At 45.2% G+C, this 72,089-nt stretch overlaps 1 protein-coding gene across 1 annotated transcript; it reads right to left on the reverse strand.

Annotated features, from left to right (window-relative positions):
• Positions 1–636: 636 nt before the first annotated feature.
• On the reverse strand, positions 637–32,978 carry naalad2 (N-acetylated alpha-linked acidic dipeptidase 2). The gene is made up of 20 exons (XM_056283478.1): positions 32,773–32,978; positions 31,650–31,761; positions 29,677–29,863; positions 26,991–27,092; positions 22,763–22,888; positions 22,034–22,114; positions 19,402–19,507; positions 18,619–18,712; positions 17,768–17,863; positions 13,458–13,543; positions 11,127–11,246; positions 10,804–10,886; positions 10,633–10,696; positions 10,395–10,462; positions 10,040–10,131; positions 9,121–9,211; positions 4,667–4,931; positions 4,367–4,448; positions 1,535–1,627; positions 637–1,201 (listed from the first exon to the last, which is right to left on the reverse strand). The coding sequence occupies exons 1-20, from the start codon at positions 32,852–32,854 to the stop codon at positions 1,012–1,014; spliced, it is 2,220 nt and encodes a 739-aa protein (XP_056139453.1). The 5' UTR covers positions 32,855–32,978; the 3' UTR covers positions 637–1,011.
• Positions 32,979–72,089: the final 39,111 nt, after the last annotated feature.

Here is a 72,089-nt window from a genome sequence, read left to right on the forward strand (position 1 = left end):
TTTGCTTGTTTTGCTGTGTTTAAATGTATCCATTTTATCTGAATAGTCTTATAAGCCCCTATTTATATCATTAAGTTTGTCTCAACACTTGTCTTCATAGTCTTAACAATGGGAACATAAGTCAAATGGGCAGATTTTGCCTGGGTAAAGAAGAAGAATTGGGGAAACAATCAATCTGAATTGTAGCTTAAAAAAAGCTTCAGTCAGGAAAAATACAGCTCATTTTTGGCCAAATGCCCCATTTTCATTGCTTTACAGTGTTGGCTTTGTATAAATGTCTTTCAAAAAAAAAAAGTACAAAAAAATCCTGTTCCATAAACAAAATAGTGTGTACCTGTGTCACAGATGTAAATTTGAATTCGACTGCATTTCACGTCAGTGGTGGTGTGCTTCTTTAACTTACATTTTTTTGTATTAATCTGGTGTGCAATAGTATTCATTCAGTGCACTTAAAGAACATTATCAGGTTATCTTTTCAAAATGTCTGCATAGAAATATTTCAACATTGTTTTTACTGTTGAACCTTTTTTTTCCTGGACATCACATGGGCAACTCAATGCAAGTGTCAAACAGACAAGATTTTGTTGTTGTTGCTTCCACCTCTCACTTGCAGGTTTTTTTTAATTTTTTGGGGGGGGGGGTCAGCTGACCATGTCCACTGTTCCACAACCTTGAGTCATGACTGTGGGAACATAATACATCCTTAGGGGGATCTTGGAGAGCCCTTTTGTTTAAACAATTTGAAATCTGAGCATAGCATTCACAGGGTTCCTCTAGATATGTGAACCATGTGTGCATGTGAATATGACTACTTTAGAAATATCTGGGACTTGCTCTGTCACAGGCTTGCATCAACTCAAATTAGACTGTCTTTGCTTTGCAGTCTGGTACATTGTATTAATATCAAGTGAATCATCAAGTCTTGGGTATTGGATGATCTGCTAAATTAAGTAAGTGTGTGTTTTTAAGCAGCTGTCAGATGCACAGTGACTCCAGTCTCAGGTTTGTGAGTCAGGCAGGTGGTGTAAGTGTCATGGCAGCGGCATGGACAGTAAATGCTGCAATGCTGATCTGACGCTTTACTTCCTCCCAGGATTTTTCAGGATCTTGTGAATTCTCAATATCAAACAGTGAATCGTAGATCCCTGGAAAGGACTCACCAGCATATTTATTGTGACTACTGGGAGCAAAGATCACATGCCTGAAAGAGAAAAACAGATGAGGGAGAGAAAAGCTGTTGGACTGTAGCAATAAATATATGTATTGTGATCTCACCCTGTCATGCTATTTAGGAGTCTGCTGTTACGGAACTATCAAATATGTGAATGCATTGTAATGGGCTTTGTAAAGATTCACAAAGAAAACTGACGAAAGTTGCAGAGATGGTTCAGAAAAGGAGACTTGTATAAATATTGACTGTGCTTCGTGTCCTAAAACTGAAAACAATTGCTCTTCAAAAATCTAGATGGCCTCTGCACCCTAAAACAAACTCAGGATGGAAGGAAACATTTTCTTGTGTGTTTGTGTGACCAACCTGTAAAAGGGTCTGTCAGGTAAACCTAAGGGGTCGATGAATGCTCTCTCTAGGTACATGAGCTGATCGTTCACCATACGCACCTGCAGAGGGCTGACATACATACACGTTAACCTATGTCAGTTGCACCCCCCCTAATCATGATTTTAAGAAATTTATATCAGGCAACCCTTGAGGTGTATCAATTTATTTTCAAGGGGTTCCTACACACCCACAAGACAAATAGAAAACAGAACGGTAAAAGATACAATGACAAAACAAACAACCAAAAGTGTAAAATTAAAGAGTTAAAATCAATCTATAAATACATAAACCAACAGTGATAGCATTACTGAAAACAGGCAATTTGTTTCAAGATGAGAAAACAAAACATTTTTAAATAAGTGAAATGATGACACAGAATGGATATTTACAGGTAACTTATTCCAATCAGAAGGAGCCAGAAGGAAATGTTTACAAACATTTCAATCTGTAAACAATGTAAAGAATCAATCTATATCTATAACTCCCACCCATGCTACAATGCAGACGCTTTTGCTCTTGCTCTCCGCTTTGCTCTTTTATTTTCCAAGTTTTCCTATGTTTTCTTACTTTTTGATACAAAACCTTTTTCGCTTTGTCATTATGGGATATTGTATGTAGATTGATGAGAAAAAAAAGGAATTTAATCCATTTTGGAATAAGGCTGTAACATAACAAAATGTGGGGAAAGTGAAGGGGTGTGAATACTTTCCGGATGCACCGTATATATATCAACACGGATACAGAGAGTGCTAATGTTAGCAGCTGATGAGTGTGAGACGCGCGAAACAGGCTTGTACAGCTATGCATTAAAATCTTTTTTCCTGTATCCGTGTTGATATTCCGCTCATTAGTTGAGCATTCAACACCATTGATGGTTTCGGAAAAAAAAAGCTATATATATATATATATAAAATCTTCCATTCTGATCTTTATCCTAAAACTAGATGTTGTTCATCTTTTTACACAAAACCTTTTAAAATATGAATTATACAGAGTTAATACAATTCAAAGTGAATTGACTTCATTCCAGGATAATGCTTAATACATAAGTGACTGTGTTTTAGTCTCTATTATGTGAGTTGTAATTGTTTTTTGAATGATGTTGGTTTGAAGTTGCAACTGTTAAGGCCTAATCAATTTAATCGTATCTTTACACATTTTTCTTTCGGTAGAAGTCAGTCATCTCTTAGAGTGCAGGCAGGGTGGAGAAGAGTGTCAGGAGTGATTTGCGATGGAAGGGTACTAGCAAGAGTTAAAGGGAAGGGTTCCAAGATGGTTATGAGTCCAGCTATGTTATATGGTTTGGAGACAGTGGCACTGATGAAAAGACCGGAGGCGGAGTTGAAGATGCTAAGATTTTCACTGGGAGTGATGAAGAAGGACAGGATTAGGAATGATTATATTAGAGGGACTGCTCAAATTGGACAGTTTGGAGACGAAGCAAGAGAGGCAAGACTGAGATGGCTTGGACATGTGTGGAGGATATATGCTGGGTATATTGGGAGAAGGATGCTGAATATGGAGCTGCCAGGGAAGAGGAAAAGAGGAAGGCCAAAGAGGAGGTTTATGGATGTGGTGAGGGAAGACATGCAGGTGGCTGGTGTGACAGAAGATGATGCAGAAGACAGGAAGAAATGGAAACATATGATCCGCTGTGGCGACCCCTAACGGGAGCAGCCAAAAGTAGTGGTAGTAGTAATTATGCAGATGACACACACATTACATAACCATATCACCGGGGGACTATAATCACATACAAGTGCTGAGTAAGAGCATTGAACAGCGATTGGATGTCTCAGAATGTTCTTCAATTAAAGATAAAACTGAAGTAATTGTCTCTGGAGCCAAGGAAGAATGATTAAAAGTCAGCGCTCAGTTACAATCGGTAATGTTAAAAACCACAAACTAAGCCAAAAATCTTGTAGTCATGGACTCAGACCTGAATTTCAGTAGCCACATTAAGGTAATTACAAAGTCAGCCTACTATCACCTGAAGAATATATCAAGGATTAATGTCTCAGCAGGATTTAGAAAAACTTGTCCTAGCATTTATTTTCAGTCAACTCGACTACTGTAACGGCATCTTTACAGGTCTCTCTAAAAAACAGCTGCAGCCGATTCAGAATGCTGCTGCTTGAGTCCTTACCAAGAACAAAAAAGTAGATCACATCACTCCAGTTCTGAGGTTTTTACACTGGCTTCTTGTCCATCAAAGAATTGATTTTAAAACACTGCTCTTTGTTTAAAAAGCACTGAATTGTTTAGAACCAAAATAAATTTCTGTTCTTCTGCTATGCTATGAACCATCCAGCTAAATGACTGTAATGTAATGTAATCCAGGCCTCTCAGTTCAGACAGGACTGCTTTCTGTCCCCAAAGTCAAAAATAAATGTGGAGAGGAAGCGTTCACTTTTTATACACCACATATCTGGAACAAACTCCCAGAAAACTGAAGGTGTACTACAACTCTGTTATTTTAAAACAAGGCTGTTTCCTGTTTGCTGCTGCCTTTTATTAAATCAAATTTGAAGCTTTTGATTATCATTTTACACTGTACCTTTTACTCTTTTTTTTTATTTGAAATATCTTATTATTGTTGCTTTTACATTTTGTTTTAATACCATTTATATTTTATTTGAAGCACTTTGAATTGCATTGTTTCTGAAATGTGCTATACAAATAAAAACCCCTTGCCTTGGCTATAGACATTAGAAAACCACCAGCACAGGAAGATGGCACATTTTAATGGAAACACCCGTATGAACACTTGAAATGTGCACAATTTGAAATGCACACACAAAAACTTACTCTTCTCTGTTGAGGATGTGGAGTCGTTCATGGAAACCTTTGGCTGCAACGGTGAAGTTATTTACCGCAGAAAATAGCGAACCTGTACAAAAGTGAGAAAATTGCCCCATGTGGCATGTAGTCAGTCATACAGTACTTAATATTAAGCAATGGGGCAGACCTGTTCCCACAGCTAATTATTTAGATATCTTGTTTTTTTAATTCTCTGGATATATAATGTAAAATATGTATCAGATAAAATGAAATCCTCCCAAACAAATACCATGTGGAAATACTTTGTGTTGTGTTTGTATGACATACCAAATGTCACTCCATACATCTTCATTTCCTCTGGGTGTATCCCTGCCATTTCTGCAATGCTGTGAGCGTACTTCTTCAGGGAGAGTGCGTATTGGTTGGCATCCAGGGGGAGGAGCTGGGAATCAGCCAATGAAAAGATGAGCCCACCCCTCACCTGTGCCACCGCTTGAAGCCTCCGGAAAGAGGGGTCATAAAACTTCTCCACAAGCTCATACGTCTCGTACACACTGTGGTAGACAGGGTAACTGCTGTATCGTTCTTTTTTCTAGAAATGTGGAAACACACAAAAAGAGAACTGGAAGAGTGCATTCAGTAGAGTGCAGATCTCCACCAGGCATAACACCCTTTCTCCAGTGCTTGGACTTGGGTGAAAAACCAGCCGAGCAGTTAGATTTTGAATCACCGCAACCACGAGTGGTCCTTGATCATAGTCACAACTGTGCACAAAAAAATGTTAGGTTGATTAGTAGTATGTACTAATTGACATATGCAGGGTGTGAAATACAAGGGGTCTCAGAACCTGAGACCTTGATTGACACCTGAGACCCCCTGAAAGCCTCACAACAGCAAAAAACGAAAAAATCTATCACTTGCAATTGTCACTAAAATGTCTATGGCTTACTATGTCCAGTATCCACTATTCACATTGCAAAATTATTTATTCACAAATATGAATCCAGAAAAATATTGTTACCGTGTCCAACTCCGGAAAAGTAAAGAGTCCAGCACCTCTCCAGGAATTTGGTACCAGAGCCCATGCTATGTGTGGAGGTGAGCCTGACTATATCTGTTTGGTACCGCTCCTTCCCTGCCAGAGAAGTGACATTCAATGTCCCGAGGACCAGTCAGTGATGCCGGAAGTCGGCATGCCCCAGTCCCCGCATTCTCGGCACAAAGTCAAACACGTTTTAGGTGGATTTCGGACTCCCGACAAGGTTGTCCCTTGTCTTTTCTGTTTGTGATATTCATGGACAGGATCTCAAGCTGCAACCAAGGTGAGGAGTGTGTCCGTTTTGGGAACCTCAGAATTGAATCTCTGCTCTTCGCAGATGATGTGGTTTTGCTGGCTTCGCACACACACACACACACACACACACACACACACACACCTAGGGACAATTTAGTACAGCTAATTCACCTGACCTACATGTCTTTGGACCTTGGGAGTAAACCAGTAAAACATGCAAACGCCACACACAGGATGAACCTTGAACACCACTAACAACTACTTTATGATTTTTATGGCTTTTTCTTTGGCTCCTCCAATCTAACTGTCTGGCTCTGTGAAAGAAATGGGGGCTGTTTTCCAGCTATCAGAGACCTGGTATTCAGAGTCAATTGATACTTGTTTCTTTGCATCTTCTAACCTAACTAAGCGGTTCTTCGAAAAGTACAGGGGGGCTGGAAACCCAAACATTATCAGAGACCTGGAATTCGTTTTCTCTAGCGGCCGGGGGCTTGGGCATGTTCGGGGAGAGGGGGTCAGTGGAGGGGGCACAAGGTCAAAGCCATAAATCAGTCTTTGACATACATATGCTGGACGATATAGAAAATATTATCATGATAATAAAATGTTTTACATGATATTGATATACACCCATCAGCCAAAACATTAAAACCACCGGCCTAATATTGTACAGGTCCCCTTTGTGCTGCCAAACAGCTCTGACCCATCGAGGCATGGACTCTACAACACCTCTGAAGGTGTCCTTTGATATCTGGCACCAAGACGTTAGCAGCATTTCCTTTAAGTCCTGTAAGTTGGGGCCCTCCATGGATCGGGCTTGTATTTCCAGCACATACCCAATCGGATTGAGATCTGGGGAATTTGGAGGGCTTAGACTCTTTGTCATGTTCCTCAAACCATTCCTGAACAATTTTTGCAGTGTAAGCAGGGCGCATTATCCTGTTGAAAGAGGCCTAGGCTATCAGAGAATACCGTTGCCATGAAGGGGAGTACTTGGTGTGCAACAATGTTTTAAGTAGGTGGCACATGTCAACATAACATTCACATGAATTCCAGGACCTGAGGTTTCCCACCAGATCATTGCCCAGAGCATCACACTGCCTCCACCGGCTTGCCTTCTCCCCATAGTGCATCCTGGTGGTGTTATTATGAATCCCACGGCACTTCTAGGCAAGACACGCCCCCACGTATCATTCAAGTGCTAGGATTGGCCAAATTGGCCAGACTTGTTGCCGCCATTGGTTGGGTTGGTTAAGGTTAGGGTTAAGGTTAGCTAATCAGAGGCAGAGTATGGGCGGGTCTTCCTAGAATCCTAGCGCCTGGATGCTACGCGGGGCGTGACTTGCCTAGAAGTGCCATGGGATTCATAATAGCGCATCCTGGTGCCATCTCTTCCCCAGGTAAATGAGGCACACACACCTGGCTGTTCACATGATCGAAAATAAAAGGTGATTTATAAGACCAGGCCACCTTCTTCTATTGTTCCATGGTCCAGTTCTGATGCACACGTGCCCATTGGAGGTGCTTTTAGTGGTGGACAGGGGTCATTGTGGGCACTCTGACCGGTCTGTGGCTATGCAGCCCCATACGTAGCAAGCTGCAATGCAATGTGATCTGACACCTATCTATCATAGCCAGCACTGTTGCCTTGCTTGGTTTTAACTTTTTAGCTTTAATCTTTTCACTTTTATTACTAACAACTTACCAACCCCTTGGTGGATTTTATTCAATCCGATTCTGTAGTGCTGGGGCTGTGTGTGGCTTGTTTATAGCTTGTGGCTAAGCTAACCAAACAGTTATACCAACTTTGCCCTGTGAGAACTGTGTGCTACTAAAGAACGCAAATAGCTAGATCGCGAACCTTGAAGAGGATGTTTTACGGCTTTCCGATGAACTTCGTAAGGACTCCCACGTGACCAGCTTCATGACCGTGGCTTCTGGCCAGTCCAAATGGATTGCCTCTTAGTGTAACCATCCAGGACACAGTTCTCCGGGACCCCTCCACTTGTCCACGGCTTTGCTCCTGCTTGACACCTAATCACCAGTCGTCCTGGGCCGAAGTTGTGGTCCGCAATCGCAAGAGAGGCTCGGACAGGGCTGCCACAGGCCTCTCCAACTGCTATGTGACCCCGTCTAACGACACTCCAGTTCACCCAGCTGATGTTCCTGCAGCTCAGATGCATCTTGATGGGAGCCCTTCTGAGAAAGTGCCGCCTGCTGACACTACAGCTGCGCCGCTGGTGGCTAGCAGTGTTCAGGTGGCTTGCCATCCTACTGTGAAGCCAAAACAACAGTCCTCATCCCGGATAACGACCTCCTCTTGCCGTCATAAGATCCTGAAAGAGGCGGTTTCCCCGAGACATGGCCACATCACTCCCATTCTTGCAATGTTTCATTGGCTACTTGTTAGGTATATAGATTGATTTTATACTTTTACAGCCCTTATTATTAAAGCTTTGTTCAAACCCAGCCTGCCCTTGCTGTCTGCATTTGGATCCTGTCCTGCTCCCACCATGACATTGACACAAATAGGGGGAACTGGGGGGAATAGCGTGATCCTCCCATGCGCTACGTCTCCCTGGGGGAACTCCTGACTGTCAGGTGAAAAGAAGCAGCTGGTGACTCCACATGTATCGGAGGAGGCATGTGGTAGTCTGCAACCCTCCCCGGATCGGCAGAGTGGGTGGAGCAATGACCGGGACAGCTCGGAAGAGTGGGGTAATTAGCCAAGTACAATGGGGGGGGGAAACCCCCCCCCCAAAAAAAACAACTATACAGACGCAAATACACACACATGCACACATGTTTTGTCCTCTCTCCGCTGGCTGCCTATACAGGCGAGAGATGATTTTAAAAATGCTTCCTCTTAACGGACAAGGCATTGAATGGAACGGCATCGTTTTACCCTCTCTGACCACATCATACTGTACACACGGGCGTACACCCTTCGCTCAGAGGATGCTGTCCATCGGATCCACTTGGGAGTGAAGCATTCCTCCACCACGCACCCTACCTCTCTGAAATGTACCTCCTGCACCCATCAGGGGTGGAAATTCAATCCATAACTTCAAATCATAGCTAAAATACATAAGTCTATTCTCACTCTCCTATCGCTTACCATGACTAACCCCACTCGACAGTCCGGCAACAATTCTGCAGATATCTTTATTATCACAGTCACGGTCCTTGTTGTTTTTGTTAATGTTGCTTCATTATTGTTGTTTTCGGTTTATACTAGAGCTGTTTCTGATGTGTGTATTCTCAAGCGAGCGTTTCTTGCCTTTGCTCTTTCAGTGCAGAGCATGTTGAGACAGCCCCGTGAGTGAAATGCACTTTAAATAAACTCGCCATGCGAAGACAAACAGTATGCAGGCCAGGGTTTTATCATCTGAAAGCTCAACTGAGGTGATTCACAGAGAACATCAACACTCCACCGCGTGAGATGTTGGTGTAGTTTGATCCTCCCTTGTCAAAGCAGCTCCCCCACCTTGTTCTTGGTGTATCTGGCCCTGCCGGCAGCGATGCCCAGCCGGATGAAAAAGGCTTCAAAGTCGCTGCCTGAGCCCAGCTTGCTGATCCTGCAGCACAGCACGGAGGTGAGGGAGGTATAGACAGACAGACAGACAGGCAGGCAGACACAGGCAGGCAGACAGACAGACACACACAGGCAGACAGACAGACACACACACACACAGGCAGGCAGGCAGAAAGACACACACACACAGACAGACAGACAGACAGACACACACACACACACAGGCAGGCAGACAGACACAGGTAGACAGGCAGAAAGAAAGGTAGATAGATGGAAGTAATTTATTGATCCTAAATTAGGAAATTCTTGTGTTACAGCAGCAGGTTATCCAGGCATTTCGCGGGAACAGTTAATATTCATATCAACACTAGAAGAAACAAATATATAAAATAGCTCAATGCAGCATAAGAAAAAAAAAACGTAGCATACTCCACCAGTATATTAAAATATAGCTATAGAAAATCTATACAACACCCAATATAAAGGATATACTTGGATACACTATAAATATAATAAGATATGAAATATAAATATAGGATAACATGCCGTATACATTAAGACAAGGGTGCCAAGTAGTTAAAGTTTGGAAAAGGCAGTGACGTAGAGGAGGAGTATAAAGATGTGCGACTTCACCACAAGCAAAGTTACCAGAGGAGCACCACAGACGGGGGTTGGGTTGAGACAGAATTTTTAAGTTCAATTTACACAATTTCTCTAGCAGATGGCATTAATGCTCTGAACGCTGGTTCTCTATTCCAATTCTGCTGCTTCATGCTTTTTCATGGGAAAGACTAGACCCGACACTGGTCTCACAAAATCCAGTTTTCAGTTTTACTTTCAAAAGACATTTGATACTGTTTTGGGGACTTACTTTGGAGCGTCACGGTCATCCGTCCAGTTGTCTCTTTTATGCCAGCTCTCATACAAGGAAACTCCCTCGTCTCCGTCTTCAGGACTAGCTATCTGCACGGAGAAGTAGGGGAACAAGAGAGAGAGAGAGAGAAGGAAGACAAAAATGAGGCGACATAAGAGATTAGGGGGGAGAAAAAAGAAAGATTTTGGAGATGGAGACGGGGAGAGAGAAACGGAAAAAGAGGTAAAGAGATGAGAGTAAACGATGCGTCACAAACTGGGTGTGTGAAATAGGCTTATTTTGCCATTCTGAAGTCAGTCTACGAGGATGCTGTGTGTGTGGTGGGTCAGTCTGTGTTTGTACGTGCAATCACCTGTTTTGTGAGGCTGTAAACCAGGGTGTGAAGAGATGGAGTGCAGTCCACTCTTAACGTGTACATGCCTGAAATTCCCAAACACACACGCATGCACACATGCATGCACGTTCAGAGTCAGTCAGTTATCACGGTAATTCGTTTGGGCGAACACAAATGGAGTTGCGTATGCAGACAAACACAAACTCGGTCTTTTTCTCCGCTCCCCCCCGACTTCTGCTCGCACACATACACTCACCCTCTATGGCAGAGTCTGCGTTGATGTAGGCAACGGCTCTCTCCTGCAGCAATTTAGCATTGTCCTGTAGAGGGCGCAATGAGCTTCAGCTTCAGTTTGTGTGTGTGTGTGTGTGCGCACGTGCACATTAGGGTGCGAGTGTGCTGGTATTCCTGTGCGTCGGTGTGCTACCTCTGCCCATTCTGTTGATCCAAGCAGCCCAAATTCCTCTGCATCCCAGCTGGCAAATACTATGGTTCTCCTGGGTCTCCAGCCTACCCAACCACCACCCATGCATCACCCCCCCCCCACACACACACACATGCAAACACACAAATAAACAAACAAGCACACATGCTGAGGTTAATATTTGCTTGTTTTTCTATAATCAGACTGCAGATCAGTCCTGCAACCACAGTTCAGAGTGTCTTTGCTTCCGGACATGCACACAAACGCTTACTCATTTACTCAGGGCCTCCTAACTAATGCCCCCACCCCACACCCCACACACCTACCCTTGCTGAGCAGCCTTCCAGCACTCCGGACTGTTTCATGGACTACAGCAGCGCCAGACATCGGGTCAATGCCTCCGAACACCCAGGCGTCCCGGTGCCCTCCCAAAATCACAAACCTGTCTGGAAATAAGCCAAACCACACCAGGACCCAGGAAGCACAGTCAGGATTGTTTTGTTCGAACGAGGGACGATGTTAGAGACAGAGAGAATGTGACTTTGGGCCATTGTTTTTCTTTTCTGTATTTGAGACGCTTGCGGCATCTGTTGCCAGGCTGATGCCGTCTCCACCTGTTAAACCATGACAGGAAAACGGAGAAAAACCTGCAGTCGCGTGACTTCACTAGTTCCTGCATGGTCTCTGATGCTTGCAAGTTAGAGCCATGTGCATGAATGGTTTTTTTTTTCTTTCCCTTTCTTAAACAATCAGTGAAGGTGTCCAGGTAGCATAGCAGTCTATTCCGTTGCCTACCAACACGGGGATCGCTGGTTCGAATCCCCATGTTACCTCCGGCTTGGTCGGGCATCCCTACAGACACAACTGGCCGTGTCTGGAGGTGGGAATGTGTCCTGGTCGCTGCACTAGCGCCTCCTCTGGTTGGTCGGGGCGCCTGTTCAGGGCGAGGGGGACTGGGGGAAAATAGCGCGATCCTCCCACGTGAAACTCCTCACTATCAGGTGATAGAAGCGGCTGGTGACTCCACATGTATCAGAGGAGGCATGTGGTAGTCTGCAGCCCTCCCCGGATCGGCAGAGGGGGTGGAGCAGCCACCGGGAAGGCTTGGAAGAGTGGGGTAATCAGCCGGATACAATTGGGGAGAAAAGGGGGGGGCAGTTTGGGCACTGGGGAAACTTGTATATACATACACACGTGCTTTAGACGGCTGAAGAACATTAATCTAAACATTTTCTCTGGATTCAAAACCGGATTCTGTCTGTTCCCTTCAGACTTTTCCAGTGAATTGCAGACCCTGATTTAAGGAACAACTGTGGCTTTTTCCCCCCTCAAGCTGAGAAAACAGCAGAAGAAGGAATGTGTTTTCTCAAGCCTTAATAGTATCTGGCAGCTTTCAGTATGCTGCATGAAAAAGCTCCCACAAGGTGTTGAAGGCACAGAAGAGATGCTGAATTACTAACACGTTGCCACGGTATTCTCCGAAAGCCGACAGCTCAAGAACGATCAAAAGGTCTTTTTAGATTTGTTACTACCAGCAAACATAACGAGGAGAGTAGCAATAATATCATTAGCATTCACATCATGTTTCCATCCATCCATTATCCAAACCGCTTATCCTGCTCTCAGGGTCGCGGGGATGCTGGAGCCTATCCCAGCAGTCATGGGAGCAGGCCGCCAGGCCATCACAGAGCCCCCCCCCCCCCCACACACACACACACACACACACACCTTGGGACAATTTAGTATGGCCTGTTTACCTGACCTACATGTCTTTGGACTGTTGGAGGAAACAAGAGCACCCAGAGGAAACCCACGCAGACACGGGGAAAACATGCAAACTCCACACAGAGGACACCCAAGGTTGGACTGCCCCGGGGCTTGAACCCAGGACCTTCTTGCTGTGAGGCAACCGCACTAACCACTGTGCCACCATGCCACCACATCAAGGTTACTATTATGAAATATAATTTGACAAGTGTTTGAAATTAGTATTAGCACGGTGGTGCAGTGGTTAGCGCGGTCGCCTCACAGGAAGAAGGTCCTGGGTTCGAGCCCCGGGGTAGTCCAACCTTGGGGTCGGCCCGGGTCGTCCTCTGTGTGGAGTTTGCACGTTCTCCCCGTGCCTGCGTGGGTTTCCTCCGGGGGCTCCGGTTTCCTCCCACAGTCCAAAGACATGTAGGTCAGGTGAATCGGCCATACTAAAATGTCCCTAGGTATGAGTGTGTGTGTGTGTGTGTGTGTGTGTGTGTGTGTGTGTGTGTGTGTGTTGGCCTTGTGATGGTCTGGCAGCCTGTCCAGGGTGTCTCCCCACCTGCCACCCAATGACTGCTGGGATAGGCTCCAGCATCCCCGCGACCCTGAGAGCAGGATAAGCGGTTTGGATAATGCATGGATGGATGGTATTAGCATATGCTGAAATGTTGATGCATGTTAGAATGTAGGCAGTATAAATCCTACAAAGCAACATGATAAATACTTAGTAGTAAATGTTGGGGTGACTTAAAGGAAATTTCTGTGACAGTGCTTTCAGAAATGCCCGGTTATTTAGCATCCTCTAACTCAAGAAACTGCAGATGTGCAGAATAAAGGATTAGAGTTTTGTTTTGTTGTTTTTCACCCATGGTGACTGAATAAGGGTCGTGATCGGGGCATGGTACCTGGCTCCTCAGCTCCTCTGATCCTACCAATGACATTGTAGATCCTGGTCACCTGGTTGTGTGTGTGGATGTTCATGCGCACCTTCCTGGATTTTATGAACAGAAGAAAGACAGATAAAGGAGAGCTGGGTAATCAATCGCAGGGAGAAGCCACAGGGGAACAATGGATGAGAAGGTCTGCATAGCTGTGGTGGTTGCAAAAGGAGGTTCACACTGGGTGCAGTGTCCTAAATCATGACCGGGGTGGAGATAAACCTCAGGCCCTGCAGATTATTAACTTTAGTCCTTATTACACCCCGCGAGCACAAAAACATCTCCTGGATCGTCGGGGAAGCAGGCAGGATGAGCAGAGGACAGACAGGACGACACGGCGAGGAGGGCGGGACAGACAGAGGAGGGGCTGACGGACATGCAAGACAAACAAAAGCACGCCGGGACTGTTCAATGCAAGTGCAACGTATAAACGAGAGTCATCAAACAGTCAAGAAGGAGGACAGCGTGACCAAGGTCCACGTCCCGCTTTGGTTTGCGGTTTGTTATTCTGCAAACCGCAGGCCACTAGGTATTGTTTCAGTGGCACAAAAGGATCGCCTCATCCTTTCTAAAGCTTGACTGCTCACTGCATACTCATGTTGTGCTTGGCTTGCGTGTGTGTGCGCACGCCCACGTGCACAAAAGATGCACAAGGGACACCATTATGCCTCTATGGCTACTTGCCAGAGAGTCATTAAAGCTGAACAGAAGGAGAGGACAAATGGGAGAGAGAGAGAGAGAGACAGACAGACAGACAGACAGAGGTATGCGTGTGTGCGTGGAGCCTATTCTCACTCCCAACTCGTCGCATATGGACGCTTGTTGAGGACGACCTCTTCGTCACTGTTCAACACTCTAGGTACCCCTTTAACGTCAACTTTCAACGTGGAGAGACTGAGATCACTCATAGGCACACAAAAAACAACCCTAACACTAACCGTACCACTAACCCCAACACTAACCCTAACCGTACCACTAACACTAACCGTACCACTAACCTTAACACTAACACTAACCGCACCACTAACCCCAACTCTAACTGTACCACTAACCCTAACCAGTGATGTGCAGTCAGGGTGGGCAGAAAAAAAAAATCATGTTACCAAAAATATTTATTTTTTATTCATTTATTTTTTTAACTTTAATTTTTTTAAGCTTGTTGTAAAAAAGAATAAAAAAAAAATCATGTAAAACTTGTTTTATCAATAAAAGGTATGCGCTATTCAGGATGGCTTGCTCCCAAAGCTAGCATTTGTGAATGCAGGCTGCTGAGGCGGAGTCTGCTTGTGCCTCTCTCTGGCGTGTGGAATGAGAGCGAACGGTTTGGGAGTTTTGCGCATGCGTAGTCTGTTCTTACAGTGTCTTCCAGTATCAATGATGAGGCACGTCGCTAACCTGCCTCGCGTTTTGTGAACGGATGTATTTTGGCTCCCTCCCACCCTCTGACTTGCCGTCTTCTGCCTACCCGGCCATGGACCTCACTGCACGTTACTGACCCCAACACTAACCCCAACCTCATTACATCAAAATGAGTTATATCACACAAAAATCAGTGTATTTAGAGAACAAAAAAAAAAAAAATCCTCCCTGGTGCCAGCACGTAATTTTAACACAACACATTACGTGCCACAACCACATAACGCGAGTGTTAAGAGGTTGTGGTCATTTCAGGTATTCCTGTGAGATCATGTTGATGAATGCACACAGATAAAAGATAGATTTAGACTCTGTACTTCTATAATAACAAAACCAGTTGAGATAATCTCGACTGTTTTTTGCATTGAACAGTGATGAAGAGGTCATCCTCAACAAGCGTCCATATGTGACGAGTTGGGTGAGAATGTGTGTGTGAGAGAGAGTGAAGAGGATTTATAGGTTCCATTTAATGTATTGTATGATACATAAGTTCTCATCTTGCTGTCCTTTCTTTTTCTCTCCATACACACCTACATACACACATACAGACAGACATACACACACACACACACACACACAGGTACACAAGTTCCTGGCACCAGTCTGTATCACTTTCACATGCACATGCATACACATGATCTAAAGTCCACGGGACCCTTGAAATGTTCCAGATGTGTGTACTTACACTGGGGTCTTAAATCCTGGGATATCTTCTTCTAGTGACACTCACATGCACTAAATCTGCACTCCAGTACACAATGAGTTGGACCCTTGGAATGTTGTAGATGTTTGGACACTACTTAAACCCTGTTCAGACAGAGCATGGTTGAATCTGTGCTCAGAAACACCTTCCAGCTGGTACCAGTTTAGTTTGTACAATGTTCCGTAAATACTTTGATGAGAAGAGTTAGATTGTGTTTTGCCGTTTCCTTTAACCACACACTGCTCTGAAAAGAGGCTTTGAATCCTCCACGAGAGAGACGTGTGTGTGTGTGAGAGAGAGAGAGAGAGAGAGAGAGAGAGAGAGAGTGTGGTGTGTGTGTGTGAGAGAGAGAGAGAGAGAGAGGTGTGTGTGTGTGTGTGAGAGAGAGAGAGAGAGAGAGGTGTGTGTGTGTGTGAGAGAGAGAGAGAGAGAGAGAGAGAGAGAGAGAGTGTGGTGTGTGTGTGTGAGAGAGAGGTGTGCATGTGTGTGGGTGTGTGTGAGAGAGCGAGGTGTGCGTGTGAGAGAGCAAGGTGTGCGTGTGAGAGAGCGAGGTGTGTGTGTGTGAGAGAGGAGTGTGTGTGTCTGAGCGAGAGAGGTGTGCGTGTGAGAGAGCGAGGTGTGTGTGTGTGAGAGAGGAGTGTGTGTGTCTGAGCGAGAGAGGTGTGCGTGTGTGAGAGCGAGGTGTGCGTATGAGAGCGAGAGGTTTGCATGTGTGAGAGAGGAGTGTGTGTGTCTGAGCGAGAGAGGTGTGCGTGTGTGAGAGCGAGGTGTGCGTATGTGAGAGAGCGAGAGGTGTGCATGTGTGTGGGTGTGAGAGAGCGAGGTGTGCGTGTGAGAGAGAGGAGTGCGTGTCTGTGCGAGAGAGATGTGTGTGGGTGTGTGTGAGAGAGCGAGGTGTGCGTGTGAGAGAGAGGAGTGCGTGTCTGTGCGAGAGAGATGTGTGTGGGTGTGTGTGAGAGAGCGAGGTGTGCGTGTGTGAGAGAGCGAGGTGTGCGTGTGTGAGAGAGAGGAGTGTGTGTGTCTGCGCGAGAGAGGTGTGCTTGTGTGAGAGCAAGAGGTGTGTCAGAGAGCGAGGTGTGCGTGTGTGACAGGAGAGAGAGAGGTGTGCGTGTGCGTGAGAGCGAGAGGTGTGCATGTGTGTGTCTGAGCGAGAGAGGTGTGCGTGTGTGATAGAGAAGAGAGAGAGGTGTGTGCGTGAGAGCGCGGTGTGTGTGTGTGTGACAGGAGAGAGAGGCGTGCGTGTGTGAGAGGGAGGTGCGTGTGTGATAGAGAAGAGAGAGAGGTGTGCGTGTGCGTGAGAGCGAGAGGTGTGCATGTGTGTGTCTGAGCGAGAGAGGTGTGCGTGTGTGATAGAGGAGAGAGAGAGGTGTGTGCGTGAGAGCGCGGTGTGTGTGTGTGTGACAGGAGAGAGAGGCGTGCGTGTGTGAGAGGGAGGTGCGTGTGTGATAGAGAGAGAGAGGGAGAGGTGTGTGTAGGTGTGTGTGTGTGTGTGATAAAGAGGGAGAGAGGTGTGTGAGAGGTTGTGCACGTAGGTGTGTGTGTGAGAGAGAGAGGAGTGCGTGTGAGAGATGGAGAGAGGTGTGTATTAGAGAGAGGGGTGTGTATTAGAGAGAGGGGTGTGTATTAGAGAGAGGGGTGTGTATTAGAGAGAGGGGTGTGTATTAGAGAGAGGGGTGTGTATTAGAGAGAGGGGTGTGCGTGTGAGGTACGTGTGCGTGTGTGTGTGTGTGAGAGAGGTGTGTGTGTGTGTGTGTGTGAGGGAGGTACGTGTGTGTGTGTATGTGTGAGAGAGCGAGATGTGTGTGTGTGATAGAGAGAGAGAGAGAGAGAGAGAGAGAGAGAGAGAGAGAGAGAGAGAGAGAGAGAGAGAGAGAGATGGTTTTAGAGGTTGGGTGCAAACAAGTGACAGCTTGAAATGCATTGGTTGTTTTGTTGTCCGCAGACTAAAATATTGCATATACAGCAATAAAATGGTCAAGGAACGCCGGGGGACCAGAGGTAAGGGAGGGAGGGACATGGGCTTGGACAGACAAAAGAAAGAAAGAGTGCAACAGGGAGAACTCATGTGGCGACGCAGGACAAAGCCCACTCTCATGTGCTGAAGTGGAAATGTGATCGCTCGAGTCGGTGAATGAGAAAACTGTGCAAGAGCTCTTACTGAGTCTCGAAACCGTCTGTGAACCCTGGCCCAATCCTGTACGAGACATTCAGGTTCCCTTTCCAGGTGTTGGGGGGAATTTGGCCCCCCATGTTCCTGTTGGATAAATAAAAACATAATAATTAATGTACTCTCATCAGCTACTTTAACTGATGCTTGAGACTCCGTTATTACAAAAGTTGTTCGCCCCCAATAATACACCCGGGCTGAGGTAATATTACAGTAGTCTTTTTGTTGTTGTTGGATTTATCACCCCCCCCCCCCCCATTGTACTTGGCCAATTACCCCACTCTTCCGAACCGTCCCGGTCGCTTCCCCACCCCCTCTGCCAATCCAGGGAGGGCTGCAGACTACCACTTGCCTCCTCTGATACATGTGGAGTCACCAGCCGCTGCTTTTCACCAGACAGTGAGGAGTTTCACCAGGGGGACGTAGCACGTGGGAGAATCACGCTACCCCCCCCCCCCCCCAGTTCCCCTTTCCCCCCCGAACAGGTACCCCGACCAACCAGAGGAGGCGCTAGCGCAGCGACTGGGATACATAACCACAACCGGCTTCCCACCCGCAGACACGGCCAATTGTGTCTGTAGGGATGCCTGACCAAGCTGGAGGTAACACGGGGATTCGAACCGATGATCCCCGTGTTGGTAGGCTACAGAATAGACCTCTACGCTACCCGGACGCCCCTTGTGACCCAGGGTTTAAGGGGGGGGGGGGGAATCATTGCGTGATTTCGTTGAGTGTTCACAAATGGAATGTATATTGTCACTGCTCTTTGATGACGTCACAAAACTGAAAAGTAAATAAAACTACTGTAAGAAAGATGAAGTAGAATAAAATTGTGCTTGTACTTCAGCAGGTGTAATGCATCATGGTAGCCGATGGGATGCACTGGAATCTTTGGAAGGCCCACCCCATCTTCTATGGCATGTCGGTAGGTGTACTCTGGGGCAGTGAGAACCATATCACACACACACACACACACACACACAGAAAAACACATACACAAGTTCTTTCAAACATACACATGCATGAAAAGCACATGTAAACATTGCACAACCTCTGTATCATGTAAACAAACTCACATATGCACTGTCTTTCTTTCTTCAGTTCTTTCCTTCAGATGCATATATATATATATATATACACATACATATACATACACACACACACACATACATACACACACACACACACACACACGCACACACACACTGTAGCGAATTCAGGCAGGGGGGCAGCCCAGGAACCGCTGCAGCCGGGACGCGAACTTGGGTCTCCCGCACCACGGGCGACTACGTTAACCAGACTAAAGGGTCCGACCCCGTTAGTCAAGGGCTAGCGAGTCTATTCAGCCGTGGTCGTCACACTACCCCGCTACTTCGGGAAGCGAGTCCCCGCGCTTCAGCAGACCAGCTGCCTCACGCCTCTGGGCGCACGCGCTTCCAGTGGTCTCACGGTCTCACCACCCCACTTTGTAGCGAATTCAGGGGGGCAGCCGGGAACCACCACAGCCGGGAAGCGAACCTGGATCTCCTGCACCACAGGCGACTACGTTAATCAGTCGACTAAACAGTCCGACCCGTTAGCCAAGGGCTAGCGAGTCATTCATCCGTGGTCGTTACAATACATACCTTTGGCAGGGTAACCTGGTGTGAGAGGGTCTCCGGCACCATTCAGGTTGAGAACGTTTCCTCTCTGAGCTCCTCCCCCCGGCAGATTCCAACCTTCAGGGTAGGGCTGCACACACACACACACACACACACACACACACATATATATATATATATATATATATATATATATATATACACACATACATACATACACAAGCCTACATGAAATCATTCTAATCCATTATCCAAGCCCCAGATCCTGCTCTCTAGGTTATGGGGATGCTGGAGTCTATCCCAGCAGTCATTGCGGGGCGACAACCTGGACAGGCCGCCAGACCATCACAGGGCCGACACACACTGGAATTATGTTTATTATGAAAGTACCGCAGACACTACTCGTTGTAATAAGACGGTAGAGATAACATGCAGTAAGCAACCTGTATTGCCTGAAAGGATCTATCCGATTTGTGGTGATCAGGCCTATAGGTGTTCCCTCGTATGGTATATATGCAGCTCAGGAAGAGATCAAGTCACTCTCTGCTGTGTTAGAACGTCACATGAACATCTCTACAGCTGTCGTCACGGCCACGGCGAGACGCTCAGGTGATGTTGGACGCGTAGCAACTGGAAATAGGATGGCGTTGGATCACGTCAACCTCACAGCGTGGTGTATGTAAGGCGATCTCCACTGAATGCTGTGCATATATTACTAGTAACAATGCTGAAATATCAGAATTGAACCATGATACTGAACAAGGGATGAAGAGATTTGCCATTATATTGATATATCCGCTTTTTGAAAATGTGCAGTCAATACTCTGCTGACTTCCAGTTACAAAGTGAAGATCATGATCACATATTCTGGTCAGAACAGCTGTGCTCCACATATATGAAAGTATTTGTTTTTGTTATCTAATGAGAGGGTTAGTGGATTAATCCCCCTTGCAACTTTTTGTTGATTTGTATGAAATAACTGGCTCCTTTCTGCTGTGATAATGTGCATTTCTGACATTTTAAATCCAAAACATGACTCACTTGATGGCGATGTGCACAGGTGAGGACATTACGGTGATTTGAGAGCTCAGCTCAAATAAGTCAAGAAGTCTTGCTGGTAGTACTTTGTGACCACTACGGCTAATTAAGCCTCTGGCCAAGTTTTGTAACTTACAATCTAAAGACATGTTTTTTCTAATTTACACTACTATGAAATAGCACTCAAATACTGATGGAACTGCAGGAGAATCATTTAAGAATTTAATTTAAAGAATGAAATTTAAAGAAATGTAAAATGCTTTAAATTGAATTAAGTTTAAAATTAAATTTAAAAAAATAACATTTTAATTTAAAGAAAATTATATTTAAAGACATTTCTTTAAATTTGTTAAGGAACTGTGGTCACTTGACATCTGTGGTGGATTTTATTATCCTTTAAATGGGCTCTTGCCCCAGCAACCTCTGGGAGGAATAAGCATTGGACAAATATTGGAGCAAACAGAGAATCTTTAATGCATCTGCAGATGGAGAGACATAAGAGACATTAGTCTGTCAGGATATGCTCTAACTTGAGCTGGAGGTAGTGTTTTTTTTATAGAGCAGTCCGTCGCGTCATACCCTATGTTCCTTTCATTAACCAAGGTGTTATCTTACAAAGGAATGCAGGAAAACATCTACGTTATGTCCTGTGTCCGGTGTGTGTCTGTGGGTCCGTTGCACCTGTCTTTGCTGCACCGGGCAGTTCCTGGGATGTGGCAACAGGGAGGCAAGCATGATAACAGTTGGTATGTGGCCCCATCGGAGGCAAGCATGATAACAGTTGGTATGTGGCCCCATCGGAGGCAAGCATGATAACAGTTGATATGTGTGTCTGCAGTGAGTGAGAAGTTTCATACACACAGAGAAGTGGAAAACTACAGAGTACATACGGAGTGCATTTTCTACTCCACACATCCCATTAAGCATTTGGTAACCAATATTATTTGGTTAGACTTGGGGTAATCTATTTACATATGTGGTGATATGGGTGTATTCCTTAACTATTTTTTTTTACCATTCTATTTTTTTCTGCATAATCTGTAATGTCATTTTATAATATTGTCTATTTGTCTTGAGTATACAAGTTGCGTTTTTCTAATTGGCTAGGTGGCCAGGCTATATGTTTTTTTGTTTCCCATGTTGGACAGTTTAGAGACAAGATTGGGATGGACTGGACATGTGTGGAGGATAGATGCTGGGTATATTGGGAGAAGGATGCTGAATATGTAGCTGCCAGGGGAGAGGAAAAGAGGAAGGCCAAAGAGGAGGTTTATGGGTGTGGTGAGGGAGGACATGCAGGTGGCTGGTGTGACCGAGGACGATGCAGAGGACAGCAAGAGATGGAAACGCATGATCCACTGTGGTGACCCTTAACGGGAGCAGCCGAAAGTAGTAGTAGTACTACTATGTTGAATTTTGGTTGCTTTTTTCTCTATTTAAATATAATCATTGATTTCATTTATGTATGTACAATATTTTGATTGTAAAATGTCAATAAAACAAGTTGTGAAAAACAAACAAGAATATCATTTAAAGTGGAATGCCTTTCCGATCCATTCACTTTTCATGCGGGAACATTAGTTCAGATTCAGATGCCACGACACACACCACCGTGTACCTTCACATCGGGAGCACAGTAGTCTGCTGGGTCTGAATACATGATGATTCCCGTGGCTCCTGCTAATACGGCATTCTTCACCTGAAAGGGCCCAAAACAAACATTAAGAAACTGAGTGAATAGTAAGAGAAATACTAAAAATTGAAATTACTGCATTAATTAATTAATTTAGAAATGGAGTACATGCAACATTCTTACATTAGAGAAGAGAGTGAAAGAAAGAGACAGGGAAGAGATGAAGGACTGGCATGTTTTTGATGGACCATTATTGTTAGTCTTAAATTGTTGTTGTTAAGAGTAATGTGAACAGTGCTCTGAATTTTATCCCAATTTGATAAATTATCAGAGAAATTGATAAAATTCTATGTTGCCATTACGTGATGTCTAGAGGACTGCTCACATCTCATGTTACCTTCTTGTTTTGGGATTAGTGAGCCAAACAAATCTGACATAATCTTGAGAAAGTTAAATCCAAACTGAACCCAAGTTTGCATTGTCACATAGCTTTTACAGCCAAAACCCAGTTAAATTGAACCTATTCTGCAGACAAAAAAAGTTAAATAAAAAGGACTAAAAATGCATGTCACTGCTTCTGTGGTTCACGCTTACTCTTTGTATTTGCTCACGTGCTAGGGTATTTCTCAGAGTAAAAGCTGAAAAAAAGCATGGTTCAGCTGGGTTTAGACATACAATCAAACCTGTAAGCAGTATCAGCACAGAGTTTCTTACTTTGTTTCCTCTGAAGATCCTTCCGTATCTTACAATGACTATTTTCCCAGTCACGTTAACACCCATCTGCCTCTCCAATTGGAAAAAATCTTCAGTTCGCCCATAGTTCACATACACCAAATCCCCCTTGAAAAGAAGGAAGTGAGAGTCATGGAGTTGGGGACATATTCGTAGATAGAGTATGTTTTATTTGCTTGTGTGTGTGTGTTGGGGGGGGGGGGTCAGTGAGGCTGGGTAGCATGTTGTTCTTGATTGCCAGTCCAACACCACGCTGATGTTGTCTGCCAAGGGGTAGCCTCTTCAGAAAAAGGTATACCCTCCTCCTTCCTCTCTCAGGGAGCCTTCACCCAGGAGCCTGGTTTCTCTGAGAGCAGTGGTGTACACGCTGTAGCGTCTCAGTTCCTTGGCACTCAACGCGATCCTTCGATGTGGTCTGTCGGCATCATTATCAAGGAGAGTCCTAACATTCCATGTTGCCAATCTGAATGGGATCATTTTCTTGTTTTTGTTTTAATCACAGGATGGAATCCCCGGTGTGGTAACCCACCCAGGAGGTTGGTTGAGTGGACAATTTGTAGGCCACACTTTCTAGGCCCCTCCCCAATTGGGGTGAGCAGTGTGGTCCCTAAATAGGGCTGCTCAGTCACACGGGGATCTGCCGAAAATAGCTGCCACTCAATCCCAGCTGCTAACGACCATATACCCCGTGCCGCTAATGTGCAGGGCTCTGACTAGGAGCTCCAAGGCCAGTTCTACCCTGCTCCCATCACCAAATACCCCAGCGCCACCAGACTTCAACCGGATATTGTACACCGTGGTAAGAGGTGGAGACCTACGCAAAGAGGATTTTAGAGTGCCACAGGGGGTGCACAGTCCTCAGTAGCACGGTCTTTGCCATGACAGGTTGGTCCTGGTGGCAAGGGCTTATACTCAGGATGACCAGTCACCCATCATGACTGCAGGAGGCTGCCAGAAACTCCAGACTGTTGAAGAACTGCCTAATGTGTGCTACCAAACACGTTGCTTTTCTCTCAGAGTGTGCCCCTCTAACCTTTGTCTCAGTAGACTTCCCACAAGGCTGTGGAGCAGTGTTTGGCCATAAGCAGCCTCTGGGGACCACTGCAGCTCCAAGATTCCCTACCAAGTTTGCCTGAGGCCGCAAGGTGCCCAGTTACCATGTGTGGCCACGAAGAGCCCTGGCAGTGGTTTTGGTGAAGGAGAGGCTATGTACTGGTGAGGGAGGGCTTATCCACTGGGCTGCTTCCTTGTTCACCACAAGGGCTAGCCAGTGGCAGCAAGCTTTAAGCGAGAGGTTAGAAAAGCAGGTGGTAAGCAAGCACGCATATTTCCTCTTATTACTGCACTACACACATCACATCACCCTGTGTGAAACACAAAAGACACACAAATGGTATATGGAGTAAAGTACTGGGTAGGCGTGGGATTGGTCAGGTTAATGTAAATGGTCTGAGGCTGATAACACTCTGATCAGAGCATGACCTCACCATTACGAACACACTGTTTCAGCAGAAGGCCAAATACAAAAAACATCCCGCATGCACCCACGATCTAAACACTGGCACCTGATTGATTATATCATAACAAGACGTACTGACATGAGTGATGTCTTGCTGACCCAGGCCATGAGAGGTGCAGAATGCTGGATGGATCATCACCTGATCATGACCAAGCTCCACATCAAAGTATGGGCCCCCACAGCGTCTCAAGAAATCAAAAAAAGAAAAGCAACTGAACTGTGCTAAATTGAAATCAGCCCCAGCACGGAATGAGTTCTGCTGCTCTGTGGGTACGACGGCACTAGAGTTTGAGGCCATTCTGAGTTCTGACAATTCCATGGATCAGAAATGGACCTCTCTAATCTCATTGCTACATCAAGCTGCAATCGACTCTATAGGCTACAGAGCCAGAAAACATCACATACTGGTTCGACGAGAACTCTGACACCATCACATCCCTGCTAGAAACCATGTGTAGGGCATACAGGGCTACTCTCATCTGCCCTGCATCCGTCATCTTTTGGCAGCAGTGGCAAACAGCACGTAAGGAGGTACAAACAACACTGAGCACTCTGCAAAATATATGGTGGATGAAAAAGCTCACAAGATTTAATCATATGATGACAGAAATGATATGCACAACTTCTACAATTCTATAAAGACTATATATGGCCCGAGTAACTGTTCTATCACACCCTTAAAGTCAGCTGACGGACTGACCAGCCTGAAATACCAAAAGCGGATCCTGGCAAGGTGGGCTGAACATTTTGAAGCCCTACTTAACCGGCACTCACCAACTGACCAATCCATCCTGTAGGAGCTGCCAATTCGTCCACCCATCCCAGACCACTCACCAACTTTTCAAGAATTACTTGCAGCCATCAACTCCCTCAAGAAAAATAAGTCCCCTGGTAGTGATCATATCTCAGCAGAACTAAAACAAGGAGGATACTTGTGCACCAAATTGATCTATCAGTACATCCTGCAGGCCTGGGACCAGGAGAGTGTCCCTCAACAATGGAAAGATGCTAATACTGTCACCATGTTTAAAAAAAGGGGTGACGAGTCCATCAACGGCAACAGTCATGGCATATCCCTACTAGCTGTTGCAGGCAAGGTTCTAGCAAAGGTCATGCTATGCAGGATGGTGATGCACTTGACAGATCATCTGCTGCCAGAGTCACAGTCTGGTTTCAGGGAGAACAGGAGTACTGTGGATATGACTTTCACAGTAAGACAGCAACAAGAAAAGTGCCACAAACAACATCAGGACCTTTTCATCACTTTTGTCGACCTCTCCAAAGCTTTTGACACCGTGAATCGAGAGCTACTTTGGAAAATCCTGAGAAACTTTGGCTGTCCAAGCAAATTTGTGAACATTATATCACAGTTCCATGATGGAATGGCGTGGGTGGCCATAGGAGGACAGGAATTGGCACCCTTTAATGTATGCACTGGCATGAGCTAGGGGTATGTGCTGGCACCGGTACTCTTCAACATTTACCTCCTATGTGTCACAAAACTTTTTCATAAAGATCTGGAAGACAGTAGTGGGATCACAATAGACTTTAGGCTAGATGGCAACCTCTTCAACATCCGAAGGTTGCGGGCAACCACCAAGTTGTCTGCAGTGCAGGTCCTTGAGCTGCAGTATGCTGATAACTGAACTCTTGTAGCTCACGCACCAGAAGACCTGCAAACCATCCTTGCCGCAGATGTGAATGCCTACAGCAGGCTGGGTCTATCAGTCAACACCATCAAGACTGAGGTGTTATGCTAATGGAGGTCCAGCCCCCCATCCACTATGCCCGTCTTCACTATTGAACACCAACTACTTTCAGTTGCTCCATCTTTCAAATACTTGGGCAGCATCCTTTCTGAGGGCTGCAACATGGATCATGAAACTCATAACAGAATCAAACAAGCCTCTGTAGCCTTCGGCAAACTCCGACGTAAGGTCTTCAAAAACAAACACCTCCACCTGCACACCAAAATTGCCGTTTACAAAGCCGTCTGCGTCACAACTCTTCTATACAGCTGTGAAGCTTGGGTCACATACAGCTGCCACCTAAGGTTGCTGGAGCGGTTCCACATGAGGTGTCTGCAGCGAATCACGTGGATCATGTGGCGTGACCGTGTTCCTCATGCTGAGATTCTTGCTAAGACAAACTGCAAGAGCATAGAAGCCATGGTCACTGAACACCAACTGCGCGGCCTTGGGCATATCATCAGGATGCGCCAAGAACGCCTGCCACGTCAAGTCCTGTATGGACAGCTTCATCTGGGCCGCTGGTGGTCAGGAGAAGCGATACAAAGACCAGCTAAAAACATCGCCGAAGAAGTGATATATTGACCCCTTGAGATTGGAGCAAGCTGCCATCAACCGTTGCAAGATCACAGAAGAATAGAACAGATGGAAATGGAGAGCAATGTAAAAATCTCAACAGAAAAGACTAAGGAGACCCACAACCATGCCTGCCCCCACTAACTCAAACTTCATATGCCCAAAGTGCAATAAAACTCGTGGATCAAGAATTGGACTCTACAGGCGTCAAAGAACACACCGTTAACGAGGAGCGATGTCATCACTGGACTCGATGGACTACCAGCAAGTGCCCCGCGCGTGCGCGTGCAGAAACAGTACATGTGTATAGTATGCATTTAAGTGCATGTGTGTATGTATATGTGTGTCTGTGTGTGAATGTGTTTACCTCAGGTTGTCCCTTTGCAGAGAAGGCACTGTATGGAGGTACAATGTTGGAAACATTTTCATAACCCTCAGGAACTGGTTCAGCCAGGGAAGTGTTAAAAATCTGTGATAAAGAGACGAGATAAAGTGAGATGTGATTAGGTCTGTTGCTTGGCAACAATAGAATCGTTCCGTGAGATAAATGAATTTAATAATTCAAAAATCTCAACGGTCGTTAAAATTCTGGATTATTGCTAACTGCATTTAGGAATCGTTAGATGTGGTGCATGGCAAAATACACTGAGAAGCCAAAACATTATGACCACCTGCCTAATACGCTGTTGGTCCTTCATGTGCCGCCAAAACAGCGCGGACCCGCCGAGGCATGGACTCTACAAGATCCCTGAAGGTGTCCTGTGGTATCCGGCACCAAAACCTTAGCAGCAGGATCCTTCAAGTCCTGAAAGTTCCGAGGTGGAGTCGCTGTGGATCAGACTTGTTGGTCCAGTACATCGCACAGATGCTGAATCAGGTTGAGATCTGGAGAATTTGGAGGCCAGGGCAACACCTTGAACACTTCATCATGTTCCTCAAACCATTCCCAAACAATGCGTGTAGTATGGCAATGCACATTATCCTGCTGAAAGCGGCCACTGCCATCAGAGAATACCATTGCCAAGAAAAGGTGCACCTGGTCTGCAACGATATTTAGGTAGGTGGCACATGTCAAAATGATATCCGCATGAATGACCAGACTCAGGGTTTCCCAGCACAACGTCGCCCAGAGCATCACACTCCCTGCACCGGCTTGTCGTCTTCCCACAGTGCATCCTGGTGCCATCACTTCCCCACTTAAGCAGCACACACATACACGGCTATCCACGTGATTTCCAAGAAAATGAAACTCATCAGACCAGACCACTTCCGTCCACTGCTTCAAATTCCAGTTCTGACGCTCATGTGCCCATTGTAAGCACTTTCCACGGTGGACAGGGTCAGTCAGCATGGGCACGCTGACCGGTCTGCGGCTATGTTACGCAGTAAGGTGTGATGCACTGTGTGTTGTGATAGATTCCTCCCGTCACCATCATTAAAATGTTCTGTGACTTGTGCCATAGTAGACCTTCTGTTGGTTCGGACCAGACGGGATAGCCGTCGTTGCTCTCGCGCATTGCCAGTTGGTGGTTTGCTCCTCCTCAGACCACAGTCGGTAGGTACTCACCGCTGCTGACCGGGAGCACCCCACGAGCCTTGCTGTTTGGAAGATGCTCTAACCCCGTCGTCTGGCCATAACCATTTGGCTCTTGTCAAAGTCGCACAGGTCTTCACTCCTGCCCGTTTCTTCTGTATTCAACATGTTGACTACGACAACGGATTGTTCATTTACCATCTAATCTACCCAGACCTTGACTTATGCCCTTTTTTGGAGATGATTAACATTATTCGGTTCACCTGTGAGTGGTCAAACCATTGTAGCCAGGTGGTAAATTCCGTGTACCCTGTGTAAATATGTTCAGTATACAAAAGAGAATACATTTTATTTTGGTTTAACTATGTACAAGGGAAGAGGTATTTACAGTTATTGTTATGTTAAAATATAATTCATATGTACAAACCATTTTAAAAAGTAAGATTCTACCTGAGGGAACAACAAAGATCATAAAAAGGGTTAACTCTTAGCTGTTACGATCTGGTGCCACTAGAGGGCGAGATTGGCGAATTTCTTCTTCTTGTGCTCAGAGGATTCTAGTCCTTTTTTCCGGTTGAGTAAACTGAGAGATGCAGGCGAAATGCATTCTGAGTCCATCTAATGAAATCCATGGGTGCAAATAGCGCGATGAATGTGGTGGGATGTACAGACTGTTTGAGGAAGTCCAAACGTGATGAGCAAGATATTAGGATTTTTGAACAAAGCCAGAAACTCAACTTGTAGGTCCCTGTGAAGGGAAGTGGAATTGATAAGCCCACTGCCGTACTTTGATTTGTTTTTGAGGGTTTTGGTTTTGTTTTGTTAAAGGCGGAACTTAATTACTTAATTCAATTTAGAGTGATAACACAAAAAATAGAGAACCCCAAAAGTAGTGATTGTGTCCTGTGTGATACCGATTTCCACGGGTTAAACCATGTTTAAAGTTTGTGTACAACAGCTACGTCACTTCCAGTGTGCTAAGTAGGTTGATAGCAAAACCATTCTGCAACCATTTCAATACAGTAAAACCTTGGACGGGATATATTCTGAAAACTGACTGTATTGTCATTTAAATAATTTAGCAAGTGTTTGTGGTCGTAAATTGAGCAGAATATCAGCATCTTAAGGAGTATAGGTGCCGTTTAAAGACTTTAACAGATAGCTGCAAACAGTAATAACAGTACTGCACCCTAAGAGTCCTGAACTAAGAGCAGAGCTTTTAGCCAAGTGGACATAAGATAGAAATCCAGACAGAAGCGAGTATGTTTGGTTGTGCTAGCTAGTATTCATAATGTGTTGTTGTGTGAATCCATTCAGTATTTTTCTTTTCTTTTTGTTTTCGAGGGTGTATGTATGTATGTATATATGTATGTATGTATGTGTGCGTTCGTGTGTCTTATTTGATATTTTGTTTTTGGTCAATTTGTGCCTTTTAACTAGTGGGTGTGTGTATGATTTTTCCTATGAGCTCATTTTGCAGACATTTGTTCGTTGTAGGGTGGGTACCTTGTCCACAAACCTCATTGCCTAGTTGATCTACTATGGAAATGTAGTTGGGTTGTGATTTGTTGGGGTAAGACAACAGGACATCATAGGGCACCATCTCCACCGAGTCCAGTCCAAACCTCAGCCACTCCTCTTTGATCTGCTCAGCATATATCAGGTTCTGTTCTGTACCAGCAAGGTGAGGAAGTCGGGTGAATTTTCTGTTGAGAGAACATCAACAATGAGTAATTAAAAATAATGAAAAAGAAAGAAAGAACAAATAAAAATAAATGCACTGTGCGGTTGTGTTCGGTGTTTTTGTTTTGTCATGTTTTTGAGCGTGTATGTATATATGTAACGGAAACAGAAACTTCCCGTTTCCGTTACATACGGAAACGTTACGTATGTAACGGAAACGTAAACAAACATAAATGGAAGCTTTCTGCTTCCGGTGTGGGAAGATGGCGGCGCAAATTCACGTTTGCAGCCGCCTCGCCCAGTCCATGCAGTGTCTTTGTCCACGTCTGCGTTTACGTTTTGTCTTCGTTTGATGGCTGGGAGAGCTGGCGCTGGATCGGTTGGGAGGGCTTGGTCTGCTACATGTTGTGGGCCCAGGGACCACGGCCCCTGCCTGGAGCTGTGACCGAGGAGGTAACACCGAGGGCGGTCTGACAGGACGCGGAAGCGGGCAGGCTAAGCTAACTACTAGCCCATGTAGCCCTGCAGTTCCGATAACACCGAGGGCGGTCTGGCGGCGGGCTTGCCTCGTGTTGACTGTGTTTGGTTTTTTTTGGTGTCGTCGTGTGGAGTGGGGGGGGGCGGTGTCGAGGGTGTCTGGCTGGGAGAGCTGGCGTTGGATCGGCTGGGGGAGCCTGGTCTGCTGCATCCGGTGGGCCCAGGGACCACGGCCCCTGCCTGGAGCTGTGCCCGAGGAGGAAGCACCGGGGGCGGTCTGACATGACGCAGAAGTGGGGCAGGCTAAGCTAACTGCTAACCCATGCAGACCGGCAGTTCCGATAGTCATCCTGGCTGGCGTTCGTTCCCTTGGACAGTGATGATTTTTTGTTATTATTATTTTTAGTTTGGATCTATGTGTTAGTCAGTATATGTGTGTTCTTGAAGTTCTTGTAGCTTTTGGATATGTGTTTTTGTCTTGGTGTTGCCCTGCTGTGGGCTGGGGGAAACGACATTTTGTTTCATTTCATGTACAAAAGTACATGCAATGAAATTACAAAGTGTTCCTGATGTGCAGTGGCATGTATGTATGTATGTATGTATGTATGTATGTATGTATGTATGTATGTATGTATGTATGTATGTATGTATATATGTATGTATGTATATGTGTGTTTGTGTGTGTTCCTCGGTTCCACCCATCGCAGTTGCTAAATTCTTTTGACGTTTGTATGCTGTTAGCGAAACCTCGTGGCGACTGAGTTTGGTTAAGCAAAATATGTTTGCACAGACAACCAAGAAACTGCTGGTTTCAGGTGCAAGTGCCCACCAAGCTGTTCTCTGGAGTTCTGAACCACATGACCTGGTGTCATGTAGCCCATCAAGAAATCACAGACGAAAAACATCTGCACAGTATACAAAGAAAATATGGATTCACCTGGAATTGATACGTCTAAGCAGAAAGTTAGTGGTCAGTTTTTACGTAGTTGCTCTTCCATCTCTACCGTCAAGTTACTTATCCCTCAAAAATGGATGCCAACACCTCATACAACCTGCAACAGCTGCATAGATGGAACTCACAGCATTTCAATCACATTTTAAGACAGTTAATTTCACAGCTACCAAAGTAGTTTCTATTGTACATAATCAAAATTAGACTTGGGTCTTCCGCAATAGAGAATCAACACAAACAAATATGGGGAGAATAACACAGACAACACCACGCTCTTGTACGTGGTCGAGGACAGAGATAGGAATTGGTTATGATCACAGATGGTGGAGGAGTTGTTGTAATGGAGACAGGCGGCCCGGTGTCACAGCAGCGATCTATACCTGAGATGCTCTCTGATCTTGTCTGGGTTCATCTCGCCGAGGAACTCTTTCAGGTAACGGCTGGAGGCCCCGTCCGTTTGAACGCGTGAATGCGTAGGCTTCGCAAACCAGCCTACAGAAAACCATAATGCCCAGTGATGATTTTAATAACATGATCTGTCACCACCATATGTCATTAGGAGGCCTTGAAAATAGCCCTTTGTCGGGAACACATTGATACAAGGTAAACACAGCAGCTGAGAAAAGACAAGACTCCAATTTACAACGACACAGACTTTCATAAAAACTGCATCCCTGCTCCTTTCTGCTTGACAGGATCGCATGTTAGAGCGCAGAAAACATTTACATATGATTCTGTATTCACTGCGTTGTCTTCCTGTGCCACTCTCCCTGAGAGTGTTCACACTAAAGACCAACAAAGACAAGAATGTGACGATTCTCCTCGAACTCTCGCCTGCAGAACACAGACTCGCACCTAGGCTACAGTTAGAAGGGAGATGGGATTAATGACATCATGTGTGACTTACTGGGAGCATACAGATGAGACATCTGCCAAACTAGTGACATACCACATCTTACCCCCCCACCCACACACGCACGCACAGACGCGTGCACGTGCATACAGAGCAGTTAAATCCACGTGCAAACAATACACGAGAAACACAAAAGGAAAGAGGAAGGAAACCCTGGGTAAGAGGATGACAAAAGGACAAATTAATTTGGGTGAAGGCCACAAGGTTTTGGATTGCAAAATTATCCACAACAAATGTTTCGTCTCTTCTAACGCCCTGATGTCAGCTAGCTCCAGAGACAACGGACCACCCCATCTCGGCAATTTTGGCATTTGAATGAAAAGCAATTTCAAGCATGTAAAAAAACGGTGGTGTCAATAAAACAGAGACCATATAGTGTGACGAGGTTCGTTCTTATGAAAGCAATTGCTGAAAATTAAACTTCATTGTTTTTCCTGTGTGCTGTGTGTTGTCAGCTCAACATTTCAGAACCCTGTGAGAAACTTTCCTTTTAAGACAGTAGGTGTGATTGGTGGAGAGCCCCGAAGTGGTCAACAGAAATCCCCAGCTACACAACTCAAGTTTAAAAAGTGACATTAACCGTGGCTTACCAATGATGAAACCCGCCAGGAAAAAGGCGGTTATAACCGCAATCCATCCGACCCACCGAATTAACCTGCTCTCTTTTCGCATTTTGAGGCAGTCGCGGAGGCTCTGCAGGGACCGCGGAGGCTCTGCAGGGACCACAGAGCAGCACGACTGACGCTGCAGTTCTCACTCACAGAGAGGAATTTGATTTAGCAGCGGGGGTAGAGAGACCGTGGCAGACCGGGGGGGAGAGAGAGAGAGAGAGAGAGAGAGAGAGAGAGAGAGAGAGAGAGAGAGAGAGAGAGAGAGAGAGAGAGACGGAGAGAGGTAGGAGGGGTTGGGCAAAGTCAGTGTTTGGCAAGAGAAAAACAGTGAAGAGGTGTGTGTGTGTGGGGGGGGGGATCCGTGTATCATTCGTCCATTTCATGTCCGATTTAGAATCCGGTTATTTCGTTGTTCGTTTACAAATTCAAACTCCAAAAACCATGAATGGGCTGTTTTTCGTTGTTTTGATTTTGTTCTGAAGTTAATAAGACATGAGAATATGGGATATTTGTTGTCTTCAGTTTCATCATTTAACATTTCCGATTTGTTATGTGAGCAGGAAGTTACTGACTCTTTTTTCCTCGCACCCCTGCACAGAGACGTGAGGAGCTGCCCCAAGCCATTCCACTCTGTCTGGCAGCTACTGAGCTCGGCTGAGTTATAAACTGGAGTGAATCCAAAGGAGCTGAATCAAGAGCAACTGGACTTGGTATATATCCGTGAAGACGTTTCGCCTCTCATCCGAGAGGCTTCCTCAGTTCGTGCCTTTCTGACTAGACCAAGCTAGTCTGACTGGCTGCTGATGAGACTCAGATATTTATCCTCTGTCAGAGCTGTAGATGTCCATGGCTCTTTGTGTCCCGATGTTTACCAATGCCCGTCGTTATCGGAGCTATTGATATGCGATAACGACGGGCGCGGCCAAACATCGGCCAAACATCGGCACACAAAAGAGCCATGGACATCCATAGCTCTGATAACGACTCCAAAGAGGATAAATATCTGAGTAAGATAAATAATGGTAATATGACGCTGGTGAAGCAAAGTAAACTTTGTTTTAGTAGTGTTCATACACCTAAGTTACATGTATTTGTTTGTATGTGGCAGGTGAAAACTGACTGAATATGGCCACTGGTGAACAAGCAAGTTTTTGGTCCGCGACTGCTTATTCGTCAGGTAAGCCTGCTTATTTCGCAGCTGTCCCCCATATTTGAGGGAGCATTCCACTATCTGCCACCTGTGGGCGCTCTCTATAGCAGTACAGCTCTCACTCTGGTTATACAAGGACCGGGTGGAATAAACGATTTTATTAAATATTTAATTTAAATGTTAAATCAGCTATTCTAAATAAATATATAACAACCTGCTAAACATATAACTTATATCTAAATCAGTGATAATATTTAAATATTTAGTTAAGTAAATATTTTCTAAACCATTATATATTTAAATGAAATGCCATTTCTGTATTTAAGACACAAATATTTAACACTGTATTAAATATTCATATTATATCCTAAATCGAAGGTTGAGAAATAAATGTATACCTTAAATGTTAAATGTTGGACTTTACACTTGACAGGATATATTAAATCTGAGCGTTATATGCTAATTAACCCGGCCCATCACTGACTCATTGGGTCAACTAGGCCCTCTGAAAGTGCCTTCAGAAGTGCCTGAGAGAAATGCTAGTTTCGTAGTGTTGGCAGCGGTGACAGTGTCTTACAACTTGTGTGCTTGCTATAGTTGAATAACAACCAATTACAGCAAAAATACAGATACAACTACATAACGTTAGGAAACTTAACCTAACATTATCCCATCTTACATCAGCGAAAACATTTAACCTCACCGTAACCTTACGGTACAGTGGTACTTTACTAGCTAGATTAGCTAGCTAGCTAGCTAACTAATTATTTGAACATAGCTGGGGCAGTGCTTTATGGACACAGTTTATAGTGTTGCTGCGAATAAGTCATGGTTAGCTGCCTCGTTGAACCGTAAGAAGACATCTTGTTATATAATCATAGCACTGTGTATATATAGCTATCCAAGCAGTAGTCTACAGACAAGGGTAGCATGGATTGGTGACAGCAGGGAAAGTTTAAAGTACACAAACAGATGAGTGCTGAAAGAGAAACAAGTTGCTTGCAAACCCATAATAGGAGCAAAGCTGCTGTCAGCTAGATACATTCTGGCAGTTGCTGATATATATATATATATATATATATATATATATATATATATATATATATATATATATATATATATATGATCGCTGATGCGATCGCTCACCAGCCACCACTGATGGACAGTAATTTGAATCCTCAGACTAATTATGATTTCACAGCAGTGAAGTGTGCTCACAACCACAGTACCAAAAACCAAACCAAACCACAATTTGTTTTCTTTAGCACAACGGGCCAGATGCACCATCTGTGACCAAACAAGAAACCGAAGATCTTCTTTCCTTAGGAATAACTAAAGCTGGGGTTGCCTCTTAGTTGGGGATCTCAAGGCCCACACTTTATAAACTAATGGTGAAGTATCGGTTACCTGTTTAAAAATATTCTACTTTATCAGATGAGCAACTTGATGGAACTATATCTGAGATAAAAGCAAACCATCCAAATGTTATGGAGGTCATGTTAAATGGCCACTCGCATTCTAGGGGCATTGTGGGCCAGAGACATAGACTTAGAAAGGCTACGAGGAGGGTGGATGCATATCGTGTTGAACAGCAAAGCAGGACCACAATCCGACTGTACAATGTGCCTTGTCCTAATTTTATCTGGCACCTTGATGGGAATCATAAATTGTGCAGGTGGGAGCTAATCATATATGGAGCCATCGATGGATTTAGCAGGAGGTTGATGTATCTAAAGTGCTCAGACAACCAGTGTGTTGACACTGTGAGAGAACAAAATCTGCTGGCAGTTAATGATTTTGGGAGTCCACTTCATGTCCGCACTGATCGTGGAGGTGAAAACGCTGGAGTGTGGGAGGACATGGAGCAAAAAAGAGGACACTCTTTGGTCCTGATAGGAAGTTCGGTCCATAATCAGCGTATTGAAAGATTCAATTGAGACTTGAATCGTAACTGCAGCATGATTTACGCTTCCATATTTTAGGGCTTTGAAGCTGCACAGTTATTAGACCCCAGTAACACAACAGACATATTTTGCCTGCACTACATCTACTTTCCAAGAATAAACCAAACTCTCCAGGAATTTAAGGCTGCACACAGCCACCATGCCATTTCTACAGATAGTCCATGGGCCAGAGCCCAAAATTTCCTATTTCGGTACACTCAAGGTGGCAAAACTTACTTATAATTTTTGAAAGGATCCATGTCTGTAGATGATATTTTGGTATGATAACCATTCCTGAGTGGCAGCTGTATCACAGTTATCAGCTCATGAAGTTAACCACCCCCTAATGTAAATTGCATTTTAGACGCTGGTGCATATCCTGGTTTAGCCTCATGGTCAGGACATTTTTCAATGTTCTATAATATTGTCTTTGGTATCATTTTAAAGGGGACCTTCTTAGCTTTCATTCAAGCCCTGTTGTGGATATTTCTCACAAATATAGAGGTCACTTGAGCTCTTCAACCCGTCAATAGCACACATCTTTCTGCAATGTTCGCCTAAACTATATACTTTCTTTTAGCCCTGTGGCATCTAGGAATATCAGGGACACAAAACACAAAAACTGGAATACTCACAGGACTGTAAAGATTCAGGAAATGTATAATATACCCATACTATTTCATTGTGTGAGGTGATTGTGAACCTTAAATTAGAAGGGCATTATTACTAAGAAACTAACTAGACCAAAGCCAGTTAGTCCATGGGTCAGACCAGATATCGATATCACCCAAGGTGACACAACTTCACTGGTGCCATTTTATTTGGTACACTAACAGAAGTAAAATAATACATGATAACCTTTCCAAATGAGCAGCTATTTCATTTTTCTTTCAGGAAACCTGTTTCTGTGCCTCTCACGATTGTGTATTTGCCCAGATTTTTACAAATATAGCATTTCAACACCCCTGGTACTGATTAGCCTAGCTTAAACTCTGGGACAGTTCTTAGTTGGCCAACAACCAAGGATAACCAGTACTGTGTACTTCCATTCATTGTGCTAAGCTAGGCTAACGTGCAGCCAGATAGCTTTCTACTAAACACATATAGAGGAAACCGGTATCTATCTTCTTGTCTCACTCTGGAGAAGATTGTAAGCTAATTTCCCATAATGTTAGCATGTTCTTTTAATGTATATGTTAATATGATTAGTTAAAGTGGCTACGAGGAACTTTCATCTTGTGTTGATTTTAGCGGCCTCATGTGGACAAAATACAGCTGTTGCATAGCAACTAGGTAATGTATCTATTTGTGGCTATGTAAGATAAATAATGGTAATATGACGCTGGTGAAGCAAAGTAAACTTTGTTTTAGTAGTGTTCATACACCTAAGTTACATGTATTTGTTTGTATGTGGCAGGTGAAAACTGACTGAATATGGCCACTGGTGAACAAGCAAGTTTTTACCCAATACCAAAGCGCCCACGGGTGGAGTGCATTATCCACTGTTCTGATGATACAGATAAGCTGGTTTCACTTTAAAGTGTCGACTCATGGAGAACTCTGCTCAGGGCAGCTCAGATACGAAATCCTGCACAAGTTTTGAAACTGGCAAAAGACATTCCTGAGGGACAGATTCCAGCAATCTACTACCACAGAAAGTGTCGCAGTATCTTCACTATGAAGCAAATTCTTGATGGCCTCCTTGCAAAAGAAAAGAAAAGTTGTGTCTCTGCTGAAGAGAAACAATCTAAGAGAGTAGCTCGACATGCTCCAAGTACATCTAGGACTTATGATGCAGAGTGCATATTTTGTCAGAAAAACAGCAAATATTCCAAGAGACAGAATACGAGAGAAGTACTGGTGCAGTGTTGAGAACTGCGAGCTGATGCAAAGATCAGGAGTGCAGCCACAAAGAAAAGGGACAGCAGAATCCTTGCCATTGTGAGTAGAGACCTTGTAGCAGCTGAAGGGCACTACCACAGGTCATGCTATAGACTTTACACCAAAGAAGAGGTTTCCAAAGGAGAGGTTGCCAGCAATGAAGATGATGATGCTGCAGCCCAGTATGAAGCTGCTGTGAATAAGGCATACAATGAGCTGTTCCTCTTCATCAGGATGGAGCTTTTTGGCAATCCTCAAGTGATGACAATAACTGATCTCTCTTCTAGACTGGTAGCTTCAATGAACTCCCAAGGCATTGCCCAAGTCAAGGAATCAACCAAGAAGCACATAAGGCAAAACCTGGAGAGTGAGTTTGCTGGAGCCTTGCAGATATTCCCTGATGAGAAAGGAAAATTCCTCCTCTATCCCGATAACTTGTCCATGAGGGAACTTGCCAAAGAAAATCAGTCTCTCAAAAGGGAGCTGCAGACCCTGAAAAGTGTCAGTGCACAAGATGTTATAGCCAAAGCAGCCATCAAATTGAGAGCAGACATTAAAAGTCAAGATGTTCCTCAAACCTGCCGCCTGAAGTCAACCCAGAAGCAGAATGTCCTACCATTCCAGAGTCGCTCATTATCTTCCTGTACTCTCTACTCACAGGCTCAAATGATCCTGATCATGCATCCCAGAGAGTGCAGTGCCTTCTGCAGTCATTTGGCCATGACATAGTATATGCAGTGACATGTGGAAATACCAAGCCTTCCAAGCACATTGTTCTGCCATTCAGTGTCAAATCGTTGACAGGAAATGTAGAGTTGATAAACATCCTCAACCGACTTGGTCACAGTGTGTCCTATTCACAGATGGAAGAGATCAACACTGCCCTGTGTCTCCAGAAACTCTCATCATCAGGGAGTGGCATTGCCCTTCCAGCTAACATCCATCCTGGCATATTCACAACTTTAGCCTGGGACAATATCGACCGTCTTGAAGAAACTGTCAGTGGTGAGGGAACATCTCACAGAGTCAATGGGATTGCTGTGCAAGCAAAGCCAGTCAACCCACTTCCTGTCCAACCCATGCCCACTGTTCCCAAAACAAAGAAGAGAAGCATTGATGGACCCCCACCAATGTTACCAACTTACAATGCTGGACAACGGGTAGGGCCACCACAAAGAAAAAAGTCAGATGCCGATACTGCAGCCAATACTAAGCTTGCCAGAGAGAAAAACCTTCTTTGGGTCCTAGCACGCATGTCACAACAAGAAGAACAGTCAGTCAGCAGCTGGACAGGCTTCAACATCCTGACTCGAGGAGAGATGACGGCCATCCCCGACAATATAGGCTATCTGCCTACCATCAATGCTCCAGCGACACAAATGTCTACTGTCAACGAGGTGCTTAACCAGTCACTGAGCATCATGCAGTGCTTAGGCCTGAGGAAGATTGTCTGTGTCTTTGACCAAGCCCTGTATGCGAAGGCTGTCGAGATCACATGGAAACACCATGACAAGTTCCATGATATCATCGTTAGGCTTGGGGTATTCCACACCATCTGCACACTGCTGGCAATAATAGGAAAGCGTTTCCAAGATGCTGGACTCAAAGACCTCTGCATTGAGTCTGGCATGATTGCAGAAGGCTCAATTGCTGGTGTTATGGATGGCCGCAAGTACAACAGGGCAGTGCGACTACACAAGCTCCCGTATGAGGCTCTCATGCGACTGACCTTGAATGGTTTCCTGTCCTGGTTGGAAGAAACTCACAGGAATGACATGGTTCACCTGAATGAGACACTGAAGACCATTGACAGCCTTGGGAAAGAAGTCTCACAACATGCTTTGAAGGAGGTCCTCGAGAACAGCTCTTGTACACGCATCATGGATCTATTTGAAGTCTACCGTGAGTTCCTTAGAGGTGGAAACAGCAGCCTCTCGAACTTCTGGATGTCCTATTTGGACATGGTTGAAATCTTGTTGGGGCTCATCCGAGCATCCAGAGAGGGAGACTGGATGCTACACTTGGCTAGCATTCGAGCAATGATCCCATGGTGCTTTGCTTATGACAGGATGAATTATGCACGCTACCTCCCCTACTACTACGCCCAGATGTCTGAGCTGCCCATCACACACCCAGATGTGTACACAGAATTCATGGAAGGAGGCTTCTCAGTCCAACTGGGCTCCACCAATCCCTTTGGCCGAATCCCTGTTGACCAAGCTATAGAAGAAACGGTGAACAAAGACACCCAAACAGCTGGAGGGACAAAGGGATTCAGCTTGAAGCCAGGAGCTGTGACCAAATATTATCTCACAGCTGAGTATAGAAGCATGTACCTCAGACAGCTGAGAGACCTGACAGGTCAAGGCAGGTGCAAATGGTCTCATCCAGATCTACAGAGTCCAAGGATCAAGAGAGATGAAGCAGATGTCCAGTCTCTCATGGACCTTATGGAGAATAACTGGCTCAATCCTATGTCCCCTGATGAGATTGATTTGGTTAGCCTCTCCACTGGCAACATGGCTCCACCTGATGTGACCATAGATCTCTTGAGAGCTCTTGAGAAAGGAGAAGAGGCCTACCAAGCATTCCAGCAAACAAGGTTAGATGCAGACCCACCACCTGTGAAATTCCACGACAAGATGACCAAGCAAAGTCTGAAAACATTCTCCAATGTCAGCACAAAACAAGCTCATGGAAAGAAAGCACAAGATGTGGTTCTGAAGGCAGATAGAAACCTTTTCAGTCACATGATCCTGGTGGCTGAAAGCAGGAAGGTGAATCTGAAGGATGTCCTTGCCTACCCATTGGGCCCACTACCATGGGCACTGGCAAATGCTCATGGGTCCTTACGAAAAACAAACAAGGCTGCACTTGCCAGAGAGCTTGAAAAGAATGTATCTCCTGCAGAAGACATCCCAATCCCATCTACTTCCATCATTGATGGGATGAGCCTGGTCCAAAAAATGAATGGCAACAACAAAACCTTTGCACAGGTGGCAGAGTCAGCCTTGACCCAGGTCCTCCATGAGGGAGCACAGAGTGGGAGGATTGATGTTGTTTTTGATGTCTATCACCAGACTTCGATCAAAGATGCTGAACGACTGAACCGGGGTGGAGACATCACTCTCCAGTACAAGAATCTTGCAGGGGGACACCACGTCCAGCAGTGGAGAAAATTTCTGTGCAGTTCCTCCAACAAGACCAGTCTCATCAAGTTTCTGGTGGAAGAGTGGAAACTCCCACGATACAGAGCTATGCTGCATGGCAAGGTGTTGTACATGACCTGTGAGGAAACCTGCTACAAGTTGACAGAAGATGGGTGTGAGGAAGCAGCAGAACTGCACTCCACACATGAAGAAGCTGACACCCGTCTGCTCCTGCATGCATTGCATGCAGCAAATGCGGGCTCAAAGTCAGTTATCATCACAGCTGAGGACACTGATGTCATGGTCCTTTGTCTTGGCTTCCAGAAGGACATCACCTGTCCCATCTACCAGAAGTGTGGGACTCAGAACCACACACGGTTTGTCGACATCACCAAACTGGCAAGTTCACTTGGAGACAGCATCTGTGACAGCCTAATCGGCTTACATGCCTTCACAGGCTGCGACACTGTCAGTGCATTCGCTGGTCGAGGGAAGCTGAATGCCCTGAAGATAGTGAGAAAGCACACTTCCTGCCAAGATACTTTTAGTCAACTGGGACAGACATGGAATGTGAGTGATGAGCTGTTCCAGAAAATTGAGCAGTTCACCTGTCGGATGTATGTTGCTAATAGCAGCACTGCTGAGGTGAACAAACTGCGTTACCAGCTCTTCTGCACCAAAAGGGGAGAGGTTGAGTCCAGCCAGCTGCCACCATGTAGAGACTGTCTCTTTATGCATGTTCAACGAGCAAACTATCAGGCAGCAATATGGAAGTGCTGTCTGCAGGCTAACCCTGTGGTGCCAAGCCCTACTGAGTATGGATGGACAGACGATGAAGGCAAGCTGGCCATTTACTGGATGCGCTCCCCACCTGCACCAGATGTGGTCTTGGAAATGCTAACATGCAAGTGTGTGCATTCATGCAAATTCCAAGCTGCATGTGCCTGTCAAATGGACTTCCATGCACAGACATGTGCAGGTTACAGACCTGCAGTAACCAAAAACAGCAGGATGGTCCAGAACTGGACTTTGAACTTGGGGAGTCAGATGATGAGAGAAACGAGCAGTTTGATGAATGACAGTGTGATGATTCTGATGGTATTACTGTGGTAGTAGTCTATTGATGCACAGGATGTTGATTCTGGACTTGGTTACCCAGAGCTGGATAACAATAATGTAACCATATTCACATATACCCATTACCCTACCCATTACCATTACATATACCCACTAATGATATGGTAAGTTTTGCCACCTTGAGTGTACCGAAATATCATCTGGCCCATGGACTAAGAGGGAAACGCCAATCCTCTCCACCTCTATGAAGAGCAAAGACATCTGCTGCACATTCAGGACCCACATGCTGAGGCAGAAGGTAACTCATCCTTGGGGAGATTCATTTTGTCCATGAACTTTCGGGATATGGAAGAGCTCTCTCGCACAACCAGTCCCTTTACAGATGATTACGAACATGGGAAGCGGCTTTTCCAGAGGGTTCAAGAATTTATTTTTAACAAGTTAATAGCCTTATCCCAGAGCAATGTGTAGTGCCATGAACCTGCTTTGGTCTTGATAGGAAAATCACAAATCACCTAACATTTAAGAAGGCCAAACATTAATTTCAATTCCTTAAAATTTCACGCTATTTGTTATGATTGTTATGGCATAATCATAACGTCTTTTGTAATTTTTCATTGCATACTTTTCGTCCCCAAAATAATACATTTGTATTGTCCTCCCACGTTAGCAAATGTTCTGTTGTAAATTGCATAAAGACTCAGATACACAGCATATTGACAAACTATAAATAACCAGGGATGGAAAAAGAGGCGTAGTGAAATATTGTATACTGTAAAGTTGCAGCCAGTGTGTTACATCAGTGGTACTGTAGTAAAATAATATCTTTGTGGTGTGTAATAACCACTTGTGTTCATGGTTGTTTTATTTCCTAATGGCAAGTCTGAAGTTTTTATGACTATTTTTGTCTACTACTTTGGTGGTTGGCCTCTATTAATAATAATTATGAAAAGCCCTAACAACAACAATAGGTGCTTTGCTTTTGGGGTGGTCCTGAAAAGGCTTGCCCCATACCGCTTTCCCAGAGTCATCAAAACACAAATGATGGCAAATGTTCCTGCTAGACTCTTGTTACACTTCCTTCATTACCCTTGGGAGATGGGGTGCAGGCTAGGGGACGCTCGCACTGGTAGATGAGAACCAGGAACTGAGGCTGAGGCAGTTAGGGGTCGAGGTAGAAAGTCCGGAATGGGATCCAAGGTGGCAGAGTAGTGAAGAGTCCCAGACCGGACAGTACTGCAAGGGAAACAGAGAACTGGGGGGAAACAGGCAACAAAAACTGGATGCTGAATAGAAAAACTTGTAACTAAACTGGCTTGAAGCACAGCAACACTGACAGGTAGCAGAGTGTGCAGTCTGGCAGGAAGGGAAGTGGCAAGGCTGAGTATATACACAGAGGTGTTGATTATGGAATTGATTACATCTGGTGGGGCTCTGCTCTGACTGTCTCCACTCACACAATCACATACATACACAATCACATACACAGACATAAGGAGAGAGAGGGGGAGAGCCACTCGGGGAGGGGCAACAGCTTAGGGAGACACTGCAAAAAAAGACATCGTGAGGAGAAGCAGCAGGAAGAGACACTTACTCCTACGCCAGAATGTATGAGAGTTCAACCTTGTGTCCAGATGAACTGATTCAACTTTCTGGGAATTTCAGTGTTCAGCCTAAGCCCCCTAATCTCCTGCTGTAGTCATCAAGAGTCATTTCCCAACTTCACACTTAGGAGCCTATCGCCTATTTCAATATTGTTGTTTACTGGGTATAGTTTTTGTTGGGTGTACAATTGGATTTTATACACGTGTGTGTGTGTGTGTACGCACACGTACATAAGGCTAATTTGTGTTTTAAATCACCTTCCACGTGTTGTATTTGTCATGTGAAGGTAAAATAACAGGCCCATTGTCCAATAATACAAACGTTTTATTGGGAAGCTGACATGACTGAGTGTGTTTCTGACAAGACTTTGTGTGTGTGTGTGTGTGTGTGTGTGTGTGTGTGTGTGTGTATGTGTGTGTGTGTGTGTGTCTGCACCTGGGTTCACCTGTTCTGTAGCCCCATGCAACAGCTTGATTTTTTTTAACTTATTTTAAGAAAATAACAAAAAAACGTGGCAAAAATATAAGTTTGTTATTTACTATTTTGTAATATAAGTTTTTGTCAGGTAACGGGAGCAGCAGAAAGTAGTAGTAGTAGACGAACAGTCTTTTTTTTTCTTTTATCATGTTGTAACATTAGAAGACAGAGGGAATCCTCTCTAGAAGCTTTATTTAGAGTTGAATGCCACTGAAATGCACCGAGAACCACAGAATATAATTAAAAAAGAATCTGTCTTGTTTTGGAATTCACTTTAAGTTTAACTTGAGATAGCACACTTTTAGTTCAACTAACTTTGACCTCGAATTTAGCTAGTGACAGGATGTAGCAAGATGGAGAACGTTTGTCATTATAATTGGAAGAATATAATCAATGTGAATATTCTACCAAAATGTTTATGTCGTTTCCAACTCATTACCCTAGCCCCGCCAGCTACCCCCCCCCAAAAAAAAAACAAACAAAAGAAAAACTAGACAGCTTCTTAAAAATTTCATTTGAAATACAGGACGCCCACACACAGATGCTCACTATTACACTTACCGTATGACAGGGGAGGGCTGCAGATACCAGATTTAAAATGGTATTAGTGGGCAGCTCAGACAAGAACAGCAATGTTTTGGTTTTCTAAAGAATCTGCTTTGCTCTGGCTACAAATTGTACTACTCCCCTCAAAGGGTTTTAACCCTACATAGTTTTTGTACTCTGCTCCTTGTAAGAAATTAGGGAAAACCCAACTAATCCATTTGTGAAGAACACTGTTGTTGATGTCTATCATGAACTACAGAAATATTTGGGAGATTTGCTGATTTTTCACCTATTTGAGGAGAACAAGTTCAAGTTCAAGTACTTTATTTGTCACATGCACAGAAATACGAAGTAAAACATGCAGTGAAATGAAGGGTACTCCGTCTGTCATTATGTGAAAAAGGACATAGGCCTAGATAAAAGACAAAAGATCAGTGCATTCTTAAGTAAAATAAACAGTAAATAATAATAATTAAAAAAAAACCTTGCTGTCTCAAGTATGTGAAAGGTCGTATATGTTGAGAGTTCTTATGGCCTGTGGATAGAAACTTCTCTTTAGTCTCTCTGTTTTGGCCCTAAGACTACAACGGCGTCTACCAGACCCCAGTAGCCTGAACAGTTCATTGTTAGGGTGAGAAGTGTCGCTCATGATCCTCTTGGCTCTCGTTCTCACCCTTCTGGTGTAAGTGTCCTGCAGGATGGGGAGGGATGTTCTGGTGGTGCGTTCTCTGCAGGTCAACTCGGTCACGGGCAGAACAGTTTCCATACCAGTCGGTGATGCAACCTGTTAGGACGCTCCCCGCAGCCGAGGAATAGAATGTCTCCAGGATGGAGGGTGAGACCTTGAATTTCCTCAGCCTTCGGAGAAAGTAGAGCCTCTGTCTGGACTTCTTTAGAGTGTGCCGAGTGTGAAGAGTCCAGGTGAGGTCCTCAGCAATGTGTATGCCCAGGTATTTAAAGCTGGAGACCCTCTCCACAGGTTCCCCATTGATCTTTAGTGGGTTGTATCCTTTCCCCTGCTGTCTCCTGAAGTCCACCACCATTTCTTTGGCCTTGCTGACGTTCAGGGTCAGGTTGTTGGACTGGCACCACTGTGCCTGGTCATCTACTTGGTTCAGATAGGCCTGTTCATTGTTGTTGGAAATCAGGCCTATTACCACTGTGTCGTCAGCAAATTTGATGATGGAGGTGGAACTGTCCGTGGCTTTGCAGTCATATGTGTAGATGTTGTACAGCAGAGGGCTCAGCACACAACCCTGAGGAGCACCTGTGTTGAGGACCAATGTTCCGGAGGTTAGGCTGCCCACCCTAACCACCTGGGGCCAGTAAGTGAGAAAGTTGTACACCCAATTGCACAACGGGGTGTTGATTCCTAGCGACCTCATCTTCGTGACCAGATTGAGGGGTACTATAGTATTAAACGCTGAACTGTAGTTAATGAACAGCATACGTACGTAGTTCCCTCTCTCCTCATCCAGGTGGGTTAAGGTGGTGCGCAAGAGGTTGAAGATGGCATCGTCTCTGCACCTGTTGTTTTTATGGGCAAACTGGAGGGGGTTGAATGAGCCGGGCAGGGATGAGCAGATGAAATCTTTCACCAACCTCTCAAAGCACTTCATCATTTTTAGCCGCAGTACAACAATGTTGTACTGCGGCTAAAAATGACATGGGCTCTGAAATATGTCAAGTCAAGTAAATTTTATTTGTATGGTCCAATATCACAAATTAGAAATTTACCTCAGTGGACTTTACAACAATACAACATCCTGTCCTTAAACCCTCACATTGGATAAGGAATAACTCCCAAAAAAAAACTTTAACAGGGAGAAAAAATTGGAAGAAATCTCAGGGTGAGCAACAGAGGAGGAATCTCTCTCCCAAGACAGATAGATGTGCAATGGATGTTGTGTGTAAATGATAATTTACATAATACAACATTGAAAGAGGATAACATAATTGTAATGGAATTATAAGATACATGAAGAATATGATGAGGAGGATGCCAAACAGTGTCCAGATGCCACCAGAACAGCCTTGGACCTGAGCCACACGACCACCATCACCATGTAGACCTGAGAGGAGGACAGACTACACATGCACACAGAGGAGACTCACATCACACCATTCACATACACAGGAGAAGAGACAAGAAAATGCATTAGTCGCACATCACAGTGAGAGAAGGAAACAATATTGAAACGAGATAACAAAATTATATGGATTATAAGATATATAAAAAATGTGACGAGGGGGATGCCAAGCAGTGTCCAGGTGGTGACCACCATCACCATGGAGACCTGGGAGGAGGACAGTCTACATGTACACATGGGAGAGACTCGCATCACACCATTCACAAACACAGACGAGAAAGGAGAAGATATCATTCAGAGAGAGAAAAAAGATAAGTTAGAGAAGAGAAGTTTGCAATAGTCAATAATCTATATGCTATAATCTCGTCAGCAGAACAGTGCTTATTAAATTCATTGTGACAGAAACCGACACGTCATGCAGTAACAGGTCATGAAGTGCTCAATTTAAAGGCAACTACTTGAAGGTTAAGGTAAAAAGATGTGTTTTCAGTCTGGATTTAAACGACTCAACAGACTCTGAATGTCTGATGGCTGCCGGCAGGTTATTCCACAAGAACTGGGCCCGATAGGAAAAGTTCCTACCACCAGCTGCCTTCTTTTTAACTTTGGGTGCACACAGGAGCCCTGTATTTTGAGAGCAAAGAGCTTGAGATAGAATGTACGGTTTAAGGAGATCAGACCGGTAAGATGGGGCAAGCCCCTTTAGGATTTTATAAGTCAACAGAAGCACCTTAAAGTCTGATCTAACATGGATAGGAAGCCAATGAAAGGAGGCAAGAATTGGTGTATCATTTTCAAATTTTCTATTTTTAGTTAGGATTCTAGCTGCAGCATTTTTAACCATCTGAATACTTTTAATACTAGCATGTGGCAGACCTGAGAACAGAACAATATGGTGATCAAGTCCGGATGAAACAAATGCATGTATTAGTCTCTGCATCAACCATGGACAGGAAAGACCACATTTTAGATACGTTAAGTAAATCAGAAAAGGCAAGTCTTGGTGATATCTGTAATGTGCTTATCAAAGGAAAGGCTGGGATCAAATGTAACACAACGGTTTTTGGCTGTCACATTTTGTGAAATCACAGGGTTTTCGACTGTTATTGTTACTTGATCAAGTTGGTGTCTGTGTCTCAGTGTTATCCAAATTTAAATGCAGGAAATTTAGTGACATCCACTTTTTCACAGCAGCCAAGCAGACCTCTAAATTAGTCATTCGAGTACAATCATCAGCCCTTATAGGCACATAGAGCTGAGTATCATCCATATAGCAACGGAAATTGATTCCATGACTGCGTATAATTTGGCCAAGAGGTGAAATATAAGAGAAAAGAACCGAGCCCTGATGTATGCCATATTTAATGCCAGAGAATTTCGATGCAATATTATTGTAGCAGACAAACTGTGATCTTCCAGATAAGTAGGACTTAAGCCAGAGAGAGCTTAGCCAGATACACAAAATTTACAATTAATTCTGTCAAATAGTACAGTTATCAATGGTGTCAAAGGCTGCATTGAGGTCCAGTAGTAGGACAACAGAGCTGTGGTGTAGGCAGAAATCACAGTGTGAGTGGGCACAAGGAAAATCAGGTGGGCCTAGCCCGTCCCAGACCGATCATACTTAATAGGTTCTGAAACGAATATGTTAACCAAAATATGCAATTGCAACTATACTTGCCTGAGTGCAACGCAGTTTCATCATACAAGGCTTATAAATCATCAGAGGCACCAAGATGAAAATTAACAGCATATAATATCATAGCCTTGCATGGCGGCCACACACACACACACACACACACACACACACACACACACACACACACACACACACACACACACACACACACACACACTCACCTGACAGATACAACAGCATCATTAATCACTATCTATGGATATTGGTACACCAGCACCAACATGCTCAGTAACATTAAAAATGACAGTTGAACATAGCCTAGCACAGAGGTCACATAACCCCCCCCCCCACACACACACACACAAAGTATTGTCCGACACACACTCAGTCATGTCAGCTTCCCAATAAAAGTTTTGTATTATTTGGCAATGGGCTTGTTATTTTGCCAGCACATGACAAATACAAAATATGGAAGGTGATTGAAAACACAAATTAGCCTTATGTGCACACGCACGCACGCACGCACGCACGCACGCACGCACGCACGCACGCACGCACGCACACACACACGCACACACGCGCACACACACACGCGCACACACACACACACACACACACACACACACACACACACACACACACACACACACACACACACACACACACACACACACACAAGCCAATGCATTCTTGGTGTCGGTTCCAAGCCTGGGCAAGTGGGGAGGGTTGTGTTAGGAAAGGCATCTGGCGTGAAACCTTGGCCAAATCAAATTTGTGGATCGTAAATAAGATTTCCACACCGGATCAGTTGAGGCCCGGGTTACCAAGAACTGCCACCAGTACTGCTGGCCAGCAGGGTGCTGGTGGAAACTATGCTACTGTTGGGCGAAGGAGAAGGAGAGGGGGAAGGCATGTCCAGAGGCAGCGAGAGAGGAGGCAGGGTAGGATTGCGGAGGTGAGAGTCTTAACTTTGAATCTTGGCACTATGAATGGTAAAGGGAGAAAGCTGGCTGATATGATGGAGAGAAGGAAGGTAGATAAACTGTGTGTGCAAAAGACCAGGTGGAAGGGGAGTAAAGCCTATTGGAGGTGGGTTCAAACTCTTCGACCATGGTACGGATAGGAGGAGGAATGTGGTAATGGGTAATTCTGGAGGAATAGTATGTCAAGAGTGTGTTGGAGGTGAATAGTGTCAGACAGAGTGATGAGCATAACCCCACCTCAGCCCGCCCAGCTCACACCCCCACCTCAGCCCAAGCCTCACTCTCACGCCAATCTACCACCACTGCCCAAACCATACTTCCATCCCCAGCCAAATCCACAGAACCAACCCACAACTCCACACAATCCCCATTTGACAGCACCGAACAAACTTTCCAACCACGGCAAAGAAGAAATACCCCATTGACTAGAGCGTATCTTTGCCCCTTAAAATGCTGCTTGTCATTTGACTGTCGGGTTTACACCATCATGGATGACCAATGGACACTGCTGGATTTAAACCGTGTATTCCTCCAACGTGGAGACTCTAAGCACACAAAGGTGACTGTTATCAATATCCGAAGTGAAGAATCATTCTATTGGTGTGCTACAAACAAGACCGTGACTCAAGTGTCTAGAACCAAGGATTTTACTAATCAAGTGTGTACTGATGTTCCAGATTGGCCAGCTGATACAGAATTCGATTGTGATTCATTTAAGACTCTAGATGAAACAACAGCTCAAGTTGATTTGCATCCGGCCAGCTCGAAGTTTTGCAGCTGAAATGAATTATGAAAAATGCTGCATTTGTCAGCAGGTACCACACGGTACGATAACACCTACTTTCTACCCCTTGCCGCTCACGCTAGCTGAATGGAAACAGTACAATTGGCAGAATATCAATGCTCACGTTGTTAGCATCCACATGTTCATTTCCACAAACACATCCACGTTTTGTCAATTCCATTTTGGAATGGACCGTCTAGGATCCGATTATACCGGCCTGGACAAGACCATTTTGGGAAAGTTCACACAAGAATTTAATGACAACCACAGGCCAGGTTCTTTTAACACTGTTAAATCGTACAAAGTAACACACTTCTCTCAGCTACAAGGATCACAAACAGTGCATAACATCCAAGCTGTATGTAGCGCTATCTATCCCTTTTAACTGTCAAGGACAACGCTCCTGAGTTCTCTATACAACTCGGTATCCAATAAACTATTGAAGTATGCTAACTTCGCTTCTTATGTGTTTGAAGTATGCTCTAAAGGCTCTAAATGTCTTACAGTGTCATCTGGTAACTCCAACTAAAAAGGTTGACTACCCCTTTAAGGCGCTTAAATATGGCATATGACCCCTTTAAGGCAATCTAACATGGTCTAGACACCTCAATGTGTCACCGAGTAACTTATATTAAAACGGTGGACTAGCCCTTTAAGGTTCTAAAATATGGTGTATTAGCCCTTTAAGGTTATATACTATGGTCTACACATCTCTGAGTGTCACTAGGTTACTTCCAGTAAAAAGGTGGACTAGCCCTTTAAGGTTGTCTCAACATGTCACTTACCATAGCCTAGATACTACAGGAATAAACACACATGAATAATCCACACTCACACGGGTACATAGAATTATATATACAAATGTATTATGAGTAATAATTATTAGAATGAATTAAAGTAATAAGCCTCAATGGCTAACAAGCATCTGCATTCATATACACACAAATTAATCAGACCAACACATTAGCATACAGCTCAACAACCCTATAACTAAGCCGGCAATAAAAATAAAAGAAAGTCAACCCCCAGTTGCAGGCCTGTTTCTTCATCGGGTACGTTGGGACCGTAAACAGCCCTCTTCGCTCCCCTTGGGAGCCCGCACATCCAGCTTGTACTCACAAAGAATGAATGCTCCTCTTCGTCTCACGCTTCCCGCCGCAGTGCAGCAGCGAACGTCAGGCCAGCAGCCATCCTAGCTAACTGGCTAGTTAGCCGTTAGCACCATCTCACGGTCGAACCGTGCGCTCGCCTCGGCAGCACAACACGGCAACAGACGACTCCTTCTGCGTTCCTCGAAGGTCGCATGAATACACCACTACACTGTAACTGATAACGTTACTTCGCTAAACTAGAAGACGGCCCGACTCACTGTGGGGCAAGCCCCTTACCGCATCCAGTCCATTCGCGCGTCTTGCTGTGCTAGCAACGAACCCCGACTGGCTAGCTCGCTCCGTAACGTCGCTGGGTCCACATATGGGACTGACGAGTAGTCAGTTTGTCTCCCCAGTCCACACAAACAGTTCCCGGGATGGGTCTCGGTCAGACACCCGCACACATCACTGTTCACTAAACTTCAATTACATTTCTCTCACCGCAAAATAGCATATAACAACTCGACATCAAACTGCTCCGTTTTGCTCACACAAGGGACGAGTGACCTCCCTTTCTTTCCCAGTTCAGTCTGCTCGCGCTGACGTTCCCCGCTGCCCTCTCAACCAATCACATTCAAGGTAAGTTATTCTCTCCACAGCCAACCAATCACAACAATGGTAAGTTTTCAACAATAAAAGTAAATGCATTTCACATTGGTAAACAACTGTTTTGCAGAACAATATCAACAATATAATATATTCATATTCAAAAGGTTAACAAAATAACAAACATAGGCCAAACTCTTATCTAATAGTGCAATATAATATATCTAAGGCCTATAATTTAACCACAGGGTTACATGTATTCACTCAGACTCATCAGGACAATTTACAAGACTCTTGGTTGATATGTTCCACGATTTCCACAACGGTATCCTGGAGAAATTCCTTTGTTTTTTCAGGAGTAAAATGCCAAATTGTAGATTGCCTCCTGAAATCGCAGCAACAGGTGCATGATCAGTACACCATGAGAACCAGAGCTTTGGACAATCAAAAGTTCAGAATTATCCCTTTGCTGAACGTAACCTATTGTCTGAACATAGTCCCAGTAAATGCATCTTCTGCCGTCCTAGAGTTGGGAAAGAGCTCCTGCTCAGGACCCATCTACGACTTTAGATACTCAGGTAAACAGATTCGATTACCAGAAAGAGTTTTCCTGATCTGTGGTGAATATGCATTTACTAAATTACCGGCTCAAAGTAAAGGACGTTGCTATCTGGCGCACATGATACCACTTCTCAGGAAAGTCTCTAACGGTGAAATGCAACATCTCCATAACAGTTTGAATTCCAGGTTTCGTAGAGCCCTCACCGGGTTTCAATCAGTATTAGGTGTTCTGTTCCCAAGCTACGGAGTGCTTAATACTCAACTTGAAGTCACAGCCTTATCAAAAGTCCTGGAAGCACACATGAACGCCTCAGACGCGATGGCCTCAGCTTTACTTAAGGAGATGAATGAAATCAAAACTGTTGTCCTGCAGAACAGGTATGCTCTAGACATAATTCTTGCGAGCCAGGGCGGAACCTGTTCTGTCATCGGCCAGGAGTGTTGTAGTTACATAAGCAATGCAAATGATACTGTGGCTGCTTTTCATCACACTAACAAACAGGGAATTGAACTCTTGAAGACAAACTGGAGCTGGAATGCATTAGGTTTTATTGACAATGTTTTCTCAGGGTCAGGAAATTTTACACAAACTATGACTGTTTTTCTAGTGGTTTTGATTATGCTACTCATCCTCATTTGCATCTTTGTGAAGTGCATCACAAAATATGTCAATGATGTTACTGACATTCCTGTCACAGCCCTGATAGTACAGACTACAGCTGATCTGAACCATTCGGTCACTAATCTAAACGAAATTTGCCACATCGTTGATGATGAATTACCATATTTTGAATATTGATGTTTTTTTCTCCCAATGAGTTTTTTTTTCTGCTGCTCTATGATTGAAAAGGGTTTTCCTTAAAGAAAAAGGTTTTCCCCAAAAGTGATTAAATTGATTGAGTATTCATCCATTAGCTAAGAAATCATATGATCTTTTACCTGACTCGAGCCAAAATGGGGTCAGGGTGCAGTGAAACAAGTGAGATGCCAGATTTTTGGTAAGAAAATTACGGCTTTAGTTTTTTTTCAACTCCAACTAGTGGAGAACAAAGGTATAGCATTTGGTTCACTGCTTGTTAGGGTTTTGATGGTACGCTGTCTGGCTAAAGCACCAGAAGCTGACTCTAATGCTATTCTTATTTTAATGACATGATTATTTTTACAAAGTTAATTTGGGACTTTCAGAAATGTTATTATGTTTGATGTTTTAATCTTCAAGCCAGGGTGAGAGGGTTTTAAACTAGCCGATCGAAGGTTTCAGATTGCTGCGACATTGAGAGGAAAGTAGGCCATGCGATTTTACTAAAAATATAATGTAAACATTCTTGTTACAGCTCGCCCACCCTGCGCCGTGGCCCGCCCACCCCACGCCGGCAGCCAATCAGCTCGTCAGGGCCGGGTTTAGCCATCAGGGCTGGGCTTAAATTTGGTGGCCTCCCACGTGCCCGTTGTCAGTTCGTGTTGTAACCTCCCCGCAGTAGCGACTACTCTTCCCTCACGGTCCTTTTCTCTCCGAACTCACCCCAGCCCTTGGTTCATGATTTTCCCTTGCAAAGTTTCCCCGTGGAAGTATCCTGCCGTGTTCCCGTTTTGATAACCCGCGAGTTTTTTCCCCTTGGACTTTCCGGTTTTCCTTGTCGCTCATTGCCTTCCTATGTTTGACTATTTGTACACGTAAGGAATAAAGTACGCCAGTTTTCGGCTAACCCCATCTCTGTCTGGTGTCGTGTGCTTGGGGTCTTCCACAAACCCTAACAGTACGAACTGACCATGACGACTCAAGCCGACACAGAGAGCGTACCGGCCAGCTCGCTTCGAGCGGTTCTCATCGGACAGATCCAACTGACTAACTCCCACACCCAGCAGCTAGAGGCGGCCTCCGCCGCGGTGAGAGATCTTCAGACTCGGGTCCCGCCTCTCCAGGCCTGTGTGGGTAACCTAACGAGCCAACAGGCGGCGTTGGCGAGCCAACAAGCAGAGATCCTGCGGCAGTTGCAAACCATCACGGCGGCTCTCACCATCCAGCCGCCGGGCCAGCCTGCCCCTGGAGTCGTGGGTAACCTGCCCCCTGGGCCCACTGCCCCGGTTAACCCTGTGGGGCTCAACCCAGTTCCTCGGGAGCCCTGCCTCTCCAGCCCACGACTGTTTGATGGCGACTTTGAGACCTGTGCCACGTTCATCATGCAGTGTGAGCTGGTCTTCCTGTACCAACCCAGCATGTTCACGTCTGATGCTGCCCGGGTCGCTTACGTGACCAACCTGCTCACAGGCCGAGCAGCTCAGTGGGCCACTGCTTCCTGGTCCATGAAGGCCAGTTTCTGCCTCACCTACGAGGACTTTGAGGCGAAACTACGGAAGGTTTTCCACCATCCAGTCGGTGGCCAGGACCCTGGTGCTCGGCTGAGCAGTATCCTGCAGGGCAGTGGCAGTGTCACAGACTACTCGGTGGAGTTCAGGCTGGCTGCAGCTGAGAGCGGCTGGAACGACCGGTCACTTCGGGTCACCTTCCGGAGAGGTCTCAGCGAGGCTGTGAAGGACCAGCTAGCCACCTGGGAGGAGCCCACCTGCCTCGAGGACCTGATCAAGCTCGCCATCCGCATTGACGGACGCCTCCGGGAGAGGAGGCGTGAGTGAGCCCTGCGTGGATCCCCGTCCATTCCCCAGTCGTCCAGTACTCCTAACAGGATCCCTACTCCTGCTCGCCCCACTTTCCCTGTGGCCGTTTCTCCCCCCGCGCCCCAGACCACGACGGGGGAGGAACCTATACAGCTGGGGCGCACGCGCCTTAGTCCGGCCGAACGGGAGGCCCGGTTCAAGGCAGGTCAATGCCTCTACTGTGGCCAGAAGGGACATCTGATCAGCAGCTGCCCCACTCGGCCAAAAGACTAGGCTCACTGGGGCCCCGGGAGATCCTAGTGAGCCGACTTTCCTGTTCCCGCCGTCCTGCCCCACAGAACCATCTAGTTAGCGTTACCCTGGCCTGGGCTGACCAGCGGCTCACGGTGGGTGCACTCCTCGACTCGGGGGCTGATGAGTGTTTCCTGGACTCAGAGTTTGCTGCCCAGGCCAACATCCCGCTAGAGACGCTGGAGAAGCCAATGGAGGCCTTCGCACTGGACGAGCGCTGCCTGGCCAGCGTCACCCAACGCACCCACCCTGTCTCTCTCATCATAGCAGGTAACCATGTAGAGAGACTTTGGTTCTACATCATCCAGTCCCCGTTAGTCCCTGTGATCGCCCCTGGTTCATGCAGCATGAGCCACACATCACCTGGGCCTCCAGTACCATCATGGAGTGGAGCTCCTCCTGTCATGCCCAATGTCTCCAGGCTGCTCCCGCCCCATCCCCCCGACATGCCCCTAGTACCCCGCCTCCCGACCTCTCCTCTGTTCCCCCTAAGTACCATGAGTTAGGTGAGGTTTTCAGCAAGACCCGGGCCCAATCTCTTCCTCCTCATCGGCCTTATGACTGTGCTATCGACCTCCACTCTGGGGCACCCCTTCCCAGCAGTCGTTTGTACAGTCTGACCATCCCCGAGAAAGCTGCGATGGACGAGTAAATCTCCGAGTCCTTGGCAACGGGGCTCATTTGGCCCTCGTCCTCCCAGGTGGCAGCTGGATTCTTTTTCGTGAAGAAGAAGGACGGGGGCCTCCGATCCTGCATTGACTATCGCCAACTCAATGAGATAACCGTCAAAAACAAGTACCCCCTTCCTCTCATGAGTTTCACCCTTGAGCCCCTCACCCAGGCTGCAGTCTTCACTAAGCTGGACCTCCGGTGTGCCTATCATCTGGTCCGGATCCGGAAGGGGGACGAGTGGAAGACAGCCTTTAAGACGCCCCGGGGTCATTATGAGTACCTGGTCATGCCGTTCGGCCTCACCAATGCCCCGGCGGTATTCCAGGCTCTCATGAATGACGTTCTCCGCGACATGCTCGACGAGTTTGTGGTGGTCTACCTCAATGACATCCTCATCTTCCCCAGGACCCTCGAGGAACATGTCCAGCATGTCCGCCGGGTACTCGAACGTCTCCTCCGGAACCGGCTCTTAGTCATGGCAGAGAAGTGCCGGTTCCATTCCCCTTCTGTTGACTACCTGGGCTTCGTCGTTGAGAGGGGACAGACCCGGGCCGACCCCCGCAAGACCGAGGCTGTGGTGGACTGGCCCGATCCCACATCACGGAAGGAATTACAAAGCTTCCTCGGGTTTGCGAACTTCTATCGGAGGTTCATCCGGAACTACAGCTGCGTGGCAGAACCTCTCACCAGGCTGACCTCCCCCTCCCAGCCGTTCATCTGGTCCCCGGCTGCCCGCTCTGCATTCCAGTCCCTCAAGGAGAGGTTCACCAGCGTCCCGGTCCTGCTCCACCCCGACCCCAAGAGGCAGTTCATCTTAGAGGTGGACGCTTCGGACACCGGGTTGGGGGCTGTCCTCTCCCAGCGGTCAGCGTCTGACCAGAAGGTCCACCCATGCGCCTTCTTCTCTCGCCGGTTCCTCCCCGCTGAGGAGAACTACCATGTCGGGAACCGGGAGCTGCTGGCAGTGGTGGCTGCTCTGGAGGAGCGGCGCCATTGGCTGGAGGGGGCGGAACAGCCGTTCACCATCTGGACGGATCATAAGAACTTGACGTTCATCCAGGCAACCAAGCGCCTCAATGGTCGGCAGGCACGGTGGGCCAGCTTCCTCAGTCGGTGTGACTTCACGCTGACTTATCACCCGCAACACGAAGGCAGACTCCATGTTCCGACAACACCCGAGGAGGGAGCCAGCTACAGAGGAGCCGACTCCCATCCTTCCTGAGGCCAGGGTGGTTGGCGTGGTTACCTGGGGCATCGAGACCGTGGTCAGGCAGGCGTTGCGCTCCCATCCCGCCCCGAGCCATGTCCCTCCACGCCGCCTATTTGTCCCGGACACAGTTCGGCCCCGGGTTCTCCAGTGGGGCCATGCCAGTCAGTTTGCTTGCCACCCGGGTGTCCACCGCACCTTCACCATTCTGGCTCGGCGTTTCTGGTGGCCCACCATGAGGAACGACGTCAGGGACTTCGTAAGGGCCTGCTCCGTCTGTGCTCGCAGCAAGGCCTCTCACCAGGCACCCGCAGGTCTACTGCAGCCTCTCCCAACTCCAAGCCGGCCCTGGTCCCATGTGGCGTTGGATTTTGTCTCCGGACTGCCTCCCTCCCAGGGTAACACTGTGATCCTGACAGTGGTGGACCGCTTCAGTAAGGGAGTGCACCTGGTGGCCCTCCTCAGACTCCCATCGGCTTCTGAGACGGCGGACCTCCTGACGAGCCACGTGTTCCATCTCTACGGCCTTCCCCTGGACGTCGTCTCGGACCGAGGGCCCCAGTTCGTCTCCCAGGTATGGCGGGCCTTTTGTAAGGGGTTGGGTGCCTCTGTTAGTCTCTCCTCTGGCTATCACCGACAGACTAACGGACAGACAGAGAGGATGAACCAGAGCGTGGAGTCTGCCCTCCGGTGCGTGGCCGCCAAGAAGCCCAGCTCCTGGAGCCGGTTCCTCCCCTGGGTCGAGTATGCCATCAACTCCCTGGTCAGCTCTGCCACCGGCCTCTCACCTTTTGAGGTGTCCCTGGGCTACCAGCCGCCTCTCTTTGCTGCGCAGGAGTTGGAAGTGGCGGTTCCCTCCGTGCAGGCCCATCTGAACCGGTGTCGTCGCGTCTGGGAGGTGAACAGAGCTGCTCTGCTCCGGGCAGCTGAGCGCCCCAGTCGGGGAGCCAACCAACGCCGGTCCCCAGCGCCTACGTACCAACCAGGCCAAAGGGTGTGGCTGTCCTCGAAGGATCGCCCACTTCAGTCCACCGCGAAGAAGCTGAACCCCCGGTTTGTCAGGCCCTTTGAGATCAGGAAGGTTCTCAGCCCCGCGGCGGTGAGTCTGAAGCTTCCGGCTTCCTTGAAGACCCATCCCGTGTTTCATGTGTCTCGGTTTAAGCCTGTCTCCCACAGTCCTCTGATGCCTCCGGCCCCGGCTCTGCCTCCCCCTGAGATCGTGGATGGGCACCCCCAGTGGAAGGTCCGCCGGCTGCTGGACGTCCGGCGCCAAGGACGGGGGTTCCAGTATTTGGTGGACTGGGAGGGCTACGGTCCGGAGGAACGTAGCTGGGTCTCCCGCCAGCTCATCCTGGACCCTGGGCTACTCACTGAGTTCCATCATTCCCATCCCGACAAGCCGGGCAAGTCGCCTGGTGGCTCCCGTGGAGGGGGGGGGTTCTGTTACGGCTCGCCCACCCCGCGCCGTGGCCCGCCCACCCCACGCCGGCAGCCAATCAGCTCGTCAGGGCCGGGCTTAGCCATCAGGGCTGGGCTTAAGTTTGGTGGCCTCCCACGCGCCCGTTGTCAGTTCGTGTTGTAACCTCCCCGCAGTAGCAGCTACTCTTCCCTCACAGTCCTTTTCTCTCCGAACTCACCCCAGGCCTTGGTTCATGTTTTTCCCTTGCAAAGTTTCCCCGTGGAAGTATCCTGCCGTGTTCCCGTTTGGATTACCCGCGAGTTTTTTCCCCTTGGACTTTCCGTTTTTCCTTGTCGCTCATTGCCTTCCTATGTTTGACTATTTGTACGCGTAAGGAATAAAGTATGCCAGTTTTCGGCTAACCCCATCTCTGTCTGGTGTCGTGTGCTTGGGGTCTTCCAGAAACCCTAACAATTCTCTGCTAAATACATATGATTCAATGGTTGTTTGGTTTGTTTTTTCCTCACTGACAAAGTTTTTGTTCTACTCTTAAACCTTCTTAATCTGTTGATTTTTTTATTACTGTTTGATTGAAACATGTTCCGATATGTTCAAGGTAAAAAAAAATTTTACATGTTATTATTACTCAAGTGTTCTTATATTGATAAAAGGGAGGACTGTGATGGAAAAATTTAGTTATCAATATACTCCACTTGAACAGAGCAAAGGCCTTTGTCTTAACATAACCCCCTTCGAACACAACAAAGTCTTTTGTCTTATCTATCCCTGGCCAGATGGCGCCGGGAAGATCCGGAGGTTACACCTATAGCCATTCAGATTCAGATTGCGCTGAACCCCCAGACCATTTGCCCAGGGACTCACATCCTCACACCTATGCCCTTTGTTGAATAGATCCTTTGATCTAAGCCTATAAAAATACTTAGCAGGGCCAACGCTCTCTCTTCTTCTTCACCATTCTCTTCTGGCTGTTATTCCGTGACGGGTTACTCTTTGTAAACTGTCCCTTTGCGCGCAAAGTCTGTTTTTGTCTTGCTTTTCTAAATAAATGTTTTTCTAAATGACTTATTGACAACCAAGGCTCCTGACCAACTCATTTTTATCATTTCCATCATAGTATCAAACCTGCTTTTTTCAAAAACAATAAAAATGCATTTAAAGTTCAACTCGACAAATTCTCACACCACAAAATGTACACTATTTGTTAGATACCGGAAAAAAAAACATAGACATGGTTAAATAATATAATACTTGGGTCACAATAAAGGCTAGCCGACATTTGTTGATGTAGCCTAATAGCCTGAACAGGGCCAAATTTTTTTTTGGGGGGGGGGAGAGAGACCTGCCATTTCTGACAGGCTGGCTACGCCCCTGGAGGTTTATTCCAACGTAAATTTCATTAGTTAGCCAGTATATCAAGTATGTGATATGAACATTGTGTCACAAACTCAATCAATCAGCCAGTAAACCAATCATTCAATTAGTCTGTCAATCAATCGGATTTATTTTTTCAGTATTTATGCTACAGTCTGGGTGTGATTCTACTCCTGGATTGAGGAATCAGACCAAGTGTCAAAATGAGTTGATTCCAGGCCAGCTCGATTAACCCTCACTTCAACGAATAAAGAAATTCTTCAGCACCCCCATTTCAATTCCGCTTAATTGTGCGTTTAGCTTTGCATTAGGTCTAAGTTTCATTAACAGCACTTTAATTACTATAAATAACCACACATATTTTCCCACACTCCCGGACTCTCAGACCTTGGTTGTGCTTCAACCTTTGTGGCCACATGGACAGCTGCACAGGACAGAGGACAGCTCTTTCATGTGGTCGGCTGGAGCGTGAAGCAGGCTGGAGGCTCTCTGCCCCCTGGTATGTAAGGGGAAATGGATGCACAGCGAAGACCTTGTCCTAACCAAAGAGACTGAAAAGCTACTTCGCTGCAGCCAATAATTTGAATTTGGTAACTAAGATGTTGATCTAGATTTAATGGAATTATATTTTTATTAATCAAGCAGTTTTGAAAGACAGAATCGCAAAAACCCAATTAAAATTGTGAGAAATAAATAAGGTAGGTTATTTCCTTACGTATTCTAAAGAATAACGAGCTGGGAAGTCGGTTGGTTCATTCCTGAGACTTGGGACTCTGACCTCTAGTTCAGCCTTGACGGTGAAACTACCGAAAGACTGCGGCCCAGTTATTGCAGCCTATACTAACAATTCACACACTTGTGGTTGTCCAAAATATTTCTGTCAATAACATGCCAAAAGTAATCATTAAATGCACTGGTAACTAATCACCAGGATAAAATGTGAGTCAAGTGCTGGTTTTCCTCAACACGTGCAGAGACTGTAATGAAGACATGCTGTGTTGGCTAAAACTCGTACATGGGGGGGGGGGGTCTTCAAAAACGGACAACAAGATAATAATTAAGTGTTAAACTGTTTTTCACATCACCCAAAAAAAACAAAAACAAAAAACTATGTCTTGGAAAGTTTCTAAAAGCGGCAGTAGGCAACTTTTTTGCTTTAACTTGTTATGAAATAAGTGTTGATTGCGCAGTGTAATGGCTATAGAATAATAACACCATTGATGTTTAGATTGGTTCTCTATAAGCCTCGCTTTAGTAGTCTGCAGCCCTCTCCGGATCGGCAGAGGGGGTGGAGCAGCGACCGGGACGGCTCGGAAGAGTGGGGTAATTGGCCAAGTGCAGTTGGGGAGAAAAAGGGGGGAAAAATCTAAAAGAAAAAAAAGCCTCGCTATCACGACGCAATTCTGTCTGCCAACGGGTAAGATCTCGCGGGAAAATGATGGCAAGATTTACAGCATAAAGGAAGTGGAACCATTGTGCAACCAAAATAGGAAGAGGATAGTGCTTTTGTTTTCCTCTGTAACTATTGGTAGCTATCCCCAGTAGTGGAAATGGCAGATGGTGGAAAAACTGAAGATGGCGGCTTAGACTGCTAAAACGGAGTAGATGATTTTTGCGTCTAAAAAATTATTAACAGATCAACGGAACAACAGCCAATTGCTTTATTGAATTAGAAGCACATAGGCAATATTGTTTCTAAAAAGAAGAAAGTGGTTACTGTTAGTAACAGGCTATAGCAAATAATCTGGCTGCTAAACAAAAGGAAGATTGCAGAATGGCTGATAAGAGACAGAGAAACCAACCTACAGAAAAGAAAGTGAGTAAACAGATTTTCTCCAATTCTACCAATAATAATATAATCAAATCCCGAGAGATGCATTCTTATTTTAGTTCGGGCGAGTGTTCTCTTCTTCCAGTTTCCAAGTCAACCACTCCAGATGCAAAAAAAAAAAGGCAAGGCGGCCCACACCCTCCAAGTTACAAGACAACATTGTGAGGCTACTCTGAGAAAATGAAAGAAAATTATGAATAAAGCATTGAAGCCTTGAAGGAAAATTCTGAATTTCTCTGGAAAGATACAGGAAGTTAAAACTGAGGTAAAGGAGGCTAAATTAGTCAGTACTGTAACCTATTAAAATACTCACTGGCTTATCGCTACAGGGTCGGCCCCCTTTAGTCGAGAGGTTAGCGATGTCGCCTCGTAGTGCAGTACAAATTCGGATCGAATCCCGCAGCAGGCGGAAATATGCTCGGTTACGTCGGTGGCAGAGGTGGGATCCGGAAGTGTCCGGAAGCGTGCAGATCCTCGCGCGGGAATAATAAAGCGCCAGGGCGCGCTTCCGGGAGTGGGTGACTACTGTAACCTACTAAAAGTCTAACTGCCCAAGGGATGGTCGGATTGGAAGTCCGGACTGCCCACTTGTTAGACACTTACGAGCCAGGGACGTGTGGGATTTTTATGTCCGTGGTCCCGTTAGGCTTTAGCCAGCTGAGTGATGCCCAGTTTCCGCCAACTCCACAAGTGAAGTCCAGTCAATACCGCGAGGAGGAGCCTATCCGGGGTTTGTCACGCATGCAGGAATAGGTAGCCTGTACCTTTCAGCTTACATCACAAGACGCTTCAGCAACCCTCTAGAGAAATATGTGATTAGGAAATATACTTAGAAGAACTTCGAAAGAATTTATCAAGGTTAAAAGACAACAAATCCCCAGGGAATGACGGCCTTACCAGCGAGTTTTACAAGGAGTTTCAAGACAATGTTGCATAATTTTTAGTATGTGTGTTTAAAGAGGCCATTGACATAGGTAGACGCCCTGCAACTATGGCTCAAGGTCTAATTACTCTGTTACCCAAACCTAATAAAGACTTTAATTCTTGATAATTGAAGACCAATAACCGCAATTAACAATGATGCAAAACTATTGCCACTAATTTTTGCTCAGAGGCTAAGCCTTGTCTAAAAACAAACCTGGTTTTATGCGAAGGAGACATATCAGTAATAATATTCGATTAATCCTAGACTTGATTGATTATAATGAATACATCACAGACAATTGTTATATTTTATTTGCAGACTTCTATAAAGGATTTGATTATGTCAGTCAAAATTTTATGTATGATGCAATTGACTTTTTATCTGAAATCAAAGACACAAGCTTTGTAGCAATACTAATTGATGAAACCATCGATGTGTCCAACTTCGCCCAGCTTTCTACAGTCTGGAGGTACGTTACCAAAGAGGGTGTGTGTGTGTGTGTGTGTGTGTGTGTGTGTGTGTGTGTGTATGTGTGTATGTGTGTGAGTGAGTGAGTGAGTGAGTGAGTGAGTGAGTGAGTGAGTGAGTGAGTGAGTGAGTGAGTGAGTGAGTGAGTGAGTGAGGGGTGCGAGCTGTAACAATAGGAACTACTGTTAGGAACCATTGTTTAGTTCCTTGTTTCCACAGAGATCGTTTATGTTGTTGCACCTTGAATAACGGACCGAGCATGATGTATAGCCTTACGTGCCGAAGTTATTATTCAAGTTTATAGCCCAGTGGGGTTGAAACGAGTTGTAAAGTCTTATTAGTAGAAGGAAACAACACACTTTAACATGGTGGCAGCGGCGGACGACTCGGTTTGAAGTTTGGTGCGGAAAAGTTTTCTAGGAGCGGGAGAGCAGTTAGTGTTGCTAAGCAACGTTCAGTATATGTTAGCATTAGCTGCTAGTGTGAGACTGCCGTGTGACATGGATGGGCTAAAACCACCGCAAACGTTATGTCTGGACTCAAGCAACCTTTTCGAAGACATGGAAGGCCTGGAGGGACGAGTTTGCTCTGTATGTGGATTTAGCCATGGCTGACGCTGATGACAAACAGAAGGTGAAACTATTCAGCTATCTTGTCGGGGAGAGCAGCAGCGAACTTATGCACACGTTACTAGGCGACACACCGAAGGATGCATGGAGGTTAGATGACGTTATCAAGAAGTTTGATGATCACTGCAACCCCAGCGTTAACGAGACTGTGGGACGTTATCGTTTTTTTTTTTTACAAGAAACCAGGGCACCAGTGAAAATATAGACCGTTATGTCATGGAACTGAGAGTGTTGGCAAAAACATGCAACTTTGGGACATTGAGAGACTCGCTCATTCGGGATCGGATTGTGTGTGGAGGTAACAACACAATCGTAAGAGAAAGACTGCTCCGAGAGAAAAACTTGACGCCGGACACATGTTTGCAGCTGTGCAGAGCTGCTGAGCTCTCAAAGGACAATGTGAAAACCATCTCGGGATCGATGGTGGAAGAGGTACATGCTGTGCAAGGAGCACAGTATTGGAAACAGACGAGCAACACTGTGGAGTGCAGATATTGTGGAAAAACGCATGAGAAAAGTCAACAAAAGTGCCCAGCGTTTGGGAAGAAGTGCACAAAGTGTGGAAGAGAGAACCACTTTACGGCAAAATGCAGAGCAAAACCGGAACTAAGGAAAAAGAAATATGTGAGTAAAATAACAACTGAATCTGAGAGTGATGAATATGAAGATATTATCACCTGTGTCACTGAAACTGAGACAAAAACTGTAGATGCAGTAGAGACTGACACAGGGAAACATGTGCATACAGAGACCGTAGAGGATGTAAAAGAAACTGAGAAAATGAAGAAAACTCAGCTTCTCTATGCTGGCATGCTTCTAGGCAAGGACATGGTCAAATTCCAAATAGACTGTGGTGCCAGTTGCAATATCATCCCAATTAACCTGCTGAATCCAGATGCCAAATTACACGAAGAGTGTACTAGTAATGTACAATAAAACCAAATTAAAACCACTGGGAAAATGTAAAGTGAAAATAAGAAACCCGAGAAACAACAAGCTATATCGCTTAGAGTTCCAGGTGGTGCGTGCAGCAGGTACAGTGCCTCTGCTGGGTAGGAGAGCCAGTGAGGCCATGAAATTGATAAAAGTGCAATATGAAAACATCATGACAATAGACAGTATTGTCACAACAGAAACAACAACAGGACAGTGGACAATGGGACAAATTAAAGATGAGTATGCTGATGTGTTCACTGGCGACAGCTGCCTCGAGGTAAAATACAAAATAGAGGTGGACAGAACAGTGAAACCAGTACAGCTGCCAAAGAGGCGGGTCCCCAGTCACCATGATGAAACCGCTGAAGGACGAGCTACAAGACCTACAGCAAAGAGGGATCATAACACATGTGGAATGAAGTACAGATTAGATCAGTGCAATGGTGGTGGTACAGAAACCAAGTGGGAAACCAAGAGTGTGTATCGATCCCAAGCCTTTGAACAAAGCTCTAAAGCGCAGTCACTTCCCACTGCCAACCATTGAGGACATTTTACCGGACTTGTCAAAAGCATAAGAGTTCACAGTGTGTGATGTCAAGAGTGGATTCGGGCATGTGCAGCTGGAGGAGGAGTCCAGCTATCTAACAACATTTGCCACTCCATTCGGACGTTACAGGTGGCTGAGGATGCCAATGGGGATAAGTCCAGCCCCAGAAATCTTTCAGAGAAAGCTCACACAAGCGCTGGACGGTGTACCGGGCTTGTACATTATAGCTGACGATGTACTGATCACAGGCCAAGGGGAAACACAGGAGGAAGCTGAGCGTGACCATGATGGAAAACTGAGACTGTTTCTTGAAAGATGTAGACAAAAGAACATCAAGCTGAACAAAGACAAATTCAAGCTGAGACAAAAGGAGACCACATACATTGGACACCGCCTGACGGCTGATGGACTCAGGGCGGATCCAGAGAAAGTGCATGCCGTTGAGAAGATGCCGGCATCGTCCACCAGGACTCTTCCTAGAGCTGGCCGCCCAGCCAAACTGAGCAATCGGGGGAGAAGGGCCTTGGTCAGGGAGGTGACCAAGAACCCGAAGGTCACTTTGACAGAGCTCCAGCGTTCCTCTGTAGAGATGGGAGAACCTTCCAGAAGGACAACCATCTCTGCAGCACTCCACCAATCAAGCCTTTATGGTAGAGTGGCCAGACGGAAGCCTGTGCTCAGTAAAAGGCACATGACAACCCACTTGGAGTTTGCCAGAACGCACCTCAAGGACTCTAAGACCATGAGAAACAAGATTCTCTGGTCTGATGAAACCAAGATTGAACTCTTTGGCCTGAATGCCAAACGTCACGTCTGGAGGAAACCAGGCACCTCTCATCACCTTGCTAATACCATCCCTACAGTGAAGCATGGTGGGGGCAGCATCATGCTGTGGGGATGTTTTTCAGCGGCAGGAACTGGGAGACTAGTCAGGATCAAGGGAAAGATGAATGGAGCAAAGTACAGAGAGATCCTTGATGAAAACGTGCTCCAGAGCGCTCAGGACCTCAGACTGGGGCTAAGGTTTACCTTTCAACACAACAACGACCCTAAGCACACAGCCAAGACAACGAAGGAGTGGCTTTGGGACAAGTCTGTGAATGTCCTTGAGTGGCCCAGCCAGAGCCCAGACTTGAACCCCATTGAACATCTCTGGAAAGACCTGAAAATAGCTGTGCAGTGACGCTCCCCATCTAACCTTACAGAGCTCGAGAGGATCTGCAGAGAAGAATGGGAGAAATACCCCAAATATAGGTGTGCCAAGCTTATAGCTTCATACCCAAGAAGACTTGAGGCTGTAATCGCTGCCAAGCGTGCCTCAACCAAGTACTGAGTAAAGGGTGTGAATACTTATGTACATGCAATATTTCAGTTTTTTATTATTAATAAATTTGCAAAAATTTCTACAAAACCTTTTTCACTTCGTCATTATGGGGTATTGTATGTATACAGTGCTGCTTGAAAGTTTGTGAAACCTCCAGACATGGTCACTGTTTTTGTAAAAAACATAAAATAAGCTTATTACACATACATCCAAATCCCAATTTGTAAAGCACACCTTCCAAATAATGGACACACACACAAAAAGAGATATATTTTCATTATTTAATTCAACAAAGGTGGTTTATTTCACAAAAACTGAAAATTTAACATGTGCAAAAGTATGTGAACCCTTGTATTAGTAGCTTGTGGCTCCTCCTTTTGCAGCCATTACTTCAACCAAACGTCTTCTGTAACCACTAACCAGTCTCTCGCATCTGCTTATTGGGATTTTTGCCCAATCCTCCTTGCAGAACTCATCCAGTTGAGAGCGGTTGGAGGGACATCTGGTATGTACCAACTTCTTCAGGTCTTGCCACAACATTTCAATTGGATTAAGGTCCGGACTTTGACTGGGCCAATCCAGAGTACGAATCCTCTTTCTCTGAAGCCATTCCTTTGTAGTTTTGCTGGAATGCTTTGGGTCATTGTCTTGTTGCATAATCCATTTTCATCCCAGCTTCAACTCCTTGACTGATGGCAGGAGATTCTGGTCAAGAATTTGTTGATATGCCGGAGAATTCATGGTTCTTTGGATAATATGGAGTCGTCCAGGTCCAGAAGCAGAAAAGCAGCCCCAGACCTTCACATTTCCACCACCATGCTTCACTGTTGGGAGGAGGTTCTTTTCTTCATATGCAGTGTTGGCTTTTCTCCAAACATGTTGGTTTTGATTGTGACCAAATAATTCTATCTTGGACTCATCTGTCCAGAGAATGGACTTCCAGAAGGCCTCTGGTTTGTCCAAGTGCTCTCTCGCAAAGTTGAAACAGGCAGCTTTGTTCTTTTTTGAGAGCAGAGGCTTCCTTCTAGCAACCCTCCCATGAATGTCATGGCTATTCAATTTTCGTCTGATTGTAGACGCATGCACATTTGTCCCAGATGCTATCAGAGAGGTCTGCAACTCTCTAGAGGTGATGTGTGGGTTGGCCTATACCTGATGTATTATTTTTCTGGTGCTTCTGGGTGATAGTTTTGATGGGCGTCCACTTCTAGGCAGAGTTGCTGTCATGTTGACGGCCATCGATTTGTAAATTATATGTCTTACAGTGGATGGATGGAGCTCGAATCTTTCGAAGATGTTCTTATATCCCTCCCCAGACTGATGGGCTATCACTACCCTCTTCTTCATGTCCTCGGATATCTCCTTTGCTCTCGGCATTGTTGATTTGTATGGGACCACAGTGGTTTGGTTGGTTTCCTCTCTCTTTTAATTCGTGCAGGCCAAACCCTTTCCCAAGGATGTCTCATTTCATTGGTCTGCTTAAATGATTATTTAAGCACCCAAATGTGTTTCACCTCAGTCTGTTACCTGCTTGACTTAACCAATGCAGCTGGGGGTTCACTTACTTTTGCACATACACTAATTCCATGTTTCATGTAGTTTTTGGACTACTTAAACAAGTCCCACTAAACAAGTACATGCAATTGATAAACATATATCTGACATTTCATACATAAAAACTGGTGATGATAAAATAAGAAAATCATGGTAAAACAACAGAAACATCTAAACTGCTTAAGGGGTTCACATACTTTCAAGCAGCACTGTATATATATGTATGTGTGTGTATATGTGTATGTATGTGTGTATGTACACACACACACATACACACATATGGCGATATATATATATATATACACACATATATAGTATATATATATATATATATACATACACACACACACACACAAATATAAAATGAAACGCCTACATTTACTGTGAATATTGTTAAATGGTATGGGCATTAAGGGGGGAAATTGTAATAATAGATATATTAGGAATGTACTTATTAATTATCCAACTCCTTATGCAAAACATTTTTGGAATTCTCGATTTGAAAACATCGACCGGAATGTAGTATGGACCTTTAATGATAAGTTTGTGTCACCAACGACGTTAAAGATGTACATTTCAAAATACTTAATCTTGTTTATCCAACAAATCAGACACTTACAAAATACAAAACGTGACATTGATGTAAAATGTGTGTGTGTTTTTTTGTGATTATGATGTTTAAACGATTTTACACTTATTTTATGAATGTATATGTGTGAAACTTTTTTTGGCTCGAGGTTGAACATATGTTTGAAAGAACAGGTGGTATTAAAGTTTATTTGAATAAAGAGGAATTTTTTATGAAAAGAAAAACAAGATTAGAGGAAAAATGTCAATATCTTGGTACATTTTACATTCACAAATGCAGATGGTCGAGTAAAAGATCACACGTTGTTCAGTTTAAGATGCAACTTAAGTGTTATTTTGAATCTCTACGAAATGTTAAAAACAAAAAAGCCATGAAGACTGAAAATATACAATGCCTTGAACATATGTATTTAAATTTTTTTTCATTGTCCCCTGCTGTATTGTTTACAATTGTTTTTTTATTTATATGTTTATGTTCTCTTTGTAATGTTTTGAACTGAATTTAAATAAAGTTTTGTTAAACAAACAAAAAAATCATTAAAAAATAAAAATAAAATAAAGGATGGTGGAACGACTGAAGTGACGGTGGAAAGTCTACCTGGCAGGGGGAAAAGAACCCCGCTGATGGAGGAGGCAAAGAGGGAGGGTGATAGAAAAACAAGCGTAAACCTCGGACAGGCACACCTACTTTGGATGTTATCAGTCAGTTAAATGGCCGTTATCAGTTGTCATTAGACCATACATACTATGAGCTAGTATGGGCCTACTATACCTCCTCATTTGCTCACAGGCATTCATTTGATGGAGCGAGATCTGTTTCCCCCTAGCCAGGCGAAAGCATTAGCATGGAAACAGGTTAGCTATCTGTTGCGATTAGGTTAAAGTAGGCGTTAGCTTAAGTTTAGGGTTAGGTTGAAGTTAGGTTGAGGTTAGTTAAGTTAGGTTAATTAAGGTTAATCGTTGTATTGAACTCTTGCTAGGGGGAAACAGATCTCGATGGGGAAACGGGGTTCGGTACAACACTCCGGACTTGAGAGGGTTCCAAACCAACATTCAGTTCGCATTCTTTTCGACTGGATCAGTAACACAACCTGCCTACTTGTTAACACTTCCTGTTTACTCCGCCTTTATCATAGCACTGAGATCAGAGTTTGTAGTTCAATTTGGATGTCTTCCGGTTGTCTTTGCAACAGCGGCGCAAACAATAGGAACAATTGGAAACGCTGGGGGGGGGGGGGGTGTAGTGATATAATGCTATGTATATCCACTGGCACTACACTAGGTGTTATGTACTACCCGGATTGTTATTATGGTTACACCACTACCATGTATGGTTATTACGTCTGCCTACTGAGCCACGATTAAACCGGAGTTCTATAACCCGGTGTGGTCATTGATCCTCTACCAATACTACCCCAAGTATTACTTCAGGGGGGGGGGGGGGAGGTAAAGTTGAAAATGTGTTTACAGCTGCTTTAAGTGGTAGAAAACACAACTATTCATGGGTTTCAGTCACGTGGTTTTTGTTGCTATGACCGCCATCTTGAGGACCGCGGTCCCCGGGAAGTTTGAAAGACTGTCCAGAATCGCTCACTTTAACCACGAAGGAGAAGCAGCGTTATCTGCAAAAAATCGAGTTTTTAGAATTGGATCCTTATCTTCTATCCAAAGACCAATGAACCCCACTTCAGTCTGCTATAGACCTTCCTAATTTTACGTTTCACGACGTTTACGTGTACCTCGTCCACAATCCCTCGCCATACTCAGGTGAAGCCCTGAAAGCCTTCAAAAGCACTGAAGCCTACCGCTACTTCACCGCAGGATGGGTAAAGGACGTCAAAATGAATCATGTAAAAACGAAAAGACTGTTCGTCTTCACAGGAAGGGTAAGTGAGTCTGTTGATAAATGTCATATTAGCATCAGTGCACAGGACACGTCTATGAAGCTAGCTAGCCTTGCGACAAGACTGTCTTGTTACAAGGCCATGAAGCTAACGCGGTAGCCAGCTAGCTAACGTCAGCTAGCTAACGTCAGCTACTTACCCGAAACAAAGTGCTCGCTGCATAGCCTGGAGTGTTCTGTGGGAATCCAGTGGTCCCTTTTGATCGCTGCGATCCATTTATTTCGACGATCGTGGTTTTTAGGGATTCTGTAAAATTGTAATCCGTTTGTCTGTGACTTTTTGTGGTCACGACCCACAGCACAACAGATCGAAGGCATCTTGGCATCCGTTGGTCCTCAAGACGGCGGTGTGACGCACCGCTGAAAATGAGGCGAAACCCATGGATAAAGACTGCCAAACATAACACTGGTCTACAAAAATATAGTTTTTTTTCTTGCATGGACTTTGGAAACTGTTTTTGGCTAATTCTGGGCTGCTGAATCTAAATCTGAGCTCAGATTTGCTCTATCACATCGAGTTTTTGTGCTATCTGTATGCTCCTTATTCAGGATTTTACAAAAGTTGACCATCTAGTCTGGCAATCTTGGTGGGGATAAAAATGACCCCTATTCATTTCCTAAGTAATTTCATGCTAGGCTGAGTGTTTATTTATTCATTGTAATCATTTTTGCATCTATCGATCTTCTAATGCAAAAGTGTTTTTTTTAACTTCGAGTGTAAAATTGCTGTTTTCTCAAAAATAATGATTTTTCATAGTTAAAAAACCTGATGTGATAGGCAAAAACTAATGCCAGATTTGGATTCAGCACCCACAAGTTAGCTAGAATCCGTTGAAAAACCCCATGCAAGAAAAATTGTGTTGACCAGTGATCAGTAAATAAGGATACACAAAATGTAGATGAGTGTACCTTTTGTACAGAGTGTTGCATGTAAGAGTGTTTGTAGGTATCCCAAAATATACACTGGAGGCTCTTCCCAACTTTGACTGGAAATGTAAGGTAATCACAAATACTATCGCCGGGCAAATTGTGGAGCTACTCGGAAAGCGGAAGCTGGGACCGAATTTGCATTAACCACAGTGCCAGCACTGTTCATACCTCGTAGTATTACAAGAAAATTAAAGCTCATTTGGGTATAAAATCTCAGGACACATTCAAGCTGTGAATCAACTGGGCCTTCATTAGTAGTCTATTGGTCTATTGATCTACTGATGAGAGCCATTCTATTTTCACTGGCTTTGGGGAGACTCTTTCATAACGTCACACACTGAAATGCCCAAGATAACAGGAATAAGGTCATTTGGGCATACATTTTAACGGGTGTTCTTTTTATTCTCACCAAGTGCCAGGGTTTGCAACAGACAGTAAATCATCATTTGTATCATCATTATTCAAAGACAAATATAAGCTGAGGTAGACTTTCATTCACACT

This window comes from Lampris incognitus, chromosome 7, assembly GCF_029633865.1.
Source record: "Lampris incognitus isolate fLamInc1 chromosome 7, fLamInc1.hap2, whole genome shotgun sequence".
NCBI classification, from domain to species: Eukaryota; Metazoa; Chordata; class Actinopteri; order Lampriformes; family Lampridae; genus Lampris; species Lampris incognitus.

Bases quoted from the DNA above. Each gene is read 5' to 3' on its own strand.
- naalad2 (XM_056283478.1), bottom strand. From the start codon at position 32,854: ATGCGAAAAGAGAGCAGGTTAATTCGGTGGGTCGGATGGATTGCGGTT. The intron at 31,762-32,772 runs GTAAGCCACGGT...GGTTTTCTGTAG, and splicing joins CCTGGCGGGTTTCATCATTG to GCTGGTTTGCGAAGCCTACG. The intron at 10,463-10,632 runs GTGAGTGTATGT...TGGGAATTTCAG, and splicing joins CGCAGACTCTGCCATAGAGG to GCATGTACACGTTAAGAGTG.